The sequence below is a fragment of the Scyliorhinus canicula genome, chromosome 4, assembly GCF_902713615.1.
Source record: "Scyliorhinus canicula chromosome 4, sScyCan1.1, whole genome shotgun sequence".
Taxonomy (NCBI): domain Eukaryota; kingdom Metazoa; phylum Chordata; class Chondrichthyes; order Carcharhiniformes; family Scyliorhinidae; genus Scyliorhinus; species Scyliorhinus canicula.
Window position 1 is genome coordinate 18,008,308 of NC_052149.1, and position 60,948 is coordinate 18,069,255.

The window sequence follows — 60,948 nt, forward strand, 5'->3', positions numbered from 1 at the left end:
CCAGTGGCTTCTCTGTAAATTCACAGCATTGAAAAAACAGCCAACATTTGAGAGAAAGCGAAAGAGTGAAAGAGCAACACAACTTCCCCTTTCTGAATCCAGAAGCTTTGTGCTAGGTCCTCTGAAAGCCCCACCTGGCAGCACCCAGTCACTCTCTCTTGCCAGGCAGGACACTGTCTCTGGCCAATCCATTGGCTGCCAGCCGATCAGTCGAACCAAATCCCTCCAGTCTATCGGGCGCCATAAAATCCAGATTCTGCTGTTCAAAAATCTAAGACCTCACAGCACAGAGTGCGATTTTTCAACTTTTGAATTCTTCACTTCCTCTTATAAGTTCATAAATTCATAAGTTATGGGAGCAGAATTAGGTCAATTGGCCCATCGCCATTCTCGCTGATAGGTTCCTCATCCCGATTCTCCTGCCTTCTCCCCTTAACCCCTGATCTTCACGTTACTCAAGAAATCCCCTTCTTGATCATGAACACCATATTTGCGCTTGGGGTGTTGTTATTTGCAGTGCTAAAGACCAAGAGCTGGATGGTGAAATCAGCCAGAGTAGTTCTTTCTTAGAACACATGAACTCGGATCAAAAATAATAATTAGAAAATAAAATAAATAGGAAATAAGGTATTCACCAAGGAGGGCCCTTACACCATGAACAAGTAAAAATAGATTGGATACAGTTGTGTAGTTGCTATAAACAAGCAAGCGACAGGCCAAAATCCCACCACAGTGAATAGTGAAATTGAAGCCATTGGAAAAAATTACGATGAAAGAAGCCAGATTGTCATGAACCCAACTAGTTACAATGACGATCTCCAGGGAAGGGAATCAGTCGGGCTCGATGGATGGCTCCAGTCTCCTATTGCATGTTTGACTCATCAAGTTCTCTGAAATGGTCTGGAAAGCCCCTCAGTTTAACAACAACTAGTGTTGGGTGGCTGACTGAAACTGGATGGGCAGGGACTTTGGCAGCGTAGCCGACATCCTAAGAACAAATAGCAAAAACAGAAAGAACTAATTCATGTTTGGCAGGACGTATGAACAAGAATATTGGGAGACAAAAATTTTCTTCGTTCATGTTACTTCGGTTCTCATTCAAATGCAAAAATATTTAAGAGATTTTATGGCTGGTGCAGACTCGATGGGCCGAATGGCCTCCTTCTGCACTGTAAATTCTATGATAGTATGATTCTATAAGATACCCAAACAGTATAACTCCTCGACTTAGACACCCACCTTTTCTTCGACTAATGGAACTTACTTCCCATCATTGTTGTCTATCCAGGCAGTTTATTATTCCAGTTTATTTTTTAAATGTGCAGCTATAGAATCCGTGGTCAGTTTGTGGTTTATTTTCCACATTAATTTTCTACTGTAACCCTCAACTTACAGCCACTTGCTGGAAAGCCTGCATGGAGCTGCATTGTTCAATCTTATTGTTATCTCATGGTTTTATATAGCCTGAGCTATCTAGCTGCCCCAAGTCTTATTCTGACGTAGAGGATTTTTATTCACCGTTTAGCATCCTCTTACAGCTCTTGATTGAATGCATGACATTTAAATATGGCCGTTTTTAGCTCCATCCCCAAGCTTCTCTTTTTCATCCCCCTCTCCTCAGCTCAGCTCAGCTCAAGGTCGGCAGCCAGGCCACTTCACTCAACCTCACTGTGGAAGACCCTACATGTGTTTTGTATGTTGCAGACTCATGTATGAATTCCATGTCAGGTAAATGTTGGCAACCGAGTGAAGCCAGTGAAGGAAGCCTGCGTTCATTGAAAAGGGGTCAACGAAAGAGTGCAGCTACAAGAATTCCACAAAATATGTTCCCTTGCTGGACATGGGGAGGAGGCAGAACTTCTGTCTGCTTGACTACAGAATAGGAAAGGTACCTGCAGTATTTAAGTCACTACTGTGACGCTCAACTTGTAAAGACATTAGTATTTTGGTCCATGTCAATCCATCAGGGTGAGGTGGAAGGGGATGATCTAGGTTCCGAAGTAAATGATTTCCACTACTGATTTACCTTTGCTGTGATCCCTAGCCAAGATGAACTTCTCTGAGATCAATTGCCATCTTGGTGCAACATCGCTGATTGACCTCGTGTGGACCTTGGTATGGTCACTTCTCACAAGTATATATTTTCCATAGCCACTGGATGTCACTGGACCAGTAATCTACAGGCCCAGCCCAAAGACTTTGGGGACATGCTTTCAAACCCCATCATGGCAGCTGGTAGAATTTTAATTCAATTAATAAATCTGGAATATAAAGCGAGCCTTTCTAATGGTGGCCATGAAAAAAATTCACCTTATTAACTAATATTCTATGGGGAGCGGAAATCTGCCATCCTTACCTGGCCTGGCCTCCACGTCACTCCAGATCCACAGTTGACTCTGAACTGCCCTCTCAAATGGCCCAGTAAGCAACTCAGTTCAGGGCAATTAGGGATGGGGAACAAGCGCTGGCCTTGCCAACGTCGCCCACATCCCATGAAATAATACATTTTTAAAAATTGCCTGGGTGCTGTGTGTCGCCAACTGTGTGTATGCCATGTGGGTGAGCCCCTGCATGCCGGGGTTTCCCTTTGCTCAGGGACCCTCTGAAGTGACGTCTCGGGGTGCCATCTTGTTCCACGTTTCCAAGAGTCACCTGCTGAAGCCAGTCGAGAGCTCTTCCCCCCACTGATGTTTTGTTCCCTCTGCAGATTTCTTCCCCCCCCCCCATCCTCCATGCCCCCCTTTCTGTATCCACCCTTCTGTTTACCCCTCTGCTTCCCCCCCCCCCCTTGATGTGCCCCCACTTTGTCAAATGCTCTCTCCAGGGTGGGAGAAGCGCTGCGGCACCCCCTTCACTTATACCTCCTGGAGCTAGCTTTCCTTCGAGTGTGGTGGCCCCTCCTACGCCCACTCTGTTAGTATCCTCTCCATCTCCTCCTCACCCTCTCTTACGCTCTGCTGCACTCGCCTCCTCCTTTCTGCTGATCTGTTTGCTCGCTGCTCCTGCCCCTTGCCGCAGTTATTGGTGTCTCTGTGACCTCTTGAAATGCTGCTTTTTGGCATCCTTGCTGTAATTCTCATTGCTGAGGGCGAAGGGATGTCTAAGTACATTTTTGTGGGCCTTTGAGGTATGTGACTACTCAGCACATCCCCATCACCGGAAGTCCGTTTGAGGGTAGTTTTGATGGTGCAGACTCGATGGCCCGAAGAGCCTGTCATACACTGTATGACTCCAGGGGCGCGACTCAACTAAATGGGAACAAAGTTCCATTGCGAGCGCATTTAGCCACGTGATTCCCAGCGCTCGCAGCGCCGAGAAACACATGGCTGGAATATGCCACTTACGTTAAATGAGGGGCCTCAGCGGGGAATGCATGGCCGAGGCCACATATATCCCTGTTTTCTACACCGAGGAGTTCCACTCGCTGGAACTAATCAGTATAGCGAGAGGTCAGGACCCCATTTTTGAATGGCATCCCGATCTCTGAGGGCCCCCAACACGACCCCCAATGCACCCCCCAACCCAGGCCTGATCACCAGGACACAAAAATATTCCAGCTTGGCACCATAGTAGTGCCAACCTGGCACACTGGCAGTGCCTCGGCTTGTGCCACCTGGACACTTGGCTGTGCCAGCCTGGCACCCTGGGAGTGCCATGGTGCCCAGGGGCACCAGCAGTGCCCGGCTACCACTTTACCCAAAGGGGATTCACCTGAGGGCCTTCGATCGCCTGGAATACCCCCACGAGTGCCATTCCATCTGGTCTCCATTTGTGAAGACCATGCTGAATGGCACTCGCCCGAGGATTCCGAAGAGAAGTGACTGGATCCCAACGCCTCAGTTACCTTGAGAAACTACATATTAAAGTGGGACTAGCTGTCTCGTTATAACATGCAGATTTTGCTAAAAAGAGATCCCACCCACAATGGGCGGATTTTATATCACAACGTGTTATGAGATTGTGTTAGATCTCGTGAGGTGTTGCGAGCCGGGTAGATCTCGGCTGCTGATGTTTATCAGCCACGCTGCACCCTACGACTCTTAGTTCACCAGCATTACAACTGTAAAATCTGAACCAATCTGTCAGCCTTGATCAAGGTGCTTGTTTGCTCATTTATTCTTTCACAAGATGTGGGTGTCGCTGGCTCGGCCAGCATTTATTGCCCATAACTGATTGCCTTTGAGAAGGTGGTGGTGAGCTGCCTTCTTGAACTGCTGCAGTCCATGTGGTGCAGGTGCATCCACAGTGCAGTCAGGGAGGAAGTCCCAGGATTTTGGCCCAGCGACAGTGAAGGAACGGTGATTTATTTCCAGGTCAGAATGGTGAGTGACGGGCAGCACGGTGGCCTAGTGGTTAGCACAACCGCCTCACGGCGCTGAGGTCCCAGGTTCGATCCCGGCTCTGGGTCACTGTCCGTGTGGAGTTTGCACATTCTCCCCGTGTCTGCGTGGGTTTCGCCCCCACAGCCCAAAAATGTGCAGAGTAGGTAGATTGGCCACGCTAAATTGCCCCTTAATTAGAAAAAATAATTGGCTAATCTAAATTTATTTTAAAAAAAAGAATGGTGAGTGACTTGGAGGGGAACCTCCAGCTGGTGGGAGATCCCATGCGTCTGCTGTCCTTGTCCTTCAAGATGGCAGAGGTTGCAAGTTTGGAAGGTGCTGCCTTGGTGCGTTACTGCCGTGCAAGTTGTTGTTATGAAGGGGTGACAATGAAGGTCCCATTGCTCAGAATTGTCCTAGATACCCCAATTCCCTCACCCGCATGTCAGCTCATTGCTTCCCGCATTTTGCAATGCAGCCATTATTCCAGTTGATGGGCGTGGGAAAATATTCAACTCACGAGGTATCCTGTGAAGTGCTCTGTTCCCCCAAAATCCGGCTCTCAGTTGCAGTACAGAATTCATCATGAAAACAAAAGTGAAAGCACTAACTAGTTAATTCAAGAATTTGATCATCAAAGTTTGGTCACAAATACTTCAAAATATCATTTATATTATCTGCGTGCTTTCATCCAATGCTTTTTGAAGATTGCAGCCAAGGAATTCATCAAGTCCCATTTCATCATTGGATGTGAGGCGGGATTGGCATCAAGAATCATTGTTGACGAATGATATTCAGACAGATCATTGTTTGGTTTTCTTTAATGTATTGAAGTGACCATTCCTCTGCTAATTGTGGATAGCCATGTACAATTCACCAAAGCTTTCACAGATTGCGAAAGGAAGTCCTGTCTGAAGCCTTGCTTTTGGCGTCAGCAATGAGCTATTCAAGTATCCCGGGCTGAAGCATAATCCCAAAGTTTCAAAAATAGCCTTGTAGATTTGAATGTTTATTCTCAGTACAGGAAGCACTAACAGCTCGAACTTCTGCCCAGTAAAGGTGAAGACGACATGTCCATGCCTTTGTTCTCTGTTATGGGTGGATCTTACAGAGATTGTGGAGCCATTAAGATATATATACGACAGGACACAGACAATTGACTACAATAACAAAGAACAAAGAAAATTACAGCACAGGAACAGGCCCTTCGGCCCTCCCAGCCTGCGCCGATCCAGATCTAAACCTGTCGCCTATTTTCCAAGGATATACTTCCCTCTGTTCCCCGCCCATTCAGATATCTGTCTACAAGCATCTTAAATGATGCTATTGTGCCCGCCTCTACCACCTCCGCTGGCAAAGCATTCCAGGCACCCACCACCCTCTGCGTAAAAAACATTCCACACACATCTCTTAACCTTTCCCCCTCTCACCTTGAAATCGTGACCCCTTGTAATTGACACCCCCACTCTTGGGAAAAGCTTGTTGCTATCCACCCTGTCCATACCTCTCATAATTTTGTAGACCTCAATCAGGTCCCCCTTCAACCTCCGTCTTTCCAACGAAAACAATCCTAATCTACTCAACCTTTCTTCATAGCTACCACCCTCCATACCAGGCAACATCCTGGTGAACCTCCTCTGCACCCTCTCTAAAGCATCCACATCCTTCTGGTAATGTGGCGACCAGAACTGCACGCAGTATTCCAAATGTGGCCTAACCAAAGTCCTATACAACTGTAACATGACCTGCCGCCTCTTGTACTCAATACCCCGTCCGATGAAGGCAAACATGCTGTATGCCTTCTTGACCACTCTATCGACCTGCGTTGTCACCTTCAGGGTACAATGGACCTGAACTCCTAGAACTCTCTGTACATCAATTTTCCCAGGACTCTTCCATTGACTGTATAGTCCGCTCTTGAATTAGATCTTCCAAAATGCATCACCTCGCCTTTGCCTGGATTGAACTCCATCTGCCATTTCTCTGCCCAACTCTCCAATCTATCTATATTTTGCTGTATTCTCTGACAGTCCTCCTCGCTATCTGCAACTCCACCAATCTTAGTAACATCTGCAAACTTGCTAATCAGACCACCTATACCTTCGTCCAGATCATTTATGTATATCACAAACAATAGCGGTCCGAGCACGGATCCCTGTGGAACACCACTAGTCACCTTTCTCCATTTTGAGACACTCCCTTCCACCACTACTTTCTGTCTCCTGTTGCCCAGCCAGTTCTTTATCCATCTAGCTAGTACACCCTGAACCCCATACGACTTCACTTTTTCCATCAACCTGCCATGGGAAACTTTATCAAACGCCTTACTGAAGTCCATGTATATGACATCTACAGCCCTTCCCTCATCAATTAACTTTATCACTTCCTCAAAGAATTCTACTAGGTTTGTAAGACATGACCTTCCCTGCACAAAACCATGCTGCCTATCACTGAAAAGTCTATTTTCTTCCAAATGTGAATAGATCCTATCCCTCAGTACCTTCTCCAACAGTTTGCCTACCACTGACGTCAAGCTCACAGGTCTATAATTCCCTGGATTATCCCTGTTACCCTTCTTAAACAAAGGGACAACATTAGCAATTCTCCAATCCTCTGGGACCTCACCCGTGCTCAAGGATGCTGCAAAGATATCTGTTAAGGCCTCAGCTATTTCGTCCCTCGCTTCCCTCAGTAACCTGGGATAGATCCCATCCGGACCTGGGGATTTGTCCACCTTAATGCCTTTTAGAATACCCAAAACCTCCCCCTTCCTTATGCCGACTTGACCTAGAGTATTTAAACATCCATCCCCAGCCTCAACATCGATCATATCCCTCTCCTTGGTGAATACCGATGCAAAGTCCACACATAAATTCCCTCTTTTGTCTTTGAGTAGGCCAATCCTTTCTCTAGTTACCCACTTGCTCCTTATATATGAATAAAAGGCTTTGGGATTGTCCTTAACCCTGTTAGCCAAAGATATTTTGTGACCCCTTTTAGCCCTCTTTATTGCAAGTTTGAAATTTGTCCTACTTTCCCGATATTCCTCCAAAGCTTCATCAGTTTTGAGTCGCCTCGATCCTATGTATTCTTCCTTTTTCATCTTAGCTAGTCTCACAATTCCACCCGTCATCCATGGTCCCCTAATCTTGCCATTTCTACCCCTCATTTTCACAGAGACATGTCTGTCCTGCACTCTAATCAACTTTTCCTTAAAAGACTCCCACATTTCAAATGTGGATTTACCCTTAAATAGCTGCTCCCAATCCACATTCCCTAGCTCCTGCCGAATTTTGTTATACTTGGCCTTTCCCCAATTTAGCACTCTTCCTTTAGGACCACTCTCGTCTTTGTCCATGAGTATTCTAAAACTTATGGAATTGTGATCGCTATTCCCAAAGTAATCACCGGCTGAAACTTCATCCACCTGGCTGGGGTCATTCCCCAATACCAGGTCCAGTATGGCCCCTTCCCGAGTTGGACTATTTACATACTGCTCTAAAAACCTCTCCTGGATGCTCCTCACAAATTCTGCTCCATCCACGCCTCCAACACTACACGAGTCCCATTCAATGTTAGGGAAGTTAAAATCTCCCATCACGACCACCCTATTGCTCCTACATTGTTCTATAACCTGTCTACATATTTGTACCTCTACTTCACGCTCGCTTTTGGGAGGCTTGTAGTAAAGTCCCAACAATGTTACTGCACCCTTCCTAATTCTTAGCTCTATCCATATTGCCTCAGTACTCGAATCCTCTATCGTGCCCTCCTTAATCACAGCTGTGGATGCTGTCGAGGTCCAACTGTGATATGAGGTTTGCAGATGCTCCAGTGTCCAATTTAAATAGGATGCGAGACGGGTTAACCATGATGACAGCACACCATTCGTCGTCAGGATCCACAGTGAGGAATGAAAGGTGGTTTGCAGGCACGGTGGAGGCCAGCTCGCGCATAGTAATTATGCCTACTCGCAATGGAGACTCGAGGCAGTCAGCATCTGGGTCCTTTGGGCTGTCGGGATCCGAACCCTGCATGCCTTGTTGTACACAGCGGACACATCTGCGCTGCAGCTGGGACCGCTGTCTGTTGGTCGGTGGAGTGGACTGGCATAAGGCCGCGTAATGCCCAGACTTTCCACACTGTAGACATTGCCTTCCTTTGGCTGGACATTGCCGCTTTAAATGGGCGGAGCCACAATTTGGACACGTCATGACGCTGACGTCAGCGCATTCTGTGCACCATCACGCATGCGCAGTGTGGTCGGCTGACGTTCGCACATGCGCATCGGGATCTTCGGCCTCATCGTCCACCCGGTCGTGGCGCGTGTGGGTAGGGACCCTGGAAAAGCTCGCGAAACGGCCACTCTCCTCGATGCTCAGGCCTTGCATTTTTGCGATGGCCTGCACCCTTTCTGTGTGGGAGGCTAGTTTTGCATTTTCTGCCGCCCTGATGCGGGAGTAACGATTCCTGGCATTCTCATGGACAACGCACGTTTCGATGGCGACAGAGAGGATCAACTATTTGATTTTGAGGAGCTGCTCCCGCAGGGAGTCGGACTGGACACCAAAAATGATCTGATCCCTGATCATGGAATCAGCTGTCGAGTCATAATTACATGATTGCGCTAGGATGCGGAGATGGGTCAAGAAGGACTGAAATGGTTCATCCTTACCCTGAAGCCTCTGTTGGAAGATGTACCATTCAAAGCTCTCATTCACCTCAATGTCGCAGTGGTTGTCCAATTTCAGCAGAACCGTCTTGAACTTGGTCTTGTCTTCGCCATCAGCAAACATGAGCGAGTTATAGATGTGGATGGCGTGATCCCCCGCAGTCGACAGGAACAGCGCGATCTTTCGGGCATCCGATGCTGCCTCGAGGTCGGAGGCCTCGATATACAGGAGGAACTTCTGTTGAAGACTTTCCAGTTGGCGCAGAGGTTGCTGGAGATCCGGAGTTGCGGAGGAGGTTGGATCTTTTCCATGCCGCTGGATGGCTGCGTGCTGGTTTTTGCAGATTCACTCGAGGTAGGTTTGCTTGAGTTAATAACTCTCTGGTACCATGATGTCTTATCAGTGCTGGTCTAACATCGACTGCAACTGGATGCAGTAAAACGAAAAACAGGCTTCCGACACAGGAGATGGTCCAACAGGGTTTTATTGAACCTGTTGATTGCTGTACATAATCTGCAGTGGCCTGACACTCTATTAACCTAACTGATTACCTCCAACTGGCTTGACCAGACTAGCTCTCTACCACATGGTGATGATGTTCATTGGCCTGTGCACTACGACTATCTCCCTAGCCGTGTCCTGTGACAGAGAGAGAGCCTTAATGCCCTGTGGGCTTTATAGTGGCGGTGTCCTGTCTGGTGATTTGTTGTTCTGTGTCGTGTGTGTTCATTGGTTATCCTGTGTGTCAATCACTGCCTGTCTGCATCTCATGATATACATAAATGGATATTATGACACCGTCCACCCGGGATACAACTTCAAAATAAGGGGGAAGGCACTTCGGACCAAGATGAGGAGAAATTTCTTTACACAGAGGGTTGTGAATCTTTGGAATTCTCTACCCTTGAGAGCTGTGAAAGCTCAGTCATTGTGTATGTTTAAAGCAGAGATTAATGGATTTCTTATGAACAATAACATAAATGGTTATGGGGATAGTGGATGTAAAAGGCATTGAAATATCCAATCAGCCGTGATTATTTTAAATGGTGGAGCACGCTCGATGGGCTGAATGGCCTGCTCCTATTCCTGAGTTCCAATACCCTGTCCTGGCATCATGACCTCCTGCATATTGATACTGATGACATAGGCAGGGAGAGGGACGAGGTCCTGCAAAAACAATTCAGGGAGTTAGGTTGGGAGCTAAAAAGCAGGGTCTCTTGGGTGGTAATTTCAGGATTACTTCCCGTGCCACGTGCTAGTGAGGTTTGGAACAGGGAGATAGTACAGTTGAACACGTAGGAGGGAGGGCTTTAGGTATTTGTGTCACTGGGATGTCTTCTGGGAAAGGGGGGACCTGTACAAGAAAGATGGGTTGCACCTGAACTGGAGGGGTACCAATATCCTGGGCGGGAGGTTTGCTACTGCTCTTCGGGAGGGGTTAAACTAGTGTGGCAGGGGGGTGGGAACCGGAACAGCAGGCCAGTAAGTGTAGAGACTGGGGAAAAACGTGAGACTGAGATAAACATAGCGCAGAGTAAGAGCAGGCAGAGGGAAGCTGCTCAGTGGGACTGAAGGTCTGGGGTACATTTGCTTCAATGCAAGAAGTATAACAGGTAAAACAGATGAACTGAAAGACTGGATTAATGCATGTAATTATGATAATATTGCAATTACGGAGACATTTTTTCCTTTCTTCAAGTCAATCTGGCACCCTATGCATCCCGTGAATTCTGGTTCATCAAGGAATGAAAAATCAAACTCACCAGGCCGCAATTCCATCTGGTATAGCTTTGTGACTACCTCATTCGTGGAATACTCACTTGGCTGAAACGTAAACACCAGAGTGAAGCTCATTGGCTGTTCAAGCTCTGAACATTTAACGTTCACATCTTGTAGATGCTTTAATTTAGGCTCACCATGCTCCTGTATCATGCCACTGAGCACGTTGACGTTCTTGAAGACTGTTAACCAGAAATGTGGAGATCCCTTTGGCTCTTCCATCTCTTCATCTGATTTGACGTCTTCCATTTTAACTTTCGCTGGAACTCATCGTATAACTGTGCCACTGTATCGCGTTGCGAGTCACAGCAATCTTCTGTCACCTCACTGTCTGGAACGTACAGCCGCACAACTAGGTTCTGAGCCTCACACGCATCCGCTCCTATGATGGACCCACTTTTTGTGGAAAATGATATTCATAATTCAAGTTCACATACACCCAGTGTCTCAATCTCCTTCCCAGTGTCGCCTGTCAGCAGTCTCGCTTGATTGACGACTTTCGGTTTTCCCTGCAACCCATGCAAATCGGACATACTGAGGAGGTTGGCCCTCGTTCCCCTGTCGAGATCGCATTTTATCAATGTGTCGTTCAGGATCATGAGGGTTGTCCATCTGTTTTCGATGGTATCAGGTTCATCATTACTATTGTCACAACTATTCAATAAAACTTCTTCACTTTTCATGGTCAGACTCACCGTGTCCTTGGTTGAAATGTTATAGATAATCATAGATTAATCATAGAATTTACAGTGCAGAAGGAGGCCATTCGGCCCATCGAGTCTGCACCAGCTATTGGAAAGAGCACCAAGGTCAACACCTCCACCCTATCCCCATAACCCAGTAACCCCACCCAACACTAAGGGCAATTTTGGACACTAAGGGCAATTTATCATGGCCAATCCACCTAACCTGCACATCTTTGGACTGTGGGAGGAAACCGGAGCACCCGGAGGAAACCCACGCACACACGGGGAGGATGTGCAGACTCCACACAGACAGTGACCCAAGCCGGAATCGAACCTGAGACCCTGGAGCTGTGAAGTAATTGTGCTATCCAGAATGCTGCCATGATGCCCAATGTGATCAATGAAGAACTGGGGCGGGATTCTCCGACCCCCCGTCGGGTCGGAGAATCGCCCGGGGCCGGCATCAATCCCGCCCCCGCCGTGTCCCGAATTCTCCGCCACCCGAGATTCGGCAGGGGCGGGAATCGCGCTGCGCTGGTCGGCGGGCCCCCCGCAGCGATTCTCCGGCCCGCGATGGGCTGAAATCCTTCCGCTGACAAACCTCTCCCGCCGGCGTGGATTAACCCACCTACCTTACCAGCGGGAGCAGGCGGCGCGGGCAGGCGCTGAGGTCCTGGTGGGGGGGGGGCGCGGGGCGATTTGACCCCGGGAGATGCACCCACGGTGGCCTGGCCCGTGATCGGGGCCCACCGATCGGCGGGCGGGCCTGTGCCCTGGGGGCACTCTTTTTCTTCCGCCTTCGCCATGGTCTTCACCATGGCGAAGGCGGAAGAGACCCCCTCCCCTGCGCATGCGCCGGGATGACGTGAGCAGCCGCTGACGCTCCGGCGCATGCGCGGAGTTACACCGGCCGGCGAAGTCATTTCGGCTCCGGCTGGCATGTAAGGGTTTGGCCCCTAAAGGTGCAGAGACTTCCGCACCTTTGGGGCGGCCCGACGCCGGAGTGGTTCACGCCACTCCAACATGCCGGGACCCCCCGCCCCGCTGGGTAGGGGAGAATCCCGGCCCTGTTCTTCAAGGGACATCTCATCAATTACGTTGAGTGATCTTGTTTGGTCCACTGTAGGAGGTGAAAACCATTGCTTCGTAAAATTATTTGTATAGCCACATTTGGAACATACTTTTCCATATGCTAGAGATTGCTGTGGCCCATGACGATTGCCATATCTCTGGCATAAAATGGCGGACCCAGTCGGCCACTTAAAATGGCCGCCCGCACCGCGACCACGTCTTTTATTGAACTGCGTCACAGAGCTGATGGCGCTGGTGTCATCTTCCATATTGGCACCAAAATGTTTCAAGCTGAGTGTACTGATCTGTTGTGCAGCCAGCTCAGTCACATGGCAGATCTTAATAGCATATTCTAATTTCAGGTCTTCTTCCTCTAACAATCTCTCACGGAGTTTATCATTCAATATCCCAAATACTATTTGGTCATGGATCATCGATGACTTCAGATGAGATGAGGAGGAATTTCTTCAGCCAGAGCGTGGTGAATCTGTGGAACTCTTTGCCGCAGAAGGCCGTGGAGGCCAAGTCACTGAGTGTCTTTAAGTCAGAGATAGATAGGTTCTTGATTAATAAGGGGCCAGGGGTTATCAGGAGAAAGCAGGAAAATGGGGATGAGAAACATATCAGCCATGATTGAATGGCAGAGCAGACTCGATGGGACGAATGGCCTAAATTCTGCTCCTATGTCTTACGGTCAGTGGTCTAAATGTCCGCCTTCTGTGAATGGTCAGAGTCAAAATGCAAACGCTATTTAAATCTAAGCTGATGTCTGTGGATCTTGTCGCTATGTTTAGTTTCATATCTGTGGTCACTGGATACTTATAATAGAGTGACATCACAATGAAACTGACATCACAGTGAATTCATCAATTGCTGAAGCTCCACAGCTCCATCATCGATAACAAATCTTAAAGAGACAGGAGTTAAGAGAATAGGGGAAGTTAATTTGAAACAATGGCAGGCACTGTTTCAACCCACCAGATCAAACACACGTTATAAAATCTTGACCAAAGTTTTTCCCTTACTGTTTTCACCGCAATCTATACCAGAATGCTGCAGGGCAGCTTTCAAATTCAAACCGCAGTTGGAAAAAGTCCCTGTGAGCCACAGGAATAGCACCTGCTACCCCATGGCTGTGCCTGAATTGTCCCATAGAAAAAAATAGCCCTGATTTCCCAACCTCTCCACATTTTAAACAACTCCTGAGGTAAGTCCGCTTTACTTTAGATCAAATGTTAACTTATTCTCTATATTAAGCTTTTATTTAATGCTTTGAGCAGGCACCTGATGGAAACACAAGTGATGTTTCTATCAGGTATATCAATCCTGTGAGCAGCGTGGGAGTGTAAATACAACATGAAAGACTGGCAGTTGGTTATTGTGATGTCACATCAAAGCCCACTTGCAATCCATTATTTCCGCAATTATTTTCTCCTGCAGGATTACGTGATAGGTGGCACGGTGGCACAGTGGTCAGCACCACACAGTGCCAGGGACCCGGGTGCAATTCCTGCCTCGGGTGACTGTATGTGTGGGGTTTGCACGTTCTCTCCGTTTCTGCGTGGGTTTCCTCCAGGTGCTCCGGTTTCTTCCCACAGTCCAAAAATGTGCAGGTTAGGTGGATTGGCCATGCTAAATTACTCCTTGATGTGGAGATGCCGGCGTTGGACTGGGGTGAGCACAGTAAGAAGTCTTACAGCACCAGGTTAAAGTCCAACAGGTTTGTTGCAAACACTAGCTTTTGGAGCACTGCTCCTTCACAGTTAGGAGCAGTGCTCCGACAGCTAGCATATGTAACAAACTGTTGGACTCTAACCTGGTGTTGTAAGACTTCTTACTAAATTACTCCTTAGTATTCAAAAAATGGGAATGAGGAATGGGGATGAGAAAAATATTAGCCATGAATGAATGGCGGAGCAGACTTGATGGACCGAGTGGCCTAATTCTGCTCCTATGTCTTATGGCCTTATGGTGTAAAGGGTTAGATGGGATTATTGGGTTTTGGGGATAGGGTTGTGGGCCTACGTGGGGTGTTCTTTGAGAGGGTTGGTGCAGACCTATGGGCCGAATGGCCTCCTTCTGCACTGTAGTGATTCTATTCTATTCTATTCTGCAGATGATATGTTGCCAGTGGTGTGATATGAAATAATTGGATAGCAGGCTTGTAGTGCTAGTTTCCACCAATTAAGATTTACCTTGTTGCATTATTTAATTGACATAGACTCTAAATAAGATTATTATTTCTATGCCAACTTGGCTCCATTGATGGGACTCTTGCCTCCATAGGCTCAGGCTGCACACTCGGAATTTGAGCTGGTAATCTAACATGATGCTTGAGTGCAGTACTGAATGACTTCTGCCTTTGGGAAGGTCCCATGACACTACAAGAAGAACAGGAAGGTGTCTTCGATCAGTATTCCATCCTCGACCATCACTTTATAGAATTCATAGAATCTCTAAGTGCAGAAGGAGACCATTTGGCCCATCGAGTCTGCACCAACCATCCGAAAGAGCACCACACCTAGGCCCACTCCCCCGCCCTATCCCGTAATCCTGTAACCTAACCTACACAATTGGAACACTAAGGGCAATTTAGCATGGCCAGTACACCTAATCTGCACATCTTTGGACTGTGGGAGGAATCCGGTACCCGGAGGAAACCCATGCAGACATGGAGGAATGTGCACACTCCACACAGTCACTTAAGGTCGGAACCGAACCCGGGTCCCTGGCACTGTGCAGCAGCAGTGCTAACCACTGTGCCACTCCTTCAATAAGAACAGATTTGCACTCCTCATCTCATTATTTCTTGAGGGAGCTAATATATAAAAGTGTACAAAAACTTTACCTTCAGTATATTTGAGTCATCCGAAACACAGCTTTCTGTGTCCTAACTTACACCAAGTCTTGTACATCCATCATCCCTGTGCTTTCTGGCCTACTTTGATTACGGGTTAAGCAATGTTGTATTTTTTAAATTTTGTTTTCAAATCCCTCCATGGTCCCACCTTTCCCCATCTCTGTAATCTCCTCCAGCCTCACAAACATCTGAGATATCTCTGTTACCCTTCTTTGGGCCAATTGAACAACCCCAATTTTAATCACTCCAGCTTTGGTGGTGTCTCTTCAGCTGTGTGGGTCCTAAGCTCTGCAATTCTCTCCCTTAACCTCTCAGCCTCTCCACCTCCACTTTTCTCTTTCTTCCTCTTCCTTACGACACTCCTTAAACCTAACTCTTTGTCCAAGCTTTTGATCATGCTGAAACCTCCTTGTGTGCCTCGGTACTAGATTTTACTGTATAAAACTCCTTTGAAGCACCTTGGCACATTTTATTATGTTAAAGGCATTCTATAAATACAAGTTATTGTTGGACTGTATTGGCCTACAGAACACCAACTTCAAAACTCAATTGGATACAAAGACCCTTCTGAGAGTTCTGATTTGGTGCTGTGCATGCATGAATTTTTCCAACAAAATTAAATGTATGCAATAATATTTGCTATAATATAACGTTTGCTATAACAACACGCTTTCAAGTCTTCTAGCCCCAAGGTACTCCTGGAAAACATCCAAGCAATCGAAAATAAGCTGGACAAGCTTAACACTTGACATACCTCTCAGAAGGAAGTAAGACACTGCTGTGTGTTCTGTTTCTCAGAGACAGGGCTCACCCCTGCCCCACTGGAATGTGCCATATAACCTGACAGCTTCTCAATTCACCGGATGGACCGCACTGCCTCATTGGGCAAAGCAAAGGGTCGAGGGGTTTGCTTCCTCATCCACTCCTCTTGGTGCTCGGACATGGCGACCCTGATGAACTACTGCTCCCTGGACCTGGAATAATAACCATAAGAATAATCTTTATTAGTGTCACAAGTAGGCTTATATTAAAACTGCAATGGAGATAAGTGAAATTCCCCTAGTTGCCACACTCTGGCGCCTGTTAAATAAAATAAATAATAAATAAATAAATGTGGGTATACTGAGGGAAAATTCCGAATGTCCAATTCACCTAACAAGCACGTCTTTCGGGACTTGTGGGAGGAAACCGGAGCACCCGGAGGAAACCCACGCAGACACGGGGCGAACATGCAGACTCCACACAGACAGTGGCCCAAACCGGGAATCGAACCCGGGTCCCTGGCACTGTGCAGCCACAATGCTAAGCACTGTGCTATTGTGAAGTGCCGCCCATACTACCTTCCATGGGAGTTCACTTCCGCCATTATCATGGCAGACTACATCCCATCCCAGGTGGAAGTGAAGAAGGCGCTTGATGAATTGTAAACTGTTATAAATAACAGTGAAACAGAATACCCTTGTTCATTGTGGCCGGGGACTTGAACCAGGCCAAGCTCAAGGGTGTCCTGTCAAAATTCCACCAACACACCTACTGTCCGACCAGAGATGCCAATATCCTCGACCACTGCTATACAAACATCAAGGGCGCCTACCGATCCATCACCCGACCGCACTTCGGAAAATCGGACCATAAGATTCTCCCAGCATGCAACTCTCCATTCTCGCCAATCTGTCAGCAGGCCGCATCTGAATCCACCTGCAATTTCAGCAATGTATTGTAACATCCCATTCTATACATGGTGTACGTGAACCAGTTATCTCTGATGTTACAGCATCTTCATAACTGTAGTGAAACCTGGCAAATCTTTGTTGAATATCATTTACCGTTGTGTTATTAGAGGGTGAAATAAACAGTACTTGACACTGAAATGAAAAATGAAAATCGCTTATTGTCACGAGTAGGCTTCAAATGAAGTTACTGTGAAAAGCCCCTAGTCGCCACATTCCGGCGCCTGTTCGGGGAGGCTGTTACGGGAATCGAACCCTGCTGCTGGCTTGCCTTGGTCTGCTTTCAAAGCCAGCGATTAGCCCTGTGAGCTAAACAGCCCCTTAATACTCAACTAGTAAAATAAAGAAACAATTGTAGAGTTAACTAATTAAATTATACTATATAATGCTTTGATAACAAATAACTTCTCTCTTTAGCTTTACTATGTCTGTTCTCTCTTCACTCCTGATACACATTGCTATCAGAAAGAGCAGGAAAACCATTAATATAGCTTCTGATAGTGGGACCTCTAGTGTTCAGTTGCCTGTATTAGCATTACATATACTGATCATATATATTGATATACAGAGATCACTGCGTGGGGAGTTTCGATATTCTGTACCATTCTCTACTCCACAGATCCTGTAGCAATCTGAGCTGCCCCCCTCAAGACCTGGGCAACAATCCAGCTTAGTCTAATAAGTGGCAAGAGGCATTCCGGTCACATAAGTAATGACCGTCTCGAAAGGGAGGCTGCAATTTTGTGCCCATATTCGGGAGCACAAAAGGTGATGTGGGCACAAAATACCAGAAGAGTCAGAAACGAGAATCTCACCGGCGAGATCTAATTTTCGGATTTTCCCCATCCTTCGCCGGTGATGTAACGCGGTTCCCGCAAGAAAGGTCGGAAAACTGATTTCAATAAATTAACATCTCATAAAGAGCTGTATCATTCCGCCACATTAGGGATTCCCCCTCAGCGGTGTGATGTCACACTGGCGATGTTTACAACAGGTTTTTCAAACAGGCAGAGGGAACCCGCAGGAGCACACAGGTAGAGGTACGTGTGGCCCGCTGGGGGAGAGGGCAATGCCTGAGCACTGCCCCTGGAATCCTGCCACTGGTCTCAGGACCCTGGCACTGCCCCAGGCACTTCCCCATGGCACCTTGGCACAGCCCTTGGATCTGTGAGGGGCAAGGAGGGGCAGGGGTTTGCGATATAGAACATAGAACATAGAACAGTACAGCACAGAACAGGCCCTTCGGCCCTCGATGTTGTGCCGAACCATGATCACCCTACTCAAACCCACGTATCCACCCTATACCCGTAACCCAACAACCCCCCCCCCCTAACCTTACTTTTTAGGACACTACGGGCAATTAAGCATGGCCAATCCACCTAACCCGCACATCTTTGGACTGTAGGAGGAAACCGGATCACCCGGAGGAAACCCACGCACACACGGGGAGGACGTGCAGACTCCGCACAGACAGTGACCCAGGCGGGAATCGAACCTGGGATCCTGGAGCTGTGAAGCATTTATGCTAACCACTATGCTACCGTGCTGCCCCAATATGGCAGAGTTGGAGACTGAAAGTGGTCATGGGCTGAGATGGGGGCCATCTTGGATGGGCCCAGTTCAGGGCGGTATTAAAGGAGGTAGAACCGGGGGGGAATGATGGCGGACGGTAAAGGGGAGTGAAGGCATAAGCCTTGGGTAAGAGTTGTGACGTTAAACATCCGAGGGTTAAATGGGCCAAATAAGAAGTCCCAGGTTTTGGGGCACCTGAGGAGTTTGAAAACGATGTGATTTTTCTACAGGAAACGCACCTTCAATGAAGGATCAGGTTAGATTGAGGAAGGGCTGGGTGGGACAAATATTTTATTCGGGGTTTGACTCGAAGTTGCGGGGGTGGCCATTTTGTTGGACAAAAGGACGGGGTTTGTGGGAACCAAGGGAGTACGGGACCCAGGGGGAAGATATGTGATAGTGAGTGGGGTGTTGGAGGGGATGACCGTGGTGCTATTCAACATATATGCATCGAATTGGGATGATGTGCGGTTTGTAAAATGTTTATTGGGAGCGATCCTGGCCTTAGATATGCACCAGCTGATTATGGGTGGAGATTTTAATTATGTGATGGAACTGAAGGTGGACTGGTCGAGCCCCAAGTCAATGGGAAGGTCAAGGATTGCAAAGGAGTTGGGAGGGTTTACAGACGTATGGCAATGGTTGACCCATGGAGATTCAGGAACCCAAGGGGTGGAAGAAATACTCCTTCTCACACGTGTATAAGGTGTACTCGAGAATTGATTCCTTTGTGGTGAGTCAAGTGGTGTTGATTGAGGTGGTGGAGGCGGAGTGAGTGGGAATTGTTATTTCAGATCATGCACCGCATTGGTTGGAGGTGAGGCTTAGCTCAGGACAGGTTCAGAGGCCTGGATGGAGGATAGATTTGGGTCTTTTGCCAGATAAGGGGTTTTGCGAAAAGGTGAGGTCGGCGATTGGGGATTACGTTGAGTTAATCAGAACGGGCAGGTGTCGGCGGCCACGTTCTTGGAGGCGTTGAAGCCGGTGGTCTGAGGGGAGGTTACCTCATTGAAGGCGCACAGGGAGAGGAGGGAGGAGCATGGACAAGATAGTCGAGGTGGACAGGAGATACTAGGGGCTCCTATTAAGGAGCTGTTAGAGGAGAGGAAGAGGTTGTAGGGACAGTTTGATAGGTTGAAGATGGGGAGGGCCGTGGGACAGTTGCAGAGGATGAGGGAGAGGGGTTACAATATGAATAATGGAGAGAAGACGAGCCGCATGCTGGCCCACAAGCTGCAGAGGCAGGCAGCATCAAAGGAAATTCTAAGGGTGTGGATAGAGAAGTGAGAGGTGGTGTCAGAGTCGGGAAGGATAAACAAGGTGTTCAGGGGGCATGATGAGAAGTTGTACAGGGTCGGGTCAGGTGGAGAGGACTGGGTTATGGGACAGTTTATGATGGGTTGGAGGAAGAGAGGAGACAGGCGTTGGAGGAGCCGCTGGGACTGAGGGAGGTGATTGACAATATTCGGGGGACAAAGTCAGGGAAGGCCCCAGGACCGGATGGCTTCCCGGCAGAGTTTTGTAAGGTGTTTGTGGCAGAGTTGACACCATATTTGTTGGGGATGTTTAGTGAGGCGTTAGAGAAGACGGAGTTGCCAGAGATGTTGACACAGGCATCGATCATGCTAATCTTCAAGAAGGGGAAGGATTTGTTGGAGTGTATGTTGAATAAGCCCATTTTGCTGGAAAGTCCTGGCTATGTTGTTGGCAGGGAACATGGAAGGATGTGTGCCGGGGTGGTCTCTGATGATCAAACGGATTTTGTAAAGGGTCGACAGCTCCATGGCAACATCAGGAAGCTGTTAAATGTGGGTTTGTCTCCATCTGGGGAGCGGGTGGCAAAGGTTATTGTTCCTATGGATGCGGAGGCCTTTGATCGGGTGGAGTGGAGGCGTTTATTTGAAATTTTGGGTACATCTGGGTTCAGCCTGAAGTTCGTGGAATGGGTGATTCTGTTGTATGTCGCCTCATGGCAAGAGTACGTACGAATGAGATGAGTTCACAGAGTTTTGGACTGCACAGGGGAACGAGTCAAGGATGTCCGCTGTCGCCATTATTGTTCAAGCTGGCAATAGAACCCTCGCCGATGGCCCTCTTGGGGTCTATAGAGTGGCAGGGGATTGTGAGGGGGAGCAGGGAGCATTGGGTGTTGTTGTACGTGGACAACCTGTTATTGTTTGTGTCGGATCCACTGGAGTGTATGGGTAGGATGATGGGAATATTGGTAAGGTTTAGGGCCTTCTCTGGGTATAAGTTATATGTCGGGAAGAGTGAGGTGTTTCTGGTAAACACGGTGGGGTGTCGATGTTGCGCCGACCTGTGAAACCAATCTAAAGCCCATCTACACTATTCCATTATCATCCATATGTTTATCCAATGACCATTTAAATGCCCTTAATGTTGAGTGGACAACGTTTCCCAGGTAGCCGGAATACACTTTATTGGAACTGCTGCTCCCAGATGTGTTGAAGGAGGGTGGGATTGGGGATATATATGGGTGGTTTGGGGAGCAGGGCGAGGTGCAGGTGGTGAGGATCAAGAACAAATGGGAGGAGGAGTTGGGGGGAAATAGGCTGAGGACTGTGGTGTGAGTCAATGCAGAGGGGTGAACTCAACCTCCTCCTGTGTGAGGATATAGCTTGATCCAGTTTAAGGTGGTGCATAGGGTACATATGACTCAGGCGATGATGAATGGGTTCTTTCAGGGGGTGGCCAATGGGTGTGAGAAATGTGGGCGGGGCCAATGAATCATGCACACATGTTTTGTGGTTGCGAGAACCTGGAGAGATACTGGAAGCAGTGTTTGGGACGCTATCTACGATTGTGGGGGTCGGGGTCAGGTCGGATCAATGGTGGCAGATTTAGGGGATCAGAATTGCCAGAGCTGCTGGAGGAGAAGGAGGTGGATGCCGTGGCCTTCGCCTCTCTCATTGCCCTGTGAAGGATCTTGTTAAATTGGAGGTCAGATACACCACTGAGAATGTCAGCTTGGCTGGGAGGCTTTTACAACTTTCTCCGGTCGGAGAAGATTAAGTTTGAGTTGAGGGGGTCAGCGGAGGGCTTCGAGGTGCGGTGAGGGTTGTTCATGACAATGTTTGAGGAACTGTTCATTGCGGGGGGGAGGGGGGATCAAAAGGGGAAAAAATTGTACAAACTGTGGGATGTGATTTTAGGGAGCATGTATTTTATATGTTGCTGTTAATGCGAGTGAGTGGGCTACGCTGATCATACCTGTGACAAAAAAAAGAGATCTGTACGCTTTAGTGGCAATTTTAAAGTCACTATTAATCCTGTACTGTATGCAGAGCAGTTCCTCTACCGCTGATTGATGACCCATTCACTGGGCTGGCTAGAGGCCAACATTGTAGTGAAATCGACCTCAGTCAAGCATATCTTCAAATGAATGTGGATCAGGATTCACAACAGTTCTTGATGATTGTGACACAAAGTGTTGCTTTGATAAAGAATACGGGGCAGGAATTAAATACCATTACCAGAGAAGTACTATTCGACAAACTAATGGGGCTAAAGACAGATAAGCCCCCTGGCCCAGATGGCTTGCATCCTGGGATTCTAAAAGAAGTAGATATAGAGGTAGATGATGCAGTGGTTGTAATTTTCAAAAAATACTTGGATTCTGGAGAAGTGCCGGGGGATTGGAAAACTGCCAATGTGACACCTCTATTCAAAACGGGAGGGAGACATAAAGCGGATAACTATCGGTCGATTAATCTAGCATCTATAGTGGGAATAATGCTGGAATCAATTATTGAGGAAGGAATAGCAGCACATTTGGAAAATCATAATCTAATCAAGCTGAGCCAGCATGGCTTCCCGACAGGGAAATTGCGCACAAGTTTAGTCGCATTTTTCCAGGAAGCAAGTGGGGAGAAGCGGTTCCTTTTCAGGTTGGTGCCCTGTGGGGATCCACAAGGATCAGTGCTGGGACCGCATCTGTTTACAATATACATCAATGGCTTGGAGGAAGGAAGAGAATGGAGTGTAGCCAAATTTATAGATGACACAAAAATAGGTGGAAAGGCAAGTTATAGAGGGATACAAGCAGTCTGCCAAACAGGTTAAGTAAGTGGCAAAAAATATGGCAAACGGAGTATAGTGTGGTAGTCTCTCTCTCTGTAATCTAAAGACTGTAAATCAATCCTTTGGTGATTTAAAACTAATAACTGCTCTCAGTAGTGACTTTAACCTGATGTGCTTCTGATAAAAGTTGTTTTTAAGACTTATGGATGTTAAAAGGACAGCTTAATGATTACTTAGTGTTGTATTCTTTGGGGGTTATATTTGAATTGATGGTTGCTGAGATGTTCACTGTCTGTTTTAAAAAGGCTAACTTGAGTTCATAGAATAAACATTGTTTTGTTTTAAAAAATACTTTTCGATTTCTTCTGTACCACTCCTGTAGAGTGGGCCGTGTGCTTCCCATACCACAATCTAGTAAACGTTGTGGGTCAGGTGAACTCCATGATACACTTTGGAGTTCCCTAAACCCTGGCCCATAACACATTGGGGGCTCGAGGGGGATAAAAGTCTATCTATTGGATTGGCTTAGTGAACTTAAAGACAGTGAGGGGTGAGCATATTGTGGATGCTTATCAGGTGTGGTATTTCAGTTTCAGTAGGGAGTGTATTGAGGACAATGGCTCTTTCAGAGGCTCTGAAGTTTTTGGGGGTGGAGACGGTCACATGCAGTACGTTACGGACAGACACTAAAAGCAGACTGGTAGATTTGGCAAAAACATTGCAGTTAACATTACCTGATAAAATGCAAAAAGGTGAGGTATTTACCGCGGTACCTGGGCATTGAAAATTGCCTGAGATACGGTCTGACTCATTAGAAATGGCAAAGATCCTGTTACAGATTAAGAAACTTGAACATGAAAAAGAATTAAAGCTGTTGAATATGCAATGAGAGAAAAAGAAAGAGAAAGGGAGATACAGATCGGGGCAAAAGAAAATGGGAGAGAAGAAAGAAACAAAGAAAGAATAGCCCCAGCAGAACAAAAGGAAAGAGATAGAGAGGAAAGGGAAAAAGAGAGAGAGTTTGAACTTCAGAAAATGGCCATGAAACATAACAGTCAGTTAAAATTGGCAGGCATAAAGGGAAACGCACAGTTGGTGGATAGTGATGAGGATAGTGAGAAGGAGCATCAAAGTTGAACGAGTGGCGGGGATCTATTCAAATATGTCCAAGCATTGCCAAGGTTTGATGAGAAGGACGTGGAAGACTTTTTAATTTCATTTGAGAAGGTCGCTAAACAAATGAAATGGCCAAAGGACATGTGGGTATTACTGATTCAAACAAAGCTGGTAGGTAGGGCTAGTGAAGTGTTTGCATCACTACCGGAGGAGGTATCTGGGATGTATAAGGAGGTGAAAAAATCCATCTTAGGTGCATATGAACTGGTGCCTGAAGCCCACAGACAAAGGTTTAGAAATTCAAGGAAAGAATTTGGTCAAACATACATGGAGTTTGAAAGGATCAAACAGAGTAATTTTGATAGGTGGATAAGGGCTTTGAAAATAGACCAAACGTATGAAGCTCTCAGAGAAATTATACTTTTGGAGAAGTTTAAAAATTCAATTCCTGATGTAGTGAGAACTCATGTGGAGGAACAGACAGTTAAAACTGTGGGATTAGCAGCAGAAATGGCAGATGGTTATGAATTAGTTCATAAATCAAAGCTTGATTTCAGCCTGTGAGGGATAGAAACTGGGGACGTGAGAAATACTCAAGAGGTAAAGGTAAAGGTGATCTGATGGGAGATAATTCGAAGAGTGTACCTCAGATTAAAAAAGAAATCCAGGAGGGTGGAAGAGACATGAAAAGTTTCAAATGTCTTCTCTGTAATAAACTAGACCATGTAAAGTTACAGTGTTGGTGGTTGAAGAAAAGCACTGGGAAGGCTGATGTGGTAAAACAGGATAAGACAGTGGGGTTTGTTAAAGTGGTAAAGAAAAGCCCAAGTGAAGCGAAGGAGCTGCAAATGATTATACAGCCTGATCAAGAGGTGATTGATAAGAAGGTGCCAGATCTCTTTAAAAGAATTTACTTGTGTGGGTAAAGTTTACTCATGTGTATCAGGAGGAGCAGGTAAAGAAGTCACAATTTTAAGAGATACGGGAGCTAGTCAATCTTTAATGGTAAGAGATGAGGAGTTATGTAGTTTGGGAAGAATATTGCCAGAAAAGGCGGTAATACGTGGAATTCAGGGTGAGAGGAGCATTATATAAGGTAAGGTTGGAAAGTCCATTGAAGAGTGGTGAAGTGGTAGTGGGAATAATAGAGAAACTATTTTGTCCAGGAATACAGTTTCTTGGGTAATGGTATAGCTGGATCGCAGGTGGGAGTGATGCCTACCGTGGTTGATAAACCAGTAGAAAATCAGACAACTGAAGTGTTGAAGGACGAATATCCTGGGATTTTTCCGGATTGTGTAGTAACAAGGTCGCAAAGTCACAGGGTAAGACAAGAGGATAAATCAAAGAGTGAAGATGAAGTTGAAGTGCAATTATCAGAAACAATTTTTGATCAGATGGTTGAAAAAGAACAAGAACAGGTGGAGGATGAGGCGGATATTTTTAGTTTAGGAAAATTGGCAGTTACAACAAAAAGATGTAGAAATAAAACGGATGTATCAGAAAGCATATACGGAAGAGGAATCTACGTGTATACCAAGTGTTATTACCGTAAAAGTAATGTCTTTATGAGAAAATGGAGACCTTTACATATGTAGGCGGATGAAATGTGGGCAGAAGTTCATCAAGTAGTATTGCCGGTAGGGTATAGAAAGGACGTGTTGCGAGTTGCACATGAGGTACCAGTGGGAGGTCATGTGGGAATAAGGAAAACTCAAGCTAAAATACAAAACATTTTTATTGGCCTGGACTACATAAAGATGTAGTTAAATTTTGTCAATCATGTCACACATGTCAAGTGTAGGAAAACCTCAAGCAGTAATAAAACCAGCACCCTTAATACCCATTCCAGCATTTGAGGAACCTTTTACACAATTGATTGCGTAGGACGACTTCCTAAAACGAAAAGTGGGAATCAATATCTTTTGACTATAATGGATGTGTCTACTAGGTTTCCAGAGGCCATTCCAGTACGTAATATTACAGCTAAAAAGATTGTGGAGGTGTTACTTAAATTCTTTACTAGATATGGACGACCCACAGAAATACAATCGGATAAAGGATCAAATTTTACCTCAAGGTTATTCAAAGAAGTTATGGATAGCTTAGGAATAAAACAATTTAAATCAACTGCATACCATCCAGAATCACAGGGAGTGTTTGAAAGGTGACATCAGACATTAAAGACAATGTTGAGGGCTTATTGTCAAGATTATCAAAGGATTGGGATAAAGGAATTCCATTCGTACTGTTTGCAATTAGGGATGCACCTAATGAGTCAACCAAATTCAGTCCTTTTGAACTAATTTTTAGTCATGAGGTAAGAGGACCACTTAAATTGATTAAGGAAAAATTGGTGAGTGAGAAATCAGAACTTACATTATTGGATTACGTGTCAAATTTTAGGGAATAATTAAATAGAGCAGGTGAATTAGCTAGACAACATTTAAAAGTTGCACTAAATGTGATGAAACGGGTAGCGGACAAGAAATCCAAAGTTCGTATTTTTGCCAGTGGAGATAAAGTTTTAGTGTTGTTACCAGTGGTAGGTGAACCATTAAAAGCTAAATTTTGTAGACTTTATCAGATTGAAAGGAAATTAATGAGGTGAATTATGTGGTAAAAATACCAGATAGAAGGAAGACTCACTGAGTGTGTCATGTGAATATGCTTAAAATGTACTTTGAAATGAAAGGGAAAGAGAGAAAAGGAGGTTTTAATGATTCTAACTCAAAGTGACGAACCAAATCCAGATGACTGTGAATTTCACATACCTCAAATTAAATTGGAAAATGAGGATGTTCTTAAAAATTGGGATAAATTGTTGAGTTACCTTCTGGAGGAAAAACAAACTGACCTGAAAGAGTTTTTTTTTTAAAATAATTTTTATTGAAAAATTTTGAATTTATACAACATCGAACCATAATAAAATACCAACAATAACAATAATGATAGCAATCATAAACATTTGCCCCTCCTCAATCAACAACACAACATATTAACAACAACTTAAATTAACACAATGTTAAGTTATATAACCGTAGAGAAAAAAAATAGAAACTATAATAAGGAACACCCCCCTCACCCCCCCCCTCTCTCTCTCTCCTCCCCCCCCCCCCCCCCCCCCCCCCGGGTTGCTGCTGCTATTGACCAAGATACCTATCTTTGAGCTAGGAAGTCCAGAAAAGGCTGCCACCGTTTATAGAACCCTTGTATTGATCCTCTCAGGGCAAATTTGACCATCTCCAATTTTATAAAGCCCGCCATGTCACTGATCCAGGTCTCCACACTTGGGGGCCTTGCATCCTTCCACTGCAGCAAGATCCTCCGGCGGGCTACTAGGGACGCAAAGGCCAGGACACCGGCCTCTTTCGCATCCTGCACTCCCGGCTCCACCGCAACTCCAAAAATCGCGAGTCCCCACCCTGGTTTGACCCTGGATCCAACCACCCTTGACACCGTCCCCGCCACCCCCTTCCAGAATTCTTCCAGTGCCGGGCATGCCCAGATATTTTGGGCATGATTCGCTGGACTCCCCGAACACCTGGTGCACCTGTCCTCACCTGGACAAGTTTGTGGAGATAAATTGGGAAGTACTAAAATGGCTATGCATGACGTAGATGTGGGAAATGCTGTTCCAATCAAACAACATCCATAAAGACTTAACCCTTTAAAATTGGCACAGGTTAACAAAGAGATTGAGAGTATGCTTAAAGGTGGCATAATTGAAGTGGGTTGCAGCCAATGGAGCTCACCCATAGTGATGGTAACAAAACCAGATGGTACCCAACGGTTGTGTGTGGACTATAGAAAGGTTAATGCAATTACAAGAATGGACTCTTATCCTACCCCACCTTTGGAGGATTGCATTGAGAAAGTGGGACAATCAGCTTTTATTTCCAAATTGGATTTACTTAAAGGTTACTGGCAGGTACCTTTATCCAAAAGGGCGAAGGAGAGTTCAGCTTTTGTGACTCCAGATGGTATATACCAATTCAAAGTTATGCCATTTGGCATGAAGAACACCCCAGCCACATTTCAACGGTTAACTAACAAAGTTGTTTCAGGATTACCCAATTGTGCGGTATACATCGACGATCTGGTAATTTTCAGCCAGACATGGAAAGAACATTTAAAACATCTTATGGAGTTATTCGATAAACTTCAGGAGGTGGGTTTAGTGATGAACCTAGCCAAAAGTGAATTTGTAAAGGCCCAAGTTACTTTCCTTCAGGAGTTTTCGATACCCTCAAGACGAAGGGAAATAATGCGATTTCTTGGCATGAGTGCATTTGATCGAACATTTGTGCAAAATGTTTGTAGCGTGATTGCTCCACTGATGGACTTGCTGAAGAAACGTAAAAAATTTCAGTGGACAGCAGACTTTCAACAGGCTCTTGACTGCCTGAAAGCTGTGATAACCGATGCTCCTGTGTAGGAAAATTACAAGGGACTCTGATCAGATTGAACTAAAGTATTTGACTTTAAAGAGGCATAGAGAAATGGATGGATCATGCAAGGACCTTCTTGTTCAAAGAGACTGTCAATCGAGAAGGATTCCAGTTGGAGGAAGAAGAACAAAAATGGGCTATATTATTATACCTGTTTGCGTGTGTTGTTTTTTTTTAAACAAAAAAGTAAATTTGCTGTGTGCATTTCTTAAAGGATGGTGAAAAGGTGAAAAATGAAACCATCTTGAAGTTGATGGTTTATTTTTTTTTCTTGGGGGAGGTGTCATGTGAGAGTACCTTTAAGAAATAGGTGTTTAAGAAATGCACCTTTAAGAAATGGGTGTTTATCAGTGATGTCAGAGTGTGGGTGGACCTAGGCTGTCTGTCAGCTTTTTAATTTAATTTTAGGCTGTTTGCTGCAGGGTGTGTTTTAGTTTCGTTTTCAGAGCTGGATAGCTGCAGACACAGCCAGAAGGTGTATTAGTCTCTCTCTCTCTGTAATCTAAAGACTGTAAATCGATCCTTTGGTGATTTAAAACTAATAACTGCTCTCAGTAGTGACTTTAACCTGATGTGCTTCTGTTAAAAGATTGTTTTAAAGTCTTATGGATGTTAAAAGGACAGCTTAAGGATTACTTAGTGTTGTATTATTTGGGGGTTATATTTGAACTGATGGTTGCTAAAATGTTCACTGTATGTTTTAAAAAAGTTAACTTGAGTTCATAGATTAAACATTGTTTTGCTTTAAAAATACTTTTCCATTTCTGCTGTACCACACCTGTAGAGTGGGCCGTTTTCTCCCCATACTACAATCTATTAAGAGTTGTGGGTCAGGTGAACTCCATGATACACTTTGGGGTTCTATAAACCCTGGCCCATAACAACACTAAAATTGCAGGAGTTGCGGACAGTGATGAAGATTGTCAGAGAATACAACAGGATATCGATAGGCTGCAAATTTGGGCAGAGAAATGGCAGATGCAATTTAACCCAGACAAATGGGAAGTGATGCATTTTGGTAGATCCAATTCAGTGCGACCCATAAAATAAATGACAGAACCATCAGGTGCATAGAGACACAGAGAGATCTGGGTGTACAGGTCCACAGCAATCTGAAAAGTGGCAGCACTGGTGGAAATGGTGGTGAAGAAAGCATATAGCATGCTTGTCTTCATAGGATGGAGTATCAAGTATAAAAGTTCGAAAATTATGTTACAATTATATAGAACATTGGTTAGGCCTCGTTTGGAATACTGTATCCAATTCGGGTCACCACACTACCAGAAGGACGTGGAGGCTTTGGAGAGAGTACAGAAAAGGTTTACTAAGATGTTGTCTGGTGTGGAGGGTATTAGCTATGAGGAGAGATTGAATAAACTGGGATTGTTCTCCCTAGAGAGACGGAGGCTGAGGGGCGACCTGATAGAAGTTTATAAAATTATTAGGGGTATAGATAGGGTGAAAGCTGGAGGCTTTTTCTCAGGGCAGAAATCACAATTACAAGGGGGCAGAAGTGCACGGTGAGGGGGGAAAGGTTCAGTGGAGATGTGCGGGGGAAGATTTTTTACACAGAGGGTGGTGGTGGCCTGGAATGCACTGCCAAGTGAGGTGGTTGAAGCAGATACGTTTCATAGAATTTACAGTGCAGAAGGAGGCCATTCGGCCCATCAAGTCTGCACCGGCTCTTGGAAAGAGCACCCTACCCAAGGTCAACACCTCCACCCTATCCCCATAACCCAGTAACCCCACCCAACACTAAGGGCAATTTTGGACACAAAGGGCAATTTAGAACGGCCAATCCACCTAACCTGCACGTCTTTGGACTGTGGGAGGAAACCGGAGCACCCGGAGGAAACACACGCACATACGGGGAGGATGTGCAGACTCCGCACAGACAGTGACCCAAGCCGGAATCGAACCTGGGACCCTGGAGCTGTGAAGCAATTGTGCTATCCACAATGCTACCGTGCTGCCCTACTTTAGCGACCTTTAAGACTTATCTGGATAGGAACATGAACAGACGGGGTACAGAAGGATACAGGCGGTTGGTCTAGATAGGACACTTGATCGGCGCAGCCTTGGAGGGCCGAAGGGCCTATTCCTGTGCTGTATTGTTCTTTGTTCTTTGTTTCTTCACAAGTAGACTGGTAGTTGAACTGGGGCACTTTAATAGAACGATTGTGTGACCTCATCGGGACATGATTGGCTGTTTGCTAGGGGAAACGGGCAGTCTAACATCGTAGCCTGTAGGGTTACCATCGTCTACATAAAGCTCTACATTTTGGTTGAAGCTCAAATGCCTGCAGACTCAATCTTGAATCCACAACAATATAGTCCCCAGCCGAGTGCCTTCAAACAGTACCATCGGATTGTTATTCTGAAGGAGAAAATGCTACCTATGTTTAACATCACATTTTGTGAACCCGTGCTCAACTGGAGTGCCAGCCTTTGATGTTCTCATCTCCTGCAGGGAGTCTTGAAACCACATCCCTCTTTCCCGGAAACAAGACACTCTCAACTGAACCAAGCTGACAACCTTTAAGTAAATCCTCAGACCACAGTGCAAAAGATAAACACCCTTAATTGAAAAAGATATCAGAGTAAGCAGATTGCGAGGTTATTAGTGTTGCTTTATAACTTTATTTTTCATTCTTTCATGTCACTGGCCTTTCCGTGGCACCATTTAAATTCCACCAGCTGTTGTGGGGAATTTGAACCCCAGAGCAATAGTCCAGAGAAGGTTCACTAGGTGGTTCCCGGGTATGGAAGGATTTCCAAATCAATTACATAGAATTTACAGTGCAGAAGGAGGCCATTCGACCCATCAGGTCTGCACCGGCTCCGGGAAAGAGCACCCTACCCAAGGTCAACACCTCCACTCTATCCCCATAACCCAGTAACCCCACCCAACACTAAGGGCAATTTTGGACACTAAGGGCAATTTAGCATGGCCAATCCACCTAACCTGCACGTCTTTGGACTGTGGGAGGAAACCGGAGCACCCGGAGGAAACCCACGCACACACGGGGAGGATGTGCAGACTCCGCACAGACAGTGACCCAAGTCGGAATCGAACCTGGGACCCTGGAGCTGTGAAGCAATTGTGCTATCCACAATGCTACCGTGCTGCCCATGTGCTGGGAGGTTGAGTAGGTTGGGCTTGTACTCATTGGAGTTTAGAAAAATGGGAGGCGACCTTATTGAGACATATAGGATTCTGAGGGGACTTGGCAAGGTCGATGCTGAGAGGATGTTTCCCCTTGTGGGAGAGTTTAGGACCAGAGGATACAATCTCAGAGTAAGGGGGCCGTCCATTTAAAACAGAGATGAGGAGGAATTTCTTCTCTCCCACGGTTGTGAATCTGTGGAACTCTGCTGCAGAGGGTTGTAGAGGTTGGGTCGTTAAGTATGTTCGAGATGGGATAGACAGATTTTTAATCAGTAAGGAAATCAAGGGTTATGGGGATAGGCACAACAGTGCCTATGCTTCCTCAGGAAACTGAGGAAAGCATACTATCTGGCTGCATCACAGCTTGGTATGGGAACTGCTCGGCCCAAGACCGTAGCAAACTACAGAGAGTTGTGATCACAGCCCAGTCCAGCACGGAACCCGCCTCCCATCCATTGTCTACACCTCCCGCTGCCTTGGAAAGCGGGTAGCACAATCAAAGACCCCTCCTACCCGGGTTATTCTCCTTTCCAATCTCTTCCATTGGGGAGGAGATACTAAAGTCTGAGAACACGCACTAACAGGTTCAAAAATAGCTTCTTCCCCGCTGTTACCAGACTCCTGAATGGCCCTTTTATGGACTGAACTGATCTCTCCACACATCTTCTCTGAGTAGTACTACACTATGTATGCTCGTCTGATGTCTGTGTGTACGTATTTACATTTTGCATTTATCATATGTCCCATGTTTTTTCATGTATGGAATGATCTGTCTGGACTGTAGCAGAACAATACTTTTTACTGTACCTTGGTACAGGTGACAATAAATCAAATCAAATCAAATCAAATAAGATGGGAAAGTGGAGATGAGGATGATCATATCAAACCAGTCATGAGCTCATTAAATGGCGGAGCAGATTCAATGGATCGAATGGCACACTCAGCCCCTATGTTTTACAGTCTTATTAGCCTGCTCCTCTAGATTACCGGCTCATTGGTCTAGGGGTATGATTCTTGCTTCGGGGGGTTGTGTTCTAAGGGGCAGCACAGTAGCACAAGTGGTTAGCACTGTGGCTTCACAGCGCCAGGGTCCCAGGTTCGATTCACCGCTGGGTCACTATCTGTGCGGCGTCTGTACGTTCTCCCCGTGTCTGTGTGGATTTCCTCCGGGTGCTCCGATTTCCTCCCACAGTCCAAAGACGTGCAGGTTAGGTGGATTGGCCAGGCTAAATTGCCCTTAGTGACTGGGTTAAGAGGATAGGGTGGAAGTAAGGGCTTAAGTGGGTCGGTGCAGACTCGATGGACCGAATGGCTTCCTTCTCCACTGTATGTTCTATGAAATTCTATGTAATTACTAATTCAGTGACATTATCCCAATGCCACCATCTTGCCTTGGTGCAATCATGCTTGCAATATTATGTGCAGTTCCAGCTTCCCGTGAGCAAATTTAAATCAATTTCACCAGTGAGCTGCCTGGTGAAATTAAACAACTCACCATCCTAATAATAATAATCTTTATTAGTGCCACAAGTAGGCTAACATTAACACTGCAATAAATTTACAGTGGGAATCCCCTAGTCGCCACACTCCGGCGCCTGTTTGGGTACACAGAGGAAGAATTCAGAATGTCTAATTCACCTAACAAGCACGTCTTTCAGGATTTTTGGGAGGAAACCGGAGCACCTATAGGAAACCCACACAGACACGGTGAGAATGTGCAGACTTCGCACAGACAGTCACCAAGCCGGGAATCGAACCTGGGACCCTGGCGCCGGTGTGAGCAGCGACAGCGTTACCTTAATCAGAGTCAACGTAATGATCTGAGGTTAACTCGGTGTTTGATTTGAAATTGAGGTGCTGTTTTCCCCAATTGGTTCACTTAGTGTCAAGTTCTTGGGAAGGCCCAGGAAGTCTCTCGACACAGCTGTATTTTGACACTGTTGGTTCTGCACTGTGAACCACTGTAGTACTGTGAAGCAACAGTGCTAACCACTGTGCTACCGCACCGCCCATTCTGGTGACTTTAAACAAGTGTATGCAGCTCACCATCGATAAGTAAAGTATTGGGTGTGCCTGAGGCTGACCTGTTTCCTGTGCAGGAATCATTCCTTGCACATAATTCACATTGTCCAATTTAAACCCCTTAAATTCTACAAATCTGTGCCTCACCACCACCTCTTTCAGTGTTGATACTACCTCTGGTTTGTCACGTTCCTTGGATGACATTAATTTTGTTGAACAGAAATTTCCTCCAAATAGATATTGGGAAAATTGTTGTCACCGCTCCTCTGCACAAACACTGCTCCATAACCCTCGACTGACTCGCTCTAACCATGACACTAAATCCAGTCCTAACCCTTATCCTAACAATAACCATCGGCAGTATTAACCCTAACTCTAACGCTAACTCTTATCCAAATCCTAGCTCTTATCCAAACTTGAAATCAACCTTCAATATATTTGCAGGAATTAGGAAGGTTCAGCACAAGAAAAATGAATGTATTTCTGGAAGAATTAATATGAGCTGGTATAGGGCTGGTTTAGCACACTGGGCTAAGTATCTGGCTTTGAAAGCAGACCAAGTGCAGGCCAGCAGCATGGTTCAATTCCCGTACCAGCCTCCCCGAACAGGCACCGGAATGTGGCGACTAGGGGCTTTTCACAGTAACTTCATTTGAAGCCTACTCGTGACAATAAGCGATTTTCATTTAATTTCATTCATGAACAACCAGGGAAATTTAAATTTGATTTTTATTTGATCAATGCGAGGCTCCTTAATTTGTGCTCTTATGATATTTTAATGCGGTCTATCTAAAATATGTCCTTTGGGGTATTTGAAAAACAAAATTCTTTGTATTTTCTGAAATGACCACAAATGTAACTTGTATTTAAAATGATATTCAGTGAAACAAGCCCAATATTTTGCTAATATAGTGGAGGACGGGGGATTCAATAGGAAATCACCTGACTAATGGCAGGTCACTTCCCACCTCAGAGATACACATCGCGGGTAGGCTAGAGAATCTTGCCCAACACTTTCTCTCCACTGGTGCGACCAGACCTGCTGAGTTTACCCAGTATTTTCTGCTTTTGTTTTAAACTGGCGATCCAGTTTAAAGAAGGATTTTTGAAACTCCCAAATCTTCCTGTGTAAGTCGAGAATTCCTTTCGAGTTGAATACTTTACGGGAAATCTTTTGATCATGTATAATTCCTGCTTCAAGACCTGCTTTTGCCAGGAGGCTCATCCAGAGTTTTCTTAATGTTAATAAAGAACAAAGAAAGTTACAGCACAGAAACAGGCCCGGTATTCGTCAAGACAACCCTTAAACGTCATTATCGTATCTGCATCCACTACCTCCCCCAGCAGCGAGTTTCAGGCTCCCCCATCCTCTGTGTAAAAAACGTGCCTCATACATCTCCTTTAGATCTTCCCCCTCACACCTTGGGCGAGATTCTTCGACCTCCCCGCCAGGTCGGAGAATCGCTGGGGGGCGATGTGAATCCCTCCCCCACCGGCTGCCAAATTCTCCGGCGCCGGGAATTTGGCAGGGGCTGGAATCGCGCCGCACCGGTCAGGGGCCTTTGGCAGCGCCCCCCCCCCCCCCCCCCCCCCCCAGCGATTCCCCGGCCCGCAATGGGCCGAGAGGCCGCCCGTTTTCAGCCGGTCTGGCGGTGTATGTTACGGCAGGTACTTACCGGCGGGACCTGACTCCGCGGGCGGCCTCCGGTGTCCTCGGGGGGGGGGGGGGCTGCAGGGGGGATCTGGCCCCGGGGGGGTACTCCCATGGTGGCCTGGCTCGCGATTGGAGCCCACCGATCCGTGGGCGGGCTTGTGCCGTGGGGGCAGTCTATTCCTCCGCGTTGGCCGCTGTAACAGTCCGCGATGGCCGACGCAGAGATGAACCCCCCCTGCGCATGTGCTGGGATGATGCCAGCACACGCTGGCGCTCCCGCACATGCGCCAACTCGCGCCGGCCAACGGAGGCCCTTCGGCACCGGTTGCGTTGGCGCCAAGCCTCTTCCACGCCGGCTGGCGCGGCGCAAACCACTCGTCCGCCAGCCTAGCCCCTGAAGGTGAGGAGGATTTACAGCACAGAAACAGGCCCTGTATTCGTCAAGACAACCCTTAAACGTCATTATCGTATCTGTATCCACTACCTCCCTCGGCCCGACGCCGGAGTGGTTCACGCCACTCCTTCGTGCCGAAGTTGCCCGCCCCGTCGTTTTTCGAAGAATCCCGTTCCTTAAAACTATGTCCCCTAGTAATTGACTCTTCCACCTTGGAAAAAAGCTTCTGACTATCCACTTTGTCCATGCTCCTGCAGACTTCTCTCTGGTCACCCCTCAACCTCCGTCGTTCCAGTGAGAACAAACCAAATTTTTCCAACCTCTCCTCATAGCTAATGCCCTCCATCTCAGGCAGCATCCTGGTAAATCTGTTCTGTACCCTCTCCAAAGCCTCCACATCCTTCTGGCAGTTTGGCAACCAGAATTGAACACTATATTCCAAGTGCGACCTAATTAAGGTTCTATAAGGCTGCAACTTAACTTGCCAATTTTTAAATTCAATGCCCCGACCAATGAAGACAAGCATGTCGTATGCCTTCTTGATTATCTTCTGCACCTGTGTTGCCACTTTCAGTGATCTATGGACTGTACACCCAGATCCCTTTGCCTATCAATACTCTTAAGGGTTCTGCCATTTAATATATTTTCCCACCTGCATTAGACATTTGTCCGGATTAAACTCCATCTGCCATCCCTCCGCCCAAGTCTCCAACCGATCTATATCCTCTGACAGTCCTCATCGCTATCTGCAATTCCACCAGCCTTTGTGTCATTTGCAAACTTACTAATCAAACCAGTTACATTTTCCTCCAAATCATTTATATATATTACAAACAGCAAAGGTCCCAGCGCTGATTCCCGAGAAACGCCACTCGTCACAGCCCTCCATTCAGAAATGCACCCTTCCACTGCTACCCTCTGTCTTCTATGCCCGAGCCAGTTCTGCATCCATCTTGCCAGCTCACCTCTGATCCCGTGCAACTTCACCTTCCGTACAATTCTGCCATGAGCGACTTTGTTTAAGGCCTTACTGAAGCCCATGTAGACAACATCGGCTGTTCTACCCTCATCAATCATCTTCATCACTTCCTCGAAAATCTCGATCAAGTTAGTGAGTCACGACCTCCCCTTCACAAAACCATGTTGCCTCTCGCTAATACGTCCACTTATTTCCAAGTGGGAGTAAATCCTGTCTCGAAGAATCCTCTCCAATAATTTCTCTACCACTGACGTAAGGCTCACTAGCCTGTAATTACCTGGATTATCCTTGCTGCCCTTCTTAAACAAAGGAGCAACTTTGGCTATTCACCAATCCTCTGGGACCTTCTCTGTAGCCAGTGAGGATACAAAGATTTCTTTTAAGACCCCAGTAATTTTGTCCCTTGCCTCTCTCAGTATCCTCACGTATATCCCATCAGACCCTAGGGACTTGTCTACCTTATTGTTTTTCAAGACCCCCAATACCTCCTTTTTGAAAACAACATGACCCAAACATCCTTCCCCAGACTCCTCATCTACCAAGCCCTTCTCTTTGCCGAATACTGACGCAAAGTACTCATTTAAAACCTCACCCATTTCCTCTGGCTCCACTCATAGATTCCCTCACCTGTCCTTGAGTGGGCCAACCCTCTCCCTGGTGACCCTCTTTCTCTTTATATATGTATAAAAAGCCGTGGGATTTTCCTTAATCCTGCTGGCTAATGACTAAAAGTGGCCACTTTTAACCCTCCTGACTCCTTGCTTAAGTTTCTTTCTACTGTCCTTGTATTCCACACTTGCTTCATGTGTTCCCAGCTTCCTTGACAAATGCTTCCCTTTTCTTTTTGACAAGGCTCACAATATCTCTCGTCATCCAAGGTTCCGGAAATTTGTCATACTTTTCCTTCATCCTTACAGGAAAGTGCTGGTTCTGAATCCCTATAAACTGATACATGAAAGCCTCCCACATATCAGATGTTGATTTGCCCTCAAACATATGCCCCCAATCTAGATTCTTCAGTTCCTGCCTAATATTGTTGTAATTAACCTTCTCACAATTTAACACCGTCACCTGAGGACTACACTTATCTTTATCGATCAATACCTTAAAGCTTATTGAATTGTGGTCACTGTTCCCGAACTGCTCCCTTACTGAAGCATTGACCACCTGGACGGGCTCATTCCCCAATACTAGGTCCAGTATGGCCCCATCCCTAGTTGAACTATCTACATACTGTTTCAAGAAGCTTTCCTGGATGCTCCTTACAAACTCTGCCCCATCTACACCTCTGGTGTGAGTCCTAGTCAATAGAGTCAAAGTTAAAATCACCCACCACAATGACCCTGTTACTTATAAACCGTGCCAAAATCTGCCTACATATCTGTTCCTTTATCTCCCTCTGGCTGTTGGGAGGCCTGTAGTAAACCCCCAACATTGTGACTACACCCTTCCTATTCCTGAGCTCTACCCATATTGCCTCGCTGTATGAGCGCTCCGAGGTGTCCTCCCACACGGGAGACTTTATTGTTTAACAAGTATCTATTCGATACAAAATATCTGCTGAGGAATGATAAAACTCACCCAGAGAGGAACTAATCTGTATGTCAATCGAACCTGAACTCACACATTTGTAATAAGAAGCCAACACCATGACCATCCTGGCTTCACCAAGGTACAAAGATTGAATTCATATGTTTGAACCAATCTTAATTGGAAACTGCATTTGTCTCTTTCTGCTTTTACCCCACAGGCTAGAGGGATGTTTACAGTGTCCGAGTTCAAATGGTTGACAGATCCTCAGACAGCCTATCGCATATTGAAGCCATGGTGGGACGTTTTCAGCCATTACATCTGCATGGTGATGCTCTTGATTTCTCTGCTGGGCGGAACCCTCCAGATTGCTCAGAATAAAATGCTGTGCCTTCCTTGTAAGGTATTTGTCAACAACCACTGCCTGGCCCCCTGGGAGAGTGATAGTACATCAGCAAATAATACCCCTCTAAGTGGGATAAAGAACCTTCTGGACCGACAGCAGTACGCATATATTGATGCCGTGTGCTATGAGAAGCAGCTTCATTGGTTTTCTAAGTACTTCCCCTATCTCGTGCTCTGGCAGACACTGCTCTTTTTGATCTGCAGCAACTTTTGGTTCAAGTACCCCAGCACCAGCTCGAGGCTCGAGCACTTCATCACCATTCTCCACAAGTGCTTCGACTCGCCCTGGACAACCCGAGCATTGTCTGAGGCGGTTGAAATCAGCGGCGAGAAGCAGTCTTTCCGCAAAGTCAAGAACATTCCCAAACTATCTTTCACCACCATAAACTTTGAGGCGGGCACCAAGTTAGCAGGCAGCAGAGTGGAGCCCAATTTTACTGACGCCACCGAAAGAACAATCCTGGATCGAAAGGAAGGTGAGCAAGCAAAAGCTATCTTTGAAAAAGTGAAGAAATTCAAAGCACATGTTGAAGAAAAGGACATTATCTACAAGTTGTATATGAGACAGATTATTATCAAAGTCATTCTATTTGTTTTAATTATTTCATATATTCCCTATTATATTATTGAGATGAATTTTGATATCATTTGCACGGTTGACATACAGATATTTACAGGATATCTGGAGTACCAATGTGTCCATTCCTTGGCAACTATATTCAAAGTCTTAGCATCTTTTTATACAACGCTGGTTGTGATACATGGGTTTCTCAGTGTCTACAGTTTATACTGGATGCTCAGACGCTCATTGAAGAAATATTCTTTCGAAACTGTTCGCGAGGAAAGCAGCTACAGGGACATCCCAGATATTATAAATGACTTTGCCTTCATTCTTCACTTATCGGACCAGTATGACCCACTCTATTCAAAGCGATTCTCTGTTTTCCTCTCTGAGGTGAGTGAAAACAAACTGAGGCAGATTAACCTTAATCTGGAATGGACGGCAGAAAGATTAAGGTATAAACTGCAGAAGACCCCTCAGGACAAGACGGAGTTGTCACTGTTCATGTTAAGTGGACTCCCAGATGCTGTCTTTGAACTGAAAGAACTTGAAGTGCTGAAACTGGAGCTCATAGCTGAAGCAAAATTCCAAACAGCGATGTCTCAGCTTACCAACCTTAAGGAGTTGCACCTCTACCACACACCAACCACTGTGGATCAGCAGGCACTGAATTGCTTATCTGAAAATCTGCAAGTATTACACATCAAGTTCACTGACATGGATAAAGCTCCACGTTGGATTTTTAATCTAAAGAATCTGACAGAGCTTCATTTAACTGGCAACTTAAAAATGGAAAAGAATCACTTTGTGTCCTTAAATGGACTTGAGAACCTGAAGAATTTAAAAGTTCTATACATGAAAAATAGTCTTCCCCACATTCCAGCAGTGGTGACTGGCTCTGGGCTCCCATTAAATAAATTGTCTATTGATAATGAGGGTAGCAAACTAACTGTGTTCAATACATTGAAGAATATGATAAATCTCACGAACCTTGAACTCCTTAACTGTGACCTAGAGCGTATTCCACATTCCATTTTTAGCTTGTACAATCTACGTGAAATTGATCTAAGAGGCAATAGGCTTAAGACCATAGAAGAAATTATTAGTTTCCAGCATCTGAAATGGCTTTCTTGTCTTAAACTTTGGTACAATGCTATTGCATACATACCAGTGCAAATTGGAACACTATCGAATCTGGAGCAGCTATACCTTAACAATAATAGAATTGAAACCGTACCGCCACAACTTTTTCTGTGTCGCAAGTTACGATATTTGGACTTCAGCAGTAATCACTTGACTTCTTTTGGCAATGAGATCAGTGAGCTGAAACACCTTCAATATCTTAATGTATCCAACAACAATGTAAGTGAAACCACCGATAGCTATTGTCAAAGGAATTGTATTATGTAATTACAATTGTGTAAGTTAATTTCTCTGAAGGCATTGAGTTTCTCTCCTCTCCATGCTGTATAGTTAGCTGAATCCACAGATATCATAGAATCCCTCCAGGGCAGAAGGAGGCCATTCGGCCCATTGAGTCTGCACCGACCCTTCGAAAGAGCACTCAATAATAATCTTTTTTATAATAATCTTTATTAGTGTCACAAGTAGGCTTACGTTAAACGCCGCAATGAAATTACTGTGAAACTCCCCTCGTTGCCACACTCTGGCGCCTGTTCGGGTACACTGAGCGAGAATTCAAAATGTCCAATCCACCTAACAAGCACGTCTGCCGGAACTTCTGGGAGGAAACCAGACGAAAACCACGCAGACACGGGGAGAGCGTGCAGACTCCACACCAACAGTTACCCAAGGCCGGAATTGTGAGGCAGCAGTTCTAACCACTGTGCCACCATGCCACCCATTCAACCATGTAATTCATCTTCCATTGTATTATTCCTACCATTCCTTTACTGGAAGCTGACTAATTTCTTCACTGCTGCTAAGAGAAGTGTTGTGACCCCAGCTGATGTTATTACTGGGCAAGTCAGATCCCAGAATGGAGGCTGGCTGATGGATCATTATTTTTAATTTTTTTTTAAACCGTGGAGGGTATTTACTCAATAGGTTCACAGGAGTCTGCTGTTGACTTCCACAGAAAAAGATAAAACATTTGTTAAACAAGAAACATGAATGACTTTACACTAAGAAACAAAAAGTTGAAAAGATTTCAACATAGACCCCAAAAGGAAATTATTCAAGCCACGCTCTCTGTTTATCCCACAAAGCATTTACAGATATTACACTCCAGTGAAGGTACCGCTACATTCACACCAAGGGCACAGCTGGTGTAAAATACCTAAATTACTAACTTCCTGGTAATCCATCTCTTCACTTCGAGGGTTGTAAAACCTCATTTAAAATGCTTGGAGACTTCCTGGCTCCATCTCAAAGAAAACCTCCAAAATGGAACCAAACCAGGTTTCACCTTTCTTAACATACAAATAAAACAATTTAAATTGAACTTAAAGCTATATCTTGTTCCCAAAACCTACAAATGCAGATTTAACTTATTTAAAACTCTAAATCTATTCCGAACAGCAGCCCGTGTTAGATTAGCTCAGTGGTAGGAGTGTGTGTTCGAGTCCCATTCCAGGCTGATATCTTAGTACATTACAGAGGGAGTGCCCATTTGGAGGTACTGTTCTTCAGGTGAAATGTTAAACACAGGTCTTTCCTCTCAGGTGGATCAAAAAGATCCCTTGGAGCAACTTGAAAGGAGTTTTCACTAATATCCCAGCCAATATTTTCCCTTCAATAGCAGTATAGTAGATTATCTGGGCATTATCAAATTGCTGTTTGTGGGAGCTTGATGTGCAGCTGTCCAATTTCTAAATCTGATTACACTTGGAACAAATACTTCATTAGCTGTGGCGCACTTTACCAATAAAAGAAATATATAAATAAAAGGCTTTCAATTTTCCTGATGACTGAGACACAAGACTGTGGAATCAGGTTCTACTGCAGCACGTCTGGGGACTGACCTTTGTTCTGTTCCCACTCTGTTGCTGTGGCCATTACTTAAAATGCAAATTAGCTTTCTATAAAATACAGCGATGGAACTGGTTGGAGTGTACTGGGCAAATTCAATCAGTGACTTGCCCGCGGAGTTCAACCTGGTATCTAAATCCCTTCGCGCCCTCACCACTGCCCACCTCTGTAACCTCCCCCTGCCTTATGGCTCTCTGATAACTCTACACTCCTCCAACTCCAGTCTCTTGCTCATCTCTCTTGATCCATCATTGGCAGCTGTGTCTTCAGCCCTCTGGGCCCTCTGTTCTGGAATTCTCTCTGAGCCTCTCTGCTGCTCCACCTTCCTCAAAACCCACACCTGTACCTGATGTTTCAGTTACTGTCCCCTCATGTCTCCATCCTTGGCTTGGGGATGATTTTTGCCTCGGTATTTTTGTGAAACAACTTGCGGCATTTTGTACAACTCTGTCCCCTAGCGACCAACGTCACCCCCTCCCTAGCAACTGTCTGAATATTGAATCAGTCAGTTTGCAAACGGTGGCGCATTTGACTCCAATACGAGCTTCTCACCTCATATTCACTAAGACCACCTATTTCCTTCTCAGGAACATCACCTAACTTCGCTGCTTCTCGGATCATCAGTTGTTGAAACCCCCGTCCATGCTATTTTTACCTCTGGATTCAAATGTTCAATGCGTTCCTGACTGGTCTCCCACATCCCATTGTCAGTAAAACTGAGGTCATCCATACCTCTGCTGCCACTAAGTCCCATTCACCTTGAATTTAAAATCCTCATCCCTTGTTTGGCAAATCTATCCATGACCTTACCCCTCTCTGCCACTATAATCTTGTCCATCCCCACCACCCTCCGTGCTCCTTTAACTCTGGCCTCTTGAGCATCTCTGATTTTAATTACTCCGCCATTGGTGGCCACCTCTTCCGCTGCCTAGTCCCACAGAACTGAAATTCTCTCCCTAAAACCTCTCTCCCTCTCTATCTCACTGGGCTGAATTCCCCAGTTCCCCAGCTGAGTGATTCCCAGCAGTGTGTGCCGATCGCTGGCGGCGGGAGGGATTCTATCCAACTCCATTGAGACCCACCCCATGCAGCCGCCAAATCCACTAGTGGTGGTGCCCTGCCGGCGGGAAAAGTGAATCCCGACAATTGGAAAATTCCAGCCATTTACTCCTTTAAGACACTTCTTGAACCTACCCTATTGGCCAAGTTTTCGTTCATCTCTCCTCATATGTGGCTCAGTGTCATATTTTGTTTTATACAGACATAGAATCAGAGAACAGTCGCAGAAGAAGACCATTCGTTCTGTCATGTCTGTGCTATCTCCCTCAAAGAACAACTCACCCAGTCCCCCATTCCACCACCATTTCCCATTACTCTGCACATTCTTCCTTTTCAGATAATAATCCATCCCCCGCTTGAATGCCTCGATTGAACCTGCCTCCATCACACTCTCAGGCAGTGCCTTCCAGATCCTGACTACTCGCGGCATGAAAGTGTTTTCCTCATCTCACCTATCACCTCTTTTGCCAATTACCTTAACTCTGTGCCATCCTGTTCTCGAGCCTCTACCAATGGGAACATGTTCTCCCTGCCTGCTCAGCCCTGAACCCTCATTGTTTTGAATAACTCTGTCAAACCTCCTCTTCACCTTCCCCACCTCCCAGCAGAACTGTCCTAACTTCTCCAATCTGTCCACGTAACTGAAATTCCTCACCCCTGTTTCTGCACCCTCTTGAAAGCCTTTGCATCCTTCTTGAAGTGGGCTGCCTGGAACTGGATACTGAGGTCGAATCGGTATACTGTACAAGTCTATCATAGCTTCTGAGCTTTCATAGTGCTCCTTTGGAACACATTGAGATGTTTTATTCGGTTAAAGGCACACTGTAAATATATGGGATGGGATTCTCCAATAATAGGGCTATGTTCCCACTCCCACGTGGGCGTTTCCTGAAGAAAGTCCAGAGTGATTCTCCCACCTGCAGGGGGCTAGCAGGACCTCGGAGTACCCCTCGCAACTCTGGCTGCCGATACGGGGCCCTGCATTTATGGTCGAGAGTCCGCACATGCGCATGGCGGCAGCCGCCCCGTGCGACATGGCGGACTCACAGCGCGGACCGGCCCCGAAAATATAGGCCCCCCCACCCCCGAGATCACGCGCACCCATTGATCAGTAGCCCCTGATCGCTAGCCTGGCCATCCATGAGCCCCCCCCCCCCCCCCCCTCCCACCGGTGAAGGGTCCCGCCTGCCTCCCACCAGGGCGGCCGTGGACTGACTCCGCAGCCGCCTCCGGCCGTTCCCGACAGGCAAAACGTGGTTAAAACCACGTCGTCGGGAGCTCGGCCAGTTTTTGTCGGAGAATCGCTGTGGGGGCCTCTGTCAAAGGCCCCCTACCCCTGCCTTGTAGACCGCGCCCGCGCAATTTATGGCGATTCTCCGGGGACCAGAGAATTGTGGGAGTAGCGTCGGACAGGATTCCGGGGTTGACACCCATTCTCTGCCCCCCGCGCCGATTGCGATTTCAATGCGGATTCTCTGAAAATCCCGCCCATGATGTTGTTGTTGCTCCCACACCATTCGTCCTGTCTCTTTGAGATTGACATTCTAGTATCAATATGTGGCCAGTTTTGGGAGGGCTTACTGCAATGGCTGGAACAGGAGACACAATGCAAAAATGTCATCTCATTGTGAAATGACCATTTAGGAATCCTAGCCGACAACAGCACACCACTTTCATGAGCAAGAATGATCCATTTTCCAACGAGTGACAATTTCCTTATGGCGTCACACTGTTGATTTAAAGCCATAGGCATTTCCTGTCTGTAAATAAACAGGAATATTTGACCCCGACTTGGCAACCCTTCCCTATGACTGGGATGGCGTAAATGATTCACATCGGAGACGGCTGGTTTATTAAAGAAGCTTCACCGCGGCAAAGATTTTTCTTCATTGCAACAGGCTGGTAAATACGGCAGAGTCTGAATCTCCACCCAGTACATGAGCCAGAAAGGGATTGTGTCAGATTGCCAGCAGAGCAGCACGACAATTAGAAATTACTGTTGCTTAAACTTTGACTTTCATTATTGTTTCCTTGTATTGTTCTCACTGTGTGTTTTTGTTATCAAATGCCTTGGGTTATTTCTTCTGGACCTTTCTCTCTTTTTTGTACACCGCAGCCCCTCAGACACTCCTCCCTTCTGTCACTGGCGCATCACATGGGCAACAGGCAGACAGGGTGGCACCACACCACCTGGGAGACCCGAGCAGAAGCCGGGCCAGCCGGAGAGGCTGGGGGGGGGTGGGGGGGGGGGGTGTAGGGGTAGGATGGGATGTCTATGTCCCTGGCCCCCACACCCCCCATTCGGTGAACCTGGAGGCACTCAGAGTGTCCGGTGCGCATTGGCCCTGGCACACACGTTATGTGGCCTCCCCTGCCTGCCCGGACCCCATGTCCTGCCCATGCTCACTCTCCTCTGTGTCCTCTTCGCTGGATGAGGACTAACGTTCATCTTCCTCCTCCAGCACTTCGCCCCTCTGCTGCGCGATGTTATGGAGGACACAGCAGGCCACCACCATTACATAGAGATATTACATAGAACATACAGTGCAGAAGGAGGCCATTCGGCCCATCGAGTCTGCACCGACCCACTTTAAGCCCTCACTTCCACCCTATCCCCGTAACCCAATAACCCCACCTAAACTTTTTGGACACTAAGGGCAATTTATCATGGCCAGTCCACCTAACCTGCACGTCTTTGGACTGTGGTAGGAAACCAGAGCACCTGGAGCAAACCCATGCAGACACGGGAGAATGTGCAGACTCCACACAGTGACCCAGCAGGGAATCGAACCTGGGAACCAGGCACTGTGAAGCCACAGTGCTAACCACTGTGCTACCATGCTGCCCTAAATGTGCTGAGCAACGATGTCGGAGATCCTCCCAGCGCTCGACTGGAGAGCTCCCCCAGAGCAGTGCAGGCACCTTCAGGACTCCGAAGCACCACTTGATCACGCCCCTGTTTGCTGATGGCCGTCATTGAAGTGATCTCTGCGTTGCTCTGTAACCAGCGGATAGGCATCATCAGCCACGGCCGTAGTGGATAACTCCTGTCACCCAGGAGCCAATCCCTATTGTCTGCAGGGGGTGAAAGGCGTACCCCCATGCCTATCCAGGTCCAAAGGCGCTACATGGTGGCCCCAATTGGCACTGTGTAAAAGTAATCTAGAGAGTCCATCAGCATTCATGCTACCACGGTAGCATGGTGGTTAGCATCAATGCTTCACAGCTCCAGGGTCCCAGGTTCGATTCCCGGCTGGGTCACTGTCTGTGCGGAGTCTGCACGTCCTCCCCCTGTGTGCGTGGGTTTCCTCCGGGTGCTCCGGTTTCCTCCCACAGTCCAAAGATGTGCGGGTTAGGTGGATTGGCCATGCTAAATTGCCCGTAGTGTAAGGTTAATGGGGGGATTGTTGGGTTATGGGTATACGGGTTACGTGGGTTTAAGTAGGGTGATCATTGTTCGGCACAACATCGAGGGCCGAAGGGCCTGTTCTGTGCTGTACTGTTCTATGTTCTATGTTCTATTCCCTTGGAGATTTGATTGACTATACTTTATCGTATATAAATGTGCTGACAGCAGCAAAGCCCATCTCTGCATCTGGCTCACTCCTAGAGTTAGAATACAGGTGTGTGGCCCAAGTATCATGTTCAGTTTAGCTCAGTGGGCTAGACGGCTGGTTTGTAGATGCAGAGCAAGGCCAGTAGCACAGGTTCAATCCCCATACCAGCTGAGATTATTCGTGAATGCCTACCTTTCCCCTCACCTGAGGTGTGCTGATCCTCAGGTTAAACCACCACCAGTCAGCTCGCACTCTCAAAGAGAAAAGCAGCCTATGGTCACCTGGGACTGTAGCAACTTTACATTTAATTTAGATTCCTTCAATGGCTACAACCAATATTTGGCACCCCTACATCGGCCGCTTTGGTGCAGCGGATTTTTGGCTTCTTAATCCATTATGGATCTGCACACGGATCAACAATTTTTCTATATTTTATATCTTCTCCGGGTGTCTGCCAGCATGGCTCCGACTTCCCCGTCGCCAGTTTTCTTTGTGGTATTTTTAAAGGATAGGCTTGCAGACCATGTAGGTACAAACCAACAAGAGCTTTACTAGAAAGGTGTTTACTCTACAGGCTGCTGGGTCGACAATTTGCCCATGCAAAAGGCCAATGACATCATCAATACGTCACATGATCAGACTCTTAAAGTGACCTTGTTCCAACAAGAAACAAATATGAATGCACAACGCTTTCCTCCTCCTTTACATCAATGAAACACAATATAATGTTAACAATCAAAATATAAAATCTGAACAATTAATAAACACAAGAGTCAATAAGTTAAACGTTTCAGAGGACATTGATTCCTGTGTGGTTATTGGCGAACCTCAGGCATCTGCTTTTTTCTGTTTGGTGTTTTTGGTTTAGTTTGGAGGTCGGTCGTAGTTGCCTCAAGGGCAGTTGACGTAGTGTTCGGAGGTTGACTCGGTGTTGAAATGTCCTCAATTGGGGTACTGTCTTTCGAGTTGCCAGTTTTCTTTGTGGTATTTTTAAAGGATTGGCCTGCAGAGCACAAAGTTAAAAACACAAGCTTTACTGGAAAGGTGTTTACTCCCCAAGTTTGCGCAAATGGCCAATGACATCATCAAATGTCACATGATTGGACTAGAACCAGAGGACACCATCTCACTCTAAAGGGACGATCCTTTAAAACAGAGATGAGGAGGAATTTCTTCAGCCAGAGGGTGGTGAATCTGTGGAACCCTTTGCCGCAGAAGGCTGTGGAGGCAAAATCACTGAGTGTCTTTAAGACAGAGATAGATAGGTTCTCAATTAATAAGGGGATCAGGGGTTATGGAGAGAAGGTAGGAGAATGGGGATGAGAAAATATCAGCCATGATTGAATGGCGGAGCAGACTCGATGGGCGGAGTGGCCTAATTCTGCTCCTATGTGTTATGGTCTTATGCACTTTTAAAGTGACCTTGTTCCAAATTGGAAATGAAAACACAACAATACAGAAGTGCATGTTTGCCATGTGAGAAATAGTAAACCTGGTGTTCATGTTGGTCCCTGATAAAGGGTACTTGATCAAAAGGAACACTCACTGCAACTCTTGTGACTACGAGGGCCTCACGTGCATTCCTGCCTTGGCTGGCCCTTGCTATGGCTTTTTCTCCTGCAGCCTTGGCTTCCTCCAACTCAAAGTCCTCATCCCCTTCAATGTCTTCCTCATCAGAGGAGATGTGAAGCTCCTCCATGACCTCTCTGGCAAACCCTCTGCCACTTTGCAGCGTCAAGATATAAAGTGCACAGCAATCCACGATAATCCATGAGACCTTCTGGAGACTGAACTGGAGTGCTCCATCAGATCAGTCCAGGAATCAGGACATTATTCTTAACCAAAGAGAAAATGCTGGAAAATCTCAGCTGGTCTGGCAGCATCTGTAGTGAGTGAAAAGAGCTAATGTTTCGACTCCACATGACCCTTTGTCAAAGCTCAAAGGTATCTTTAAGATTCTTATGGTCTGCTCCACCAATGTCCAGCTCGCAAAATGAGCCTCATTGTACCTTCACCCTGTAGGATTGTGTGGCCTCAATATGGGCATCATCAGCCACAACCTTTGCGGGTACTTATTTGTCACTAAAGAACCAGCCCTAGATTCTGTGTGAACCCTTGAAGATGTCCAGGATCTGTGATCTACTCAAGATTTATGAGTAATGGGCACTTCATGGGTTTTGGATGCAAAACTACATTAGAAGTTTCTTATGGTTGGAGGCTAGTTGTATATTGAGAATATGACTGACTTGACATTTTATGTCTTGGAGTACCTGTTGGCAGGGAGATTTTATAGTCACATCAAGGCAGTCAATGGCACCCAAACCTGTGAGAATACAGAAATACATAAGAGAATACAAATTATGAGCAGAAGTAAACCACTCGGCCCCTCCTGTCTACTCTGCCATTCAATAAGATCATGGCTAATCTGATGGTAACCTCAACTTCACATTCCTGCCTACCCCCAATACTCTTTAACACCCCTTATTAATTCAGAATCCATCTCTCTCTGCCTTAAAAATATTCAAAGATTCTGTTTCCACTGCCTTTTGTGAGGAAAAGTTTCAGAGACTCATGATCCGCCGGGAGAACAAATTCTCTGAAACTCCATCTTAAATGAGCAACCCCTTGTTATATTTGTATGTATGTTTGTGTTTATCTGCGTGTGTGTTCATGTGTACTCATATGTCTGTGTGTACCCATGTGTGTTTGTGTGTGTTTTTATATATTTGTGTGTGTGTGTTCATGTGTATTTGTGCATGTATGTGTGTGCATGCGTGTTTGTGCGTATTCAGGTGTGTGTGTGCATGTATGTATGCAATTGTGTATTCCTGTGTATGTTCTTGTGTATTCATGTGTGTATATGTGCATATTTATTTGTGTGTATTTATGTGTGTGTTTGTGTGTGTTCATGTGTGTATGCGTATTTGTGTGTGTGCATGTATGTGTGAGTTCATGCGTATTCTGTGTGTGTTTGTGTATTCACATGTATGTGTGTGTCTGTTTGTGTATTCACATGTATGTGTGTGTGTATTCACGTGTGTGTGTGTGTATTCACGTGTATGTGTGTGTGTATTCACGTGTATGTGTGTGTGTGTGTATTCACGTGTGTGTGTGTATTCACATGTATGTGTGTGTGTGTATTCACGTGTATGTGTGTGTGTATTCACGTGTATGTGTGTGTGTGTATGTATTCACGTGTGTGTGTGTATTCACATGTATATGTGTGTGTGTATTCACATGTATGTGTGTGTGTGTATTCACATGTATGTGTGTGTGTGTGTATTCACGTGTGTGTAATTGCACGTGTGTAATTCAAACTTATGACCTCAGGTTATTAGCATAACACCGAACCCCTGCATGTCCATTACATGTGCACAAAAACTGGAGATGACTTTAACTATCTTCCCAGCCCTCTGGTCAGTGCATTCCAAATCTGTTCCAATAAAGTGTCAATGACAACAAGGAAAATCAATGGTTCAGCAACCTGGGATTCTGTTTTGATTTGGTTGACAACATGCATTTTGGAATTATACCTGTGCATACTTATTTAATTTAGTGTCCTTTGATGCCGCATCGGTTAGGTATTATTGCAATGACCATTTGGAACTATTTGTCACCAAGGCTGCTTTTTTAATGTTGACACCTTGATGTGAAATTAAGAGGCATTGAAGAGATATATCTGTATGTTTGAAGAAATTATCCTATGTCCAAATGATTCTTTTCCAACTTGGCATTTTTTTACAGCTGGAGTCCTTACCCAATGGACTGTTTCAGTGCCACAACCTGCGGACACTCCTTGTGGGAAAGAACAGCTTGACAGTATTATCACCTTTCATAGGTGATATGGAGAACCTCATACATTTGGAACTGACTGGAAACCAATTTGAGTTCCTGCCTGAAGAACTCGGCCGGTGTAACTTTAAACCAGGTGAACTTATTGTGGAAGAGTCAGTCTTTAATTCATTACCAGCTTCTGTCAGAGAACGTTTCTATAAAAGCGACGCAGAGCAAGCGTAATCAGATCTTCTGCCAAAGTCGACCGGTGTTTGCAGAGATTATGGGAGGAAACACTATTGTCGCTGGTCAGGACCTCGGCTCGGAGCTACATGCACTCTTCAAATCTGAAGACAAACATTTATCAGTACCAGACAGTTATCTGTCAGGTATCCAGAGCAGCGTTTGTATTATAAATAAATTACTAATTTCAGACATGTTAGTGGATAAAACAATCCCTGGGACATGGCAGAAGGGGAAAATAATTCAATATTGATCAAGAAGCCAAAAGTGACAAATATTGTGATGTTGATTTAGCCACACTCATTCTAAGCAAAATGGGTTTGTTGATTGATGATCTTTGTTGTTACTTTTGCAGAAGATATAAATTTGCACATTGTACAGTCTGGGGATCTGTGGGTGGGTGGAAATTTTCAGATTTCCAAAATAAATATATAAAGTGTTAAATAAAAGTAAAATTGCACTTTAAGTGATGGTTTCACATCCTGAACTTTGTTTCCTTTCAGGTGAAGGCTATCAGAGAAAGCCTTCACCTGCTATTATTTCACAATGTTCAGTCAGTAATCAGGGGCCATGGGAACTGTTAAACATGTTAAACTAGATAGAATGTCGATGTTTCTCTTTATGCCATTGTTTAGTTATTGAGGGTTTTTTTTAAAAACTTGGAACATATTCTGGCAATGCTATTAATTCCCACTGCATACTTTCAAATATATATTTTATTAGCTGTACTGAATTTAATATTTTTAAAAGTATTTAATAAATACTTGGTATGTCAGTCTCTTTGCACTGTTTGGAATGGCAAGGGTTTATGGCTGTATGTAGGCTTTCATCTGATTGTTTAAGTTTCCTCCTCCTGGTGCATTGCGCTGCCTAAAGCTGGGGCTGGAGTTCATCGACTTTGAGCCAAGTTGTCTCAATCTGCTGATGCTCACTGCAGACGTGGTCACTGTAGATCACACAGGTGTCGCCCATCTCCCATGTACAACAGCTGCAACACATCACCTTCCCTGCCATCTCTATTGTATTTTGATTATTGAATTGGGGATTCATTTTAAAAATATCACTCCATGAATGTTTGCAGTTATATTAAGTATTTTAGGTAGTTACGCTATAGATTTAATACACTATTTCTACCTCCGGCTCCTAGATTAAGCTACTGCCCCAGTATAGAGAACAGGGAATTAAAAGTGGTGGCACGGTGGCACAGTGGTTAGCACTGCTGCTTCACAGCACCAAGGACCTGGGTTGAATTTCCTCCTGCTGTGTGGAGTTTGCACCTTCTCCCCATGTCTGGGTGGGCTTCCTCAAGGGGCTCCAGTTTCTTCCCGCAGTCCAAAGATGTGCAGGTTAGGTATATTGGCCATGATCAATGCACGGGGCTGCAGGGATAGGGTGGGTAGTGGGCCTAGGTAGAGTGCTCTTCTGGAGGGTCAGTGCAGACTCGATGGGCCTCCTTTTGCACCCTAGGGAATCTATGGATTTGATGGAAACATTAAACTTGACCAACAAATTCCCTACCTGGCCTTTTTAATTAATGCCTCTGGACTTCATCTCTTAGGTTTCACTGCCTCTGGTACCCTTTCTCTTAGAAAACTTCTCGTTCAGTACCAGGACATTACCTCTTCCTTCACTCACCAAATTCCTGAGTTCACTACTCTGTCAGAAGTTGCGTTGGCTGCCATGTTAGGTACAATGTGAGTACATCAACTGCTCTCATTGAACAGGTCCACAGGTCACTGAAAGGGGCAACACTGGTGGAGAAGGTAGTCAAGAAGGCATACGGCATGCTTGCCTTGATTGGCCGGGGCTTTGAGTATAAGAATTGGCAAGTCATGTTGCAGCTGTATAGAACCTTAGTTAGGCCACACTTGGAGTATAGTATTCAATTCTGTTCATCACACTACCAGAAGGATGTGGAGGATTTAGCGAGGGTGCAGAAGAGATTTACCAGGATGTTGCCTGGTATGGAGGGCATTAGCTATGAGGAGCGGTTGAATAAACTCGGTTTGTTCTCATTGGAACGACGGAGGTTGAGGGGCGACCTGACAGAGGTCTACAAAATTATGAGGGGCATAGACAGAGGCTTTTCCCCAAGGTAGAGGGGTCAATTACTAGGGGGCATAGGTTTAAGGTGCGAGGGGCAAGGTTTAGAGTAGATGTACGAGGCAAGTTTTTTACATAGAGGGTAGTGGGTACCTGGAACTCGCTGCCGGAGGAGGTGGTGGGAGTAGGGATGATAGTGACATTTAAGGGGCATCTTGACAAATACATGAATAGGATGGGAATAAAGGGATACGGACCCAGGAAGTGTAGAAGATTGTAGTTTAGTTGGGCAGCATGGTCGGCACGGGCTTGGAGGGCCGAAGGGCCTGTTCCTGTGCTGTACTTTTCTTTGTTCTTTGTATGGGTGCACACAATGCTACAGATGGTTGAAAATCAGATGGCAAGTTGGATTTAATGACATAGTGACTTTGCCTCTCAATTCCCAATTGTTTAAATTTCAGCCCCAGCACTAGTGTTGAAAATCTAGAAGCAACTTTCCCTCCATTAAGTGAGAGACTGAGAAGGCCAGACACTCATCCAATGTGCTAAGACATACATGATGAACACATTATGCAACTGTTTCATGAGATCTACTGAAAGACCTGTGTGTCTCTCAAGCACTTAGGGCAAAGGGGATCAGAGGATATGGGGAGGAAAGCGAGATGAGGCTATTGAGTTGGATGATCAGCCATGATCATAATGAATGGGCGGAGCAGACTCGAAGGGCTGGATAGCCTTTTGCTCCCATTTGCTATACTTCAATGTTTCTCTCCTTCAGGTTAAATGGGGCTGGGAATTTAGGAACACCCATCACCCATCAATGGGGGCAGAAGATTAGAGCAAAACATAGATAGCAATATTTCAGAATATTTCACAGCAAAATATATTTTTTAATTTACCAGGATTCCAAATTAAAGTTTTGAAAAACTGTTACTAAAATATGAAACAGGGAAATGGAAATAGCGTTTCCAAGGTTATTTACCTAATGGAATCAGAAGGATTAAATAGAACAACTTATTTCTATAATAAAATAGGGACTGGTTTAGCTCACTGGGCTAAATCGTTGGCTTTTAAAGCAGGCCAGCAGCATGGTTCGATTCCCGTACCGGCCTCCCCGGACAGGTGCCGGAATGTGGCGACTAGGGGCTTTTCACAGTACCTTCATTGAAGCCTACTCGTGACAATAAGCAATTTTTATTTCATTTCAAATGACCTATTTGCCTATTTTTTTAAAAAATAATTTTTATTGGAATTTTTTACAGAAAATATAAAAATATAACAACAAACAATAAAATGCAACAAAATACCCCATAACAACCGTACCACCCCCCAAACCGTATCAACGCATGTATCCCATCCCCCCCAACCCCAACAAGAGAACTTAACAATAAGTTAAAATTAAATAAACCAAATTTAAATAAAATAAACAAACATAGTCATCGTCTCTCCTCCCCCCCCCCCCCCCCCCCGGTTGTTGCTGCTACTGTCCCAGTATCCTATCGTTGAGCCAGAAAGTCGAGGAAAGGTTGCCACCGCCTAAAGAACCCTTGTACCGATCCTCTCAGGGCGAATTTGACCTTCTCTAGCTTGATAAAACCCGCCATGTCATTGATCCAGGTCTCCACGCTTGGGGGCCTCGCATCCTTCCATTGTAGCAAAATCCTTCGCCGGGCTACTAGGGACGCAAAGGCCAGCACACCGGCCTCTCTCGCCTCCTGCACTCCCGGCTCCACCCCAACCCCAAAAATCGCGAGTCCCCATCCTGGCTTGACCCTGGATCCCACCACCCTTGACACCGTCCTCGCCACCCCCTTCCAGAACTCCTCCAGTGCCGGGCATGCCCAGAACATATGGACATGGTTCGCTGGCCTCCCCGAGCACCTGACACACCTGTCTTCATCCCCAAAGAACCTACTCATCATCGTCCCAGTCTTGTGGGCCCGGTGCAGCACCTTGAATTGGATGAGACTAAGCCGCGCACACGAGGAGGAAGAATTAACCCTTTCCAGGGCATCAGCCCATGTCCCGTCTTCGATCTGTTCCCCCAGTTCCCCCTCCCACTTAGTTTTCAGCTCCTCTACTGACGCCTCCTCCACCTCCTGCATAACCTTGTAGATATCGGATATCTTCCCCTCTCCGACCCAGACCCCTGAAAGCACCCTGTCCCTCACCCCCCTCGCGGGAAGTGCAGGGAATCCCTCCACCTGCCGTCTAGCAAATGCCTTTACCTGCAGATACCTGAACATGTTTCCCAGGGGTAGCCCAAATTTCTCCTCCAGCTTCCCCAGGCTCGCAAACCTCCCGTCGATAAACAGGTCCCTCAGCTGTCTGATGCCCGCTCTGTGCCAACCCTGAAATCCCCCATCCATGTTCCCTGGGACGAACCTATGGTTCCCCCTTAACGGAGCCTCCATCTAGCCCCCCACTTCTTCCCTATGTCGCCTCCACTGCCCCCAAATCTTGAGGGTAGCCGCCACCACCGGACTCGTGGTATACCTCGTGGGAGGGAGCGGCCACGGCGCCGTTACCAGGGCCCCCAGGCTTGTGTCCCCACAGGACGCTCTCTCCATCCGTTTCCATGCTGCCCCCTCCCCCTCCATCACCCACTTGCGCACCATCGACACGTTGGTCGCCCAGTAGTACCCCGAGAGATTGGGCAACGCCAGCCCCCCCCCCCCCCCCCCCCCCCCATCTCTACCCCGCTTCAAGAAGACCCTCTTCACCCTCGGGGTGCCATGCGCCCAAACAAAGCTCATGATGCTGCTGGTCACCCTTCTAAAAAAGGCCCTAAGGATAAAGATGGGCAAGCATTGGAAGAGGAACAAGAACCTTGGGAGAACCATCATTTTGACGGACTGCACTCTACCCGCCGATAGCGGCACCATGTCCCACCTTTTAAATTCCTCCTCCATCTGCTCCACCAGTCTGGTGAAGTTAAGCTTATGGAGAGTCCCCCAACTCCTGGCCACCTGCACCCCCAGGTATCTGAAACTCTTCACTGCCCTCCTAAAAGGGAGCCTCCTAATTCTCTCCTCTTGATCTCCTGGGTGCACTACAAATACCTCGCTCTTTCCTACATTTAGCTTATAGCCCGAGAAGCCCCCAAATTCCGCTAACAGCTCCATCACCCCCGGCATTCCCACCTCTGGGTCCGCCACATACAACAGCAGGTCGTCCGCATACAGCGATACCCGGTGTTCCTCCCCACCCCGCACCAGACCCCTCCATTTCCCTAACTCCCTCAACACCATAGCCAAAGGTTCAATCGCCAGTGCAAAGAGCAAGGGGGACAGGGGGCACCCTTGCCTGGTCCCACGATAGAGCCTAAAGTATTCCGATCTCCTTCCATTTGTAACTACACTCGCCATCGGAGCCGCATAGAGCAGCCTCACCCATTTGATGAATCCCTCCCCGAATCCGAACCACTCCAGCACCTCCCACAGGTATCCCCACTCAACTCTATCAAACGCTTTCTCTGCGTCCAGCGCCACCACTATCTCCGCCTCCCCCTCCACTGCCGGCATCATAATAACATTTAGCAGTCTCCGCACATTCGTGTTGAGCTGCCGCCCCTTGACAAATCCTGTCTGATCTTCGTGTATCACCCCTGGCACACAATCCTCTATCCTGGTGGCCAGGATATTCGCCAGCAACTTAGCGTCAACATTGAGGAGCGAGATAGGCCTGTATGATCCACAATGCAAGGGGTCCTTATCCCGCTTTAGGATCAAAGAGATCAGTGCCCACGACATCGTCGGGGGCAAAGCCCACCCCTCCCATGCCTCATTGAAGGCTCGCACCAGCAGGGGGCCCACCAGGTCCACATACTTTTTGTAAAATTCCACCGGGAACCCGTCCGGCCCCGGGGCCTTACCTGACTGCATTTGTCCAATCCCCCTGTCTAGCTCCTCCAGCTCTATCGGTGCCCTCAGCCCCTCTACCAGCCCCTCTTGAACCTTTGGGAAACATAGCCTGTTCATGAAGCTCTCCATCCCCTCTCTCCCCATCGGAGGTTCCGACCGGTACAGTTCCTCGTAGAAGTCCCTAAAGACCCCATTTACTTCTGTTCCCTTCTGCACTACATTTCCACCCCCATCCTTCACTCAACCAATTTCCCTAGCCGCATCTCGCCTACGGAGCTGATGCGCCAACATCCTGCTCGCCTTCTCCCCATACTCATATACCGCGCCCTGCGCCCTCCTCCACTGTGTCTCCGCCTTTCTGGTGGTCAACAAGTCAAATTTGGCCTGAAAACTGCGCCGTTCCCCCAGCAAGCCTTCCTCCGGTGCCTCCGCATATCTCCTGTCCACATCCAGGAGCTCCCCCACCAGTCTCCCTCTCCTTCCTCTCCCTCCTTGCCCTATGGGCCCGGATGGAGATCAGCTTCCCCTGGATCACTGCTTTCAGAGCCTCTCAGACCATCCCCACCCGGACCTCCCCGTATCATTGGTATCCAGATACCCCTCAATACTTCTCCGAACCCTCCTACACACATCATCATCAGCCAGCATCCCCACATCCAGGCGCCAGAGCGGGCGCTGGTCCCGCGCCTCCCCCATCTCCAGACCAACCCAGTGCGGAGCATGGTCTGAAATCGCTATGGCCAAATACTCGGCATCCTGCACCCTCGGGATCAATCCCCTGCTCAGGACGAAAAAGTCTATTCGGGAATAAACCCTATGGACATGAGAGAAAAAGGAATACTCCCGCGCTCTCGGTCTCCCAAACCTTCAGGGATCCACCCCTCCCATCTGGTCCATGTATCCCTTCAGTACTTTGGCCGCCGCCGGTCTCCTACCCGTCCTTGAACTGGACCTGTCCAGTGGGGGATCCAGCACTGTGTTAAAGTCTCCCCCCATGATCAGGACCCCTGCCTCCAGGTCCGGGATGTGGCCCAACAAGCGCCTCATGAAGCCAGCATCATCCCAATTCGGGGCATATATACATTAACCAGCACCACCTTCTCTCCCTGCAGCCTACCCTTCACCATAATATATCTGCCCTCCTTGTCTGACACCACCTCAGCCGCCTCGAACGCCACCCTCTTCCCCACCAGAATCGCCACCCCCTCGGTTCTTCGCGTCCAATCCTGAGTGAAAAAACTGCCCCACCCACCCCTTCCTCAGATGAACCTGGTCCGCCACCTTCAAGTGGGTCTCCTGGAGCATAACCACGTCCGCCTTCAACCCCCTCAGATGAGAAAATACCCTGGTTCTCTTAACCGGTCCATTCAGCCCCCTCACATTCCAGGTAATCAGCCGGATCAGAGGGCAACCCGCCCCCCCCCCCTCCCCCGCCGGCCAGCCATTGCTTATCGAATGTTCACCCCAGGCCAGCACACCCCGCCCGACTCGTTCCCCCTGGCGATAATGCCTCTCCTCTACCCCCATGGCCCCCACCAGCTCCTTCCTAGTCATTCCAGCAGCAACCCGGTATCCCCCCCCCAAAGGCTAGGACCCCTCCTAGCCGCGACGCACCCTCCATAGTACTTCCGTGAGTCAGCTGACTTCTGCTGACCCCGGCAGCTCCCGCCAAAGCCCATCCCCTCCCAGCATGGGGTCATCCCCCTCTTGCCACACCTCCTTGGCAACGCTTCAGCGCGGGAAAGAAGACCCGTAGAGGCCCCGCCCCCACTGCCAGCTCCGCCCCCCCGCCCCGCAGCGCGGGAAACCAGAAGAAAGCCCGCGCTTTCACACTGCCATACCCCACCCTTCTGACGCAGTTCCCCAAAATCCAGTTTCACCCCAACCTCCAGCCCCGTACAGAAGAGAACATATAAAACACAAACCCCCAACATTCCCCACCTAACCCACAACCATACCCAACAGACAAACCCACCCGTAAACAGAGTGAAAAGAAAACCAGCATACAAAACACATGTCAAAGTTGAAAAAGTTGAAAAAACAGCAACAGCGAAAACAGCAATGGCCATAATGTGTCCCCAGACCCTAGTTTGAGTCCAGCTTCTCCGCCTGTACAAAGGCCCACGCCTCCTCCGGGGACTCGAAGTAATGGTGCCGGTCCTTGTATGTCACCCAGAGGCGCGCAGGCTGCAGCATTCCAAACCTGACCTGCTTGGCATGAAGCACTGCCTTCGTCCGGTTGAACCCGGCCCGCCGCTTAGCCACCTCCGCACTCCAGTCCTGGTAGATTCTCACTACCAAATTCTCCCACTTGCTGCTCCTCTCTTTCTTGGCCCAGCGCAGCACACACTCCCGGTCACTGAATCGATGGAACCGCACCAACACCGCCCTCTGGGGGCTCATTTGCCTTGGGCCTCCTGGCCATCACTCTGTGAGCTCCCTCAAGCTCCAGGGGCAAATGGAAGGACCCTGCTCCCATCAGCGAGCTCAGCATCGTGGTCACATACGCCGGGAGATCCGACCCCTCCAGCCCCTCCGCCAGGCCCAGGATCCTCAAATTAATTCGCCTCGTGCGAACGTCCAGCTCCTCCAAGCGGTCTTGCCACTTTTTGTGAAATGCCTCGTGCAACTCCACTTTCCCCACAACGACCACGGCCTCCTCCTCCCTTTCAACGGCCTGCCGCTGCAACTCCCAAATAGACACCTCCTGGGCCGCCTGGGTCCCAAGCAGCTTGTTGGTAGTTGCATTCATGGAGTCCAGCAACTCAGCCTTCAGCTCCGCAAAACAGCGCAGAAGGGAGGCCTGCTGCTCCTGCGCCCACTTCCACCAGTCCTCGGGTGTCCCGCCGGCCGCCATTTTGTCCTTCTTCCTCCGCTTTTCTTGGGGAGCTGCTGCAGCTTTTTCCTTCGTCCCACTCCGGGTGAGCACCATAAATTATGGGGAAAGCTCCTCCAGACACCTTCCCCCACTGGGATTCGTTGAAGCAGCGCCGTTTGGGGCCCTCAAATCGGCCCAAAAGTCCCTAAAAAGCGGGAGCTGCCAAACGTGCGGCTTAGCTCCGCATAGCCGCAACCGGAAGTCCTATTTGCCTATTCATAGTCTTGGTGGTATAGGCATAATGAAAAAGATACAGTTAGTTGCATTTTGACATAAATTCCAACAATTCAAAGATCAGATTGGGCATTATAGAATCATAGGGCAGAATCTTCCAGCTCTATCGTGGTGGAAACGGGGTCAGGAAATGTGGCGAGCCGTTCAATGATCCATGTGTCGGGACGGGAAGTTGCTGCCGGTGAGATGGGCTGTAAAATTTCATATTATTAAATGATTAGCACACAGAAGGAGGCCATTGGGCCCCTCGTGTCTATGCTAGCTCTCTGTAAGAGCAACTCAGCTGATCCCAGTCCCTGGTTCCTTTGCTTTACCCTGTAAAGCTTTTCGATCAATGAAACCTGCTATAATGCATTCCACATCCTGACAACTTTCCTATAAATTAGGTATTTCCTCTTATGTTGCTTTGGTTCTTTGGCCAATCACCTTAAATTGGTATATTTTGGGGGCCTATTGTGGGAATGATTTCTTCCAAACTATGATGTCATCAAAAATCCTCCCTTTGGGGACTAATCCCAGCTTCTCCTATCTATTCATAGGGGTGGCACAGTGGTACAGCGGTTAGCACTGCAACCTCACAGCGCCAGAGAGCCGGGTTCGATTCCAACCTTGGGTGACTGTGTGGAGTTTGCGCGTTCACCCCAGTGTCTGTATGGGTTTCCTCTGGGTGCTCTGGTTTCCTCCCACAGTCCAAAGATGTGCAGGTTAGGTGGATTGGCCATGCTAAATTGCCCCTAGGTGGGGTTATGGGGATGGGTCCTAGGTGGGGTTACGGGGGATGGGTCCCAGATATCGTACTCTTTTGGAGGGTCAGTGCAGACTCGATGGGCCAAAAGACGTCCTTCTGCACTGTCGGGATTCTATGAGTCACCTAATGGAAGTTCCTCATTGTTTGGCTGAGTCAGGATCTATGACTGTGTTTTACAACCAGGATTCTCTGGAGCCCAAGTGTGCACCCCTGAAGGGTTCTACACAATTTTCATGTCTCTCTCTCTCTCAGCATTCCTCTCGCTCACCAGCACAGGATTTTGCTTTCCACATTTCCTCGAGGTGCACAAGAATCCGTATCTTGACTCGCAGAGAGAAACATATTTTGGTTGGTAATGAGTTCTTAATCTAGTCTATATTTGCAACTTAGTGGTACTTGTAGGTTAGGCCTTCCACTTGGGAAAGTTACGGTTGATTCTTTTAAAACAGTGTTACAATGTTTACTGAGAGCGGAGCTCGCTCCTAACAGTCAGGAAAAGTGCTTTATATTAACTCTCCTGTAACTGAGATAGGTTTCTGCCG

At 46.8% G+C, this 60,948-nt stretch overlaps 1 protein-coding gene across 1 annotated transcript; it reads left to right on the top strand.

Annotated features, from left to right (window-relative positions):
* Window positions 1–13,440: 13,440 nt before the first annotated feature.
* Window positions 13,441–51,327, top strand: LOC119964386 (volume-regulated anion channel subunit LRRC8B-like). The gene is made up of 3 exons (XM_038793783.1): window positions 13,441–13,738; window positions 38,270–40,378; window positions 50,368–51,327. Exons 2-3 carry the CDS (start codon window positions 38,279–38,281, stop codon window positions 50,638–50,640), a joined length of 2,373 nt encoding a protein of 790 aa, XP_038649711.1. The 5' UTR covers window positions 13,441–13,738; window positions 38,270–38,278; the 3' UTR covers window positions 50,641–51,327.
* The last annotated feature ends 9,621 nt before the right edge of the window (window positions 51,328–60,948 follow it).

What these genes read in the sequence shown, in the direction of transcription:
- LOC119964386 (XM_038793783.1), top strand. Translation starts at nt 38,279, where the DNA reads ATGTTTACAGTGTCCGAGTTCAAATGGTTGACAGATCCTCAGACAGCC. An exon ending in TTAATGTATCCAACAACAAT is followed by an intron (nt 40,379 to 50,367) that starts GTAAGTGAAACC and finishes ATTTTTTTACAG; the next exon opens with CTGGAGTCCTTACCCAATGG.